General features: G+C 38.0%; 1 protein-coding gene and 1 pseudogene across 1 annotated transcript; one reads left to right on the top strand and one right to left on the bottom strand.

Moving 5' to 3' along the window:
* Window positions 1-24,292: 24,292 nt before the first annotated feature.
* LOC142172048 (uncharacterized) lies at window positions 24,293-24,637 on the top strand. Its single transcript, XM_075235805.1, has one exon. It carries the CDS (start codon window positions 24,293-24,295, stop codon window positions 24,635-24,637), a length of 345 nt encoding a protein of 114 aa, XP_075091906.1.
* A 14,562-nt stretch (window positions 24,638-39,199) lies between these two features.
* LOC107802629 (polyphenol oxidase, chloroplastic-like) lies at window positions 39,200-41,717 on the bottom strand (annotated as a pseudogene).
* Window positions 41,718-66,761: the final 25,044 nt, after the last annotated feature.

The raw sequence follows: 66,761 nt of genomic DNA, 5'->3' as shown, positions 1-66,761 counted from the left end.
ATTAGCAATGATAACAACAACTCAACTAGTAATATAACAACAAGGCAACAAGAACATCATAATTATTGCTCAGGCGAATAAGGAACACAAGTACAATCAATAAGTCAAGTCCTTCAAATATAAATCCTTCACATATTATTCTTTAAGATAAATATCTTTCGAATATACTTCTTTTGAATAATTAACTTTCGAACATACTTCTTTCAAATAAATATATTTTCAAGTAAAAGTCACCATGTGACATCTCATTTCAAATCATAAAAATTACGGGTCTCAACCCACTTTCATATTTTCCACGACACCTCGTGCCCATATTTTTATCACCATCACACGGACAACTCACGTGTCAATAATAAAATCATCATATTTTTCCCCGGCACCTCATGCCCATATTATTTTCATAACTGCACAGACAACTCACGCACCAAAATATCAATGTATATAAGATCCGCAAGATCAATTTATTTTCAATAAATAATGTTAAAATATTTAAATCAAGTAACAAATCAACAAAAAGATAAGTTTATTTTAGAAATCATTTGAGAGAGGAAAAATGACATTTCCTTTAAAATAAAGCATCAGATAGACTACTGATTTGGATATAAAATTTATTATATTAAACATACTGAAAATTTTGTTTTATTTAAAACAACTCAATCATCAAACACAAGTACAACCCAAAAATACAAATCCTCAAAGTCTCGTACGAAAAACTCAAGGTCAACACAATATATCAAGAAATACAAAACACTTAATATTAAGTCAAATAATACATTATGGAAAACACAAAAATTTATAAATTACGGAAAAACAAAATAACCAAGGGCAAGTGCAAACATAGTCCCGAAGTAAGTGCTCAACAGGGGATCTCCCAAGGTACCGCCTCGTAGTCCCAAAATAAATATGCAACAACAACAATGCCCCCAGGCCATCACAAATCAATCCCCGATAGAGCCCCCTTGTTCGCCACGTATGCAATAGTAAAGTAAATGCCTGCCTTGTTATGCCGCATGTGCATAAATCAATAGTAATAATAGCACGGCAGAAACCTCGTGCAAACACCCGAACATAACTCCCACAATATAATGTGCCAATATCACATCTCATAAACTCCACCTCAAGTGCTCAAATATTACAACCTATCCCAAATTGCACATCAAGTGCTCAAATATTACAAAATATCACATATTGCACATCAAGCGCTCAAATATTACAACTTATCACAGACTGCACATCAAGTGCTCAAATATCACAACTTGCCACAAAAATCAACAATACCTTATTTTACACCATAAGGAGCCCATGGCTCGACCATAATGTGCACAAAAATCTTAACAAAATATCCGGAAGTGAACAACTCTACAAAATAATATTTCACATAAAAATCAAGGTGGCAATCACACCAAATCATCATGTAAAAACAATTTCAAAAAACAAGAATATAGGCATGACAAATAGAGGATTTAATAAGTGCCAATAATTTCCAATTTAATACATAAGGGCGTCTAAGGATTTTTAATCAATGAAATTTGTACATATAAACCAAGTACGTACTCGTCACCTCGCGTACATCATTTTTAATTACACAAATTGCACATAAGACTCAATGCCTAAGGGGTAAATTCTCCCACTCGAGGTAAAGCAAGACACTTACCTTTTTAAAGTTAGGCCAATATTCTAAAATCGCCTTCTTGCTTGAATTGATCTCCGGACGGCTCCAATCTTTCTTGAACCTTCCTTACATTACTACGAGGTTTCGAAAATTCTAGAAACTTCAATCTATTTAGAAGCATAACAAAAGTGAACCATAATTAGGAAGATTTTCATGGTTTCAACTCATTTGAGTATTTTATCAAATACTAGGTGTGCAAATTTGGTTACAAGGTTCTTCTACAAGATTTCCTTCATTCCACAACCCAATCTTTACTTATTTGATCTCAACATCTTCCCACAAACCTTATTGGTACAAGCATATATACATAATACTCTTACACACAAGAATCATACTCCCAATCACCAATCTTTTACCCCAAACTCGAAATTGAGGACTAAGAGTTGAATCTTACCTCTTAGATGAAGATCTTGTGATTAACTTCCTTGATTCTTGAAGATTGTTATGATTAAAATGTTAGGCTCCCTCCTTCTCTCTCTAAAATGCTTTACCTCTCTCTAAAATCCTCAGAAAAATACCCCAAAATAATCCCCAAAGCCTATTTATCAAAATGGGGTCGGGTTATGAAAATAGACAAATTAACCCTCCGAAAGCAGGTCTGCGGTCGCATAATGGACCGCAAAATGGGTATGCGGGCTGCACAATTGATCGCAAAATCGGTGCCCACAACTGGGCTGTTCTGGTCCATTCTGCGACCAGTCTTGCGGTCGCAGAAGCAGTTTCGCGATCGCATAATGATTTTGCGATCGCAGAATTGGTCGCAGAATTGCATTTTTTCAGCCTTTGGTAATTTGGTCATAACCTCTTGTGGGAGTGTCCAAATGATGAACGGTTTGAAGCATTGGAAACTAGACACATAGACCTTTCTTTTTTATAGGTAACACACCATATATATCTTCATATCAAGAGAGGTATGCTCATTTGAAGTTAGGTCTTGTGCGAACTCACTTAAATCTTTAGTCTATTATGAAATTTTCAACTTCAACATTCGTTGCCGAAACCTATCGAATCAAGTCCGATTGATCTCAAATTTTGCACACAAGTTATAAGTGACATAACGGACCTATTCCAATTTCCAGAGTCGGATTCCGACCTCGTTATCAAAAATTCAACCTTCGACCGAACTTTCCGAAAATCGTCTATTTTCCAACTTTTGCCAAAATGCGTCGAATTGTCCTACGGACTTCCAAATCCAAATCCGAACACGCGCCTAAGTCCAAAATCACCATACGAAGCTATTGACATCATCAAAATTCTATTCCGGGGTTGTTTGCTCAAAAGTCAACTCTTTGGTCAACTTTTTCCATTTAAGCTTCAAAAAGAGAATTTCTCTTTCAATTAAATTCTAAATCTTCCAAAAATCAAACTCAACCACACCCGCGAGTCATAATACATATTATGAAGTTGCCCGGGACCTTAAGTCGTTGAACGGGGCATTAATTCTTAAAACGATAAGTTGGGTCGTTACATTCTCTACCAAGTAGTGACGAGACTAAGGCGGGTCACTTACATTACCTGTACTTAATATTAGTAACAACAACAATAATAGAAATAAATCAGGTAACTCATTTATAATAATTGAAGCCAACTCAACAGTCATAACCAATTATTATTTCCATCAATTCTGTTGCAGCGTGCAACCCGCTCTCACAATATATTCACATTCAATTATGTTGCAGCGTGCAACCCGCTCTAACAATATATTCACATTCGGTTCTGATGCGGCGTGGAACCCACTCCTCCAATATATTCATTTTAATCAAGTCTGTTGTGGCGTGCAACCCGATCCCTCAATATATCCCCCAATATATTTATATATATCGACTTTTAAATAAGTCTGTTGCGGCGTGCAACCCAATCCTCCAATATGGACTTTTAATAAGTCTGTTGTGGCGTGCAACCCGATCCTCCAATATGGGCTTTTTAATAAGTATGTTGCGACGTGCAACCCGATCCTCCAATATATACATTATAATTAATTCTTATATAAGAAATTTTCCCAATAAATACAACAATTAATATAAAATTAAAAGACAACAAGCATATAATAATTATGATTTAATTATGAAACAAATAAAGGCAAATAGCAAATTATTATGAAAATCTGAGAGAAAATAAGCAGTTTAATATTTAATAAGCTAAATGTCAAATAACAATTAAGGCACATAATTCAAATAGCATGTAACAATTAATGCAGAAATACAAGAATTAATATTTGACAAAAAATAGGAGAGAAACAATTATTATAATAATTAATTCATGATTTAAAATAATTTATAATTTTTCAAGTAAGCAGGCAAACAATTAATTTGACGACGTATAGACACTCGTCACCTCGCCTATACGTCGTTCACATGCAATACACATAACAATTAAATTAAGGGTTCTATTCCCTCAAGTCAAGGTTAACCACGACACTTACCTTGCTTTGCAAATTCCAACCAATTACTCAACCACAACTTTTCATTTTAAATTTGACTCCAAAAGCTTCAAATCTATTCACAAACAATTCGATATATTCGATACTAATCATAGGCATTAATTCCATATGAATTTAAAAAAATTTCGGATAAAAATCCGAAATTTATTTAAATATTCGACAGTGAGACCCACGTCTCAAATCCCGGAAAACTTACAAAATCCGAATACCCATTCCGAGATGAGTCCAATCATTAAAAATTATCCAATTCCGATGTCAAATGGACCTTCAAATCTTAAATTTTTATTTTTAGAAGATTTTATAAAAATCTGATTTTTCTTTCATAAATTCACGGATTCATGATATAAATGAGTATGAAATCATGAAATATAATCAATATAGGATAAGGAACACTTACCCCAATATTTTTCCGTAAAAATCGCCCAAAAATCACCTTACCCGAGCTCAAAAATGGAAAAGGATTGAAAATGGGACGAATCCCATTTTCCAGAACTTAAGTTCTGTTTCTGGGACTTTTACCCTTCGCGAACGCGATCAGTACCTCGCGTTCGCGAAGCACAAATTTGTGCTGTCCAATTTTTTACTCTTCGCGAATGCGAGGGCTGCCTCGCGAACGCGATGCTTGCCCGGCTTGGCCTACGCGAACTCGAGATGCCCTTCGCGAACGCGAAGGCTAATTTTCCTGGCCAGCCTCTTTCCCTTCGCGAACGCGAGGCTTCGTTCACGAACGCGAAGCTTTGCACCTCAATCCATCGCGAACGCGGCCCCCTCTTCGCGAACTCGAAGAGTAATTTTCCTCTGCCTCTAGTTTCTTCTTCGCGAACACGAGCCTCCTCTCGCGAACGCGAAGAAGGATACCAGAAGCAGATTTCTGCAGTTTTTTCCAAGTCCAAAACTGATCCGTTAACCACCGAAACCAACCCGAGCCCTCGAGGCTCCAAACCAAATATGCATCTAAGTCCTAAAATATCATTCGAACTTGCTCGCGTGATCAAATTGCCAAAATAACACCAAGAACTACGAATCGGACATCAAATCAAAGGAAACTTTCAAGAAAACTTTAAAACTTATATTTTTACAACTGGGCGTCCGAATCACGTCAAATCAAATTCGATTCTCACCAAATTCGGCAGACAAGTCATAAATATTATAGTGGACCTACATCCGGCTCCGAAACCAAAATACGGACCCGAGGTCAATAAATCCAACATCAGAAATTTCTTAAAAATTATTAAGATTTCAAGCTTTTAATTTTTCATCAAAATTCCATATCTCGAGCTAGGGACCTCGGAATTCGATTCCGGACATATGCCCAAGTCCCAAATCATGATACGGACCTACTGGAATTGTCAAAACACTGATCCGGGCCCGTTTGCTCAAAATGTTGGCTAAAGTCAACTCAGTTGAGTTTTTAAAGCTTTATTTCACATTTTAATCCATTTTTCACATAAAAACTTTTCGGAAAATTGTACGGACTGCGCACGCAAGTCGAGAAATACTAAATGGTGCTTTTCGAGGTCTTATAACACATAATTACTTATTAAATTTAAAGATTATATTTTGGGTCATCACATTCTTCACCTCTAAAACAAACGTTTGTCCTCGAACGGAGTTAGAAAAAGTACCTGAGCTGGTGAATAAGTGTGGATAATTACTTCGCATGTCCGACTCGGACTCCCAGGTAGATGCCTCTACCAGCTGACCTCTCCATTACACTCGAACTGAAGGATAACTCTTAGACCTCAACTGACGTACCTGCCGGGCTACAATAGCCACCGGCTCCTCCTCGTAAGTCAAATCTTTGTCCAATTGGACTGAGCTGAAATCTAACACATGGGACGGATCACCATGATATTTCCGGAGCATAGACACATGGAACACCGGATGAATCGCTGATAAACTAGGTGGTAATGCAAGTCTGTAGGCTACTTCACCCACCTTTTCAAGAATTTCAAAGGGTCCGATATACCTAGGGCTCAACTTGCCCTTCTTTCCGAACCTCATTGCACCTTTCATAGGTGAAACCCGGAGCAATATTCTTTCTCCAACCATGAATGCAATATCACAAACTTTACGATCGGCATAACTCTTTTGCCTAGACTGAGTCGTGCGAAGTCGATCCTGAATAATCTTGACCTTATCCAAGGCATCATGTACCAAATCGGTACCCAACAATCGAGCCTCTCCCGGTTCAAACCAACCAACTGGCGATCGGTATTGCCTTCCGTATAATGCCTCATATGGAGCCATCTGTATGCTAGACTGGTAACTATTATTATAAGCAAACTCCGCAAGTGGCAAGAAATAAACCCAAGAACCTCCAAAGTCTATAACACAAGCGCAGAGCATATCTTCCAATGTCTGAATAGTGCGCTCTGACTGTCCGTCTGTCTGTGGATGAAATATTGTACTCAACTCCACCCGCGTGCCTAACTCACGCTGTACAGCCCTCCAAAAATGTGAGGTAAATTGCGTACCTCGATCTGAAATAATAGATACGGGCACACCGTGAATGCGGATAATCTTACGAATGTAAATTTTAGCTAACCTCTCTGAAGAATAGGTAACTGCCATTGGAATGAAATGTGCTGACTTGGTCAACCTATCCACAATGACCCAAACTGCATCAAATTTTCTCTGAGTCCGTGGGAGCCCAACAACAAAATCCATGGTGATACGCTCCCAGTTCCACTCAAGAATTTCTAACTTCTAAAACAAACCACGAGGTCTCAATAATGTTGCCGCAAATCTTGATACATTTTGGCGGTACCTGGATGAATAGAATACCTGGAACTGTGTGTTTCTTCAAGAATTAATTCACGAAGCATATCCACATTAGGCACACAAATACGACCCTACATTCGCAGAACCCCATCTTCCCCCACAGCAACCTGTTTGGCATCACCGTGCCGCACCGTGTCCTTAAGGACAAGTAAATGAGGATCATCATACTGCCTCTCTCTGATGCGCTCATATAAAGAAGACCGAGCGACTGTGCAAGATAGAACCCGACTGGGTTCTGAAACATCTAACCTCACGAACTGATTAGCCAAAGTCTGAACATCTGCAGCTAATGGCCTCTCACCAACCGGAATATACACAAGACTGCCCATACTCACAACCTTTCTACTCAAAGCATCGACCACCACATTGGCCTTTCCGGGGTGATACAAAATGGGGATATCCTAGTCTTTCAACAACTCCAACCATCTTCTCTGCCTCAAATTAAGATCTTTTTGTTTGAACAGATACTGAAGGCTACGATGATCAGTAAATACCTCACATGAGACACCGTAGAGGTAATGCCTCCAAATCTTCAGTGCATGAACAATGGATGCCAATTCTAAGTCATGAACATGATAATTCTTCTCGTGAACTTTCAACTGCCGTGATGCATATGCAATTACCTTTCCATCTTACATTAATACTGCACCAAGCCCAATGTGAGATGTGTCGCAATATACTGTATACGATCCTGAACTTGTGGGTAATACCAACACTGGCGCCGTAGTCAAAGCAGTCTTGAGCTTCTGAAAGCTCAACTCACACTCGTCTGACCATCTGAATAGGACACCCTTTTGGGTTAGTCTGGTCAATGTACTCGATATAGATGAAAACCCTTCCACGAACCGATGATAATAACCTGCCAAACTCAGAAAACTCCGGATCTGTGTAACTGAAGTAGGTCTAGGCCAATTATGAACAACCTCTATCTTCTTAGGATCCACCTTTATGCTTTTTGCCGATACCACATGCCCCAAAAAGGCAACTGAGTCTAACCAAAACTCATATTTTGAAAACTTGGCATATAACTGATTATTCTTCAAAGTATGAAGCACACTTCAAAGATGCTGCTCATGCTCCTCTCGACTGCTGGAGTAAATTAAGATATCATCAATGAATACAATCACAAAAGAGTCCAAATAAGGCTTGAACACCCGATTCATCAAATCCATAAATGCTGCTGGGGCATTTGTCAACCTAAATGACATCACTAGGAATTCGTAATGCCCATACCGAATTCGAAAAGTTATTTTAGGGACATCAGAGGCCCTAATCTTCAACTGATGGTAACCAAAAAAATACCTTGACACCCTGAAGCTGATCAAATAAGTCATCAATTCTTGGCAGCGGATATTTATTTTTGATAGTGGCCTTGTTCAACTGCCGATAGTCTATACACATCCGCATAGAGCCATCTTTCTTATTTACAAATAATAATAGTGCACCCCAGGGCGAGACAACAGGTCTAATGAATCCCTGATCAAGTAAGTCTTGTAACTGCTCTTTCAATTCTTTCAACTCTGGCGGGGCCATACGGTATGGTGGAATAGAAATGGGCTGAGTGCTCGAAGCCAAATCAATACAGAAGTCAATATCTCTGTCGGGTGGCATTTCCGACAAATCTGCAGGAAATACTTCTGGAAATTCACGAACAACTGGTATTGAGTCCATAGAAGGGACATCCGCACTGGGATCGCGAATATAAGCCAAATAGGCTAGACACCCTTTCTCTACCATACGCCGAGCTTTCATATAAGAAATAGCCCTGCTGGCAGAATGGCCAGGAGTTCCTTTCCACTCTAACCGAGGTAACCCCGGCATAGGTAGGGTCACTGTCTTGGCATGACAATCCAATATAGCATGATAAGGGGACAACCAATTCATACCCAAGATGACATCAAAATCTACCATATCAAGAAGTAGAAGATTCACACTAGTCTCAAGATTACCAATAGTAACCACACACGAACGATAGATGATCTACTACAACAGAGTCTCCCGTCGGTGTAGATACACACACAGAAGCACTCAGAGAGTCACAAGGCACAACCAAATATGAAGCAAAATAGGAGGACACATAGGAATAAGTAGATCCTGGATCAAATAGAACTGAAGCATCTATATGGCAAACTGGAATAATACATATGATCACAGCATCAGATGACTCGGCCTCAGGCCTAGCTGGAAAAGCATAAAATCGGGGCTGGGTCCCACCACTCTGAACTGCATCTCTGAGACATCCTCTAACTGGCTGGCCTCTACCTCTAACGGTCTGACCTCCACCTCTAATGGCCTGACCTCTACCTCTAATAGCCTGACCTCTACCTCTAGTTGCCTGATCCCTACCTCTAGCTGGCTGAGCAGGCGGTGAAGCAACCGGTGCCGGTGTGATGGCACGAGAATATTGACGAAATCTGTTACTCGCCAATCTAGGGCAATACCTCGTGATGTGACCAATGTTCCCACACTCATAACACCCATCCTGATGTTGTGGCTGCTAAATCTGAAGTTGACCTAGATGGGCCGGATAACCACTGTAGTAACTTTAGAGTGGTGGTACACTGATAGGAGCTGAATGTGCACTTAATACTGGCTGCCCAGAGTAAGGCTTAATAGGACCGTGACTCCCTGAAGCACCGGGAGATGCATGAAGTGCTGAATGAAACGGTTTGGGAGGATGACCCCTACCAAAATTACCCCTGCCTCCAGACGAGGCACCACTGAAACTACTGAACTGACGAGGCCTCTTATCAGACCTCTGCTCTCTCTCATGTGCAAGAACCATCTTGATCCTCCTTGCGACATTAGCAGTCGCCTGAAAAGAAATCTCACTTCCGGTCTCCTTGGCCATCTGAAGTCTAATAGGGTGAGTGAGTCCCTCAATAAACCTCCTCACTTTCTCTCCCTCCGTAGGTAGTAAAAGGAGAGCATGACGGGCCAAATCCACAAAACGGGAGTCATACTGAGTAACAGCCATACTGCTCTGCTGTAGATGTTCAAATTGCTTGCGGAATTCCTCTCTCAATGTGATAGGGAGGAACTTTTCCAGAAATAGCTGCGAGAACTGCTCCCATGTAAGTGCATGCGATCCAACTGGTCTGGTCAATGTATAATCTCTCCACAATCTCTTGGCGGAACCCGCCATTTGAAATACAGCAAAATCAACCTTATTGGTCTCAACTATAACCACGTTCCGTAGCACCTCATGGCAGCGTTCAAGATAATCCTGTGGGTCCTCAAAAGGTGTACCACTGAAGTGAACTGGAAAGAGCTTGGTAAGGCCTCAAAATACATGGTGGGCCTATTACCGATCTGTGCCGCAACAACTGGCTGAACTACCCCAACTGGCGGGGCTGCTGAAGCCTGATTCTGGGGAGCCATCTGCTCCGGAGCGGGAGTAGTGGGAGTTTGTGCTCCTCCCCCAGCCTGGGAGACGGCTGGTGCCACTGAAAATGTACCATTCTGGGCTACGCCCTCCATAAGACTTACCAAACGGACTAGAGCATCCTCAAGTACTGGAGTGGCTATGAATCCTTCTGGGACCTGAACTGGTCCAACTGGTACATTCTGAACTGGAACCTCCTCCTGAAGGTCCACCTGAAGTTCTACAACAGGTGCAGTTGCTCGAGCTCTGGACTGAGCTCTACCTCGGCCTCTGCCTCAGCCTATAACACGACCTCGACCTCCACCCCTGGCCATAGTTGCCACGGGGGTTCTGGTCCCTGTCCATTGGTAGATGTATTACGTGTTCTCACCATCTGTGAGAGAATAAGAGTAGAATGGTTCAATCATCGATGATAGAATAAAATCGCATGACAGAATAAGAAAGAAATGATATTGTTCCTAAACTTCATAGCCTCTAAGAGATAAATACAGACGTCTCTGTACCGATCCTTCAGACTCTACTAAGCTTGCTCGTGACTCGTGAGACCTATGTAACCTAGTGCTCTGATACCAACTGTCAGTCTGTCATGACCCGAAATTCCCATCTTCGGACCGTTATGGCACCTAACATTTCACTTTCTAGGCAAGCCAATGTTAGAATAATATTAACCAATTTTTAATCAATCTTTACATTATTAATAATCAAGGAACGAAAAGCGAAAGCAAAGCTTAAAATATAGTGAAATAATCCATAAAAATAACGGTGTCTAAATACCATCCCAGAATTGGTGTCACAAATGCACGAGCTTCTAGAATAATACAAATAAAGGTCTAAATAAAATAAAATTGTCTGAAAATAAACACTCAGCTAAAGTAAAATAGACGGGGACTTCAGAACAACGGAGGCCATGCAGTTATACCTCAAGTCTCCTCTGAATAGCTGAAATCCGAGCAAGTCTATGGCACGCCGCTGGGACCAACTCCAAAATCTGCACAAGAAGTGCAAAGCGTAGTATTAGTACAACCGACCCCATGTACTGGTAAGTGCTGAGCCTAACCTCGACAAAGTAGTGACGAGGCTAAGGCGGGTCACTTACATTACCTGTACGCAATATTTGTAACAACAACAATAATAGAAATAAATCAGGTAACTCATTTATAATAATTGAAGCCAATTCAGCAATTATAACCAATTATCATTTCCATCAATTTTGTTGCAGCGTGCAACCCGCTCTCACAATATATTCACATTCGGTTCTGTTGCGGCGTGCAACCCGCTCCTCCAATATATTCATTTTAATCAAGTCTGTTGCGGCGTGCAACCCGATCCACCAATATATATATGTATGTCGACTTTTAAATAAGTATGTTGCGGCGTGCATATGTATGTCAACTTTTAAATAAGTCTGTTGCGGCGTGCAACCCGATCCTCCAATATGGACTTTTAATAAGTCTGTTGCGGCGTGCAACCCGATCCTCCAATATGGACTTTTAATAAGTCTGTTGCGGCGTGCAACCCGATCCTCCAATATGGACTTATTAATAAGTATGTTGCGGCGTGCAACCCGATCCTCCAATATGAACTTTTTAATAAGTCTGTTGCGGCGTGCAACTCGATCCTCCAATATATTTATTATAATTAATTCTTATAGAAGAAATTTTTCCAATAAATACAACAATTAATATAAAATTATAAGACAACAATCATACAATAATTATGATTTAATTATGAAACAAACAAAGGCAAATAGCAAATTATTATGGAAATCAGAGAGAAAATATAGAGTTTAATATTTAATATGTTAAATGTCAAATAACAATTAAGGCACATAATTCAAATAGCATGTAACAATTAATGCAGGAATTCAAAAATTAATATTTGACAAAGAATAGGAGAGAAATAATTATTATAATAATTAATTCATGATTTAAAATAATTTATAATTTTTCAAGTAAGCAGGCAAACAATTAATTTGACGATGTATAGACACTCGTCACCTCGCCTATACGTCGTTCACATGCAATTCACATAACAATTAAATTAAGGGTTCTATTCCCTCAAGTCAAGGTTAACCACGACACTTACCTCGCTTTGTAAATTCCAACCAATTACTCAACCACAACTTTTCCTTTTAAATTTGACTCCGAATTTTTCAAATGTATTCACAAACAATTCGATATATTCAATACTAATCATAGGAATTAATTCCATATGAATTTACAAATTTTTCGGATAAAAATCCAAAATTCATTTAAATATTGTCTCAAATCCCAGAAAAACTTACGAAATCCGAACACCCATTCCGAGACGAGTCAAACCATACAAAAATTATCCAATTCCGATGTCAAATGGACCTTCAAATCTTAAATTTTCGTTTTTGGAAGATTTTATAAAAGCCTGATTTTTCTTCCATAAATTCACGGATTCATGATATAAATGAGTATGAAATCATAAAATATAATCAATATATGATAAGAAACACTTGGAAAAGGGTTGAAAATGGGAAGAATCCCATTTTCGAGAACTTAAGTTATGTTTCTGGGACTTTTACCCTTCGCAAACGCGGTCAGTGCCTCGCGTTCGCGAAGCACAAATTTTCCGGCTTGGCCTACGCGAACGCGAGATGCCCTTCGCGAACGCGAAGGCTAAATTTCCTGGCCAGCCTCTTTCCTTTCGCGAACGCGAGGCTTTGATCGCGAACGCGAAGCTTCGTACCTCAAGCCGCCGCGAACGCGGGCCCCTCTTCGCGAACGCGAAGAGTAATTTTCATCTGCCTCCAGTTTCTTCTTCGCGAACGCGAGCCCCCTCTCGCGAACGCGAAGAAAGATACCAGAAGCATATTTCTGTAGTTTTTCCCAAGTCCTAAAATGATCCGTTAACCACCCGAAACCAACCCGAGCCCTCGGGGCTCCAAACCAAACATGCACCCAAGTCCTAAAACATCATACGAACTTGCTCGCACGATCAAATCGCCAAAATAACACCAAGAACTACGAATCGGATACCAAATCAAAGGAAATTTTTAAGAAAACTTTAAAACTTATATTATTACAACCGGAAGTCCGAATCACGTCAAATCAACTCCGATTCTCATCAAATTCGGCAGACAAGTCATAAATATTATAGTGGACCTACACCGGGCTCCAGAACTAAAATACGGACCCGAGGTCAATAAATCCAACACTAGTAATTTCTTAAAAATCATTAAGCTTTCAAGCTTTTAATTTTTCATCAAAATTCCATATCTCGAGCTAGGGACCTCGGTATATGATTCCGGGCATACGCCCAAGTCCCAAATTATGATACGGACCTATCGAAATTGTCAAAACACTGATTCGGGTCCGTTTGCTCAAAATATTGACTAAAGTCAACTCAGTTGAGTTTTTAATCTATTTTACATTTTAATCCATTTTTCACATAAAAATTTTTCGGAAAATTATACGGACTGTGCACGCAAGTCGAGGAATGCTAAATGGTACTTTTCGAGGTCTTATAACACAGAATTACCTATTAAATTTAAAGATGACATTTTGGGTCATCACAGCACTTGATGTGCAATTTGTGATAAGTTGTAATATTTGAGCACTTGATGTGCAATTTGTGATACGTTGTAATATTTGAGCACTTGATGTGCAATTTATGATACATTATAATATTTGAGCACTTGGTGTGCAATTTGTGATATGTTATAATATTTGAGCACTTGATGTGCAATTTGTGATATGTTATAATATTTAAGCACTTGATGTGCAATTTGTGATATGTTATAAAATTTGGACACTTGAGGTGCAAGTTGTATTATGCTGTGATATTTGGGCACTTAAGGTGCGATTTGTGAAATATTTTGTGATTTTGAAACGCATGCGGTGAGATAAGGGTGGCTTGAAATGCGTGGCTAGTAGGGAAACTACTAAAAGTCATGCGGTGATATAAGATCAGGGTGTTAAAACGCATGCGGTGAGATAAGGGTGGCTTGAAACGCGTGGCTAGTAGGGAAACTACTAGAAGTCATGTGGTGTGATAAGGATGGCTAAAACGCGGGATGTTATTTCGGGAAAAATAATTTCCTTAAAATTAAATGTGAAGGCTCCCGCGGTGATATAAAGAAATGAGATATTGTGAATTTATTTATGATTTGGGACTACGAGGCGGTACCTCGGGAGTGCCCTGTTGATATTTCTTTATTTATGTTCTTGCCTTGGGTGATTTTGTTTCATTTAATATGTAAATTCTTGTCTTCTTCCGTGATGTACTAGTTGACTTTATTATTATTATTATTATTATTATGTGTTTTGTGCTCCTAGTTGTATTGTGTTGATTTTGGCTTTTGGCACGAGACTCTGAAAAAGTATATTTCAGATTTTTCTTACTGATTTTCGATGATTGAGTTGATTTAAATAAAATAAATTATTATTATGTTTTAAATTAAATGGTTTTACAACCAAACCAGTAGTTTATCTGATGCTTTAATTTAAGTGCAATGTTATTTTCTTCACCCAAATAATTTCTAAAAATAAATTCAATTCTTTGTTGATTTCTTACTTGATTTAAAAATTCTAAACTCACTTTAGTGGAAATAAATTGATCATGTGGATCTTATATACATTGAGGATATTTGCGTGTGAATTGTCCGTGCAGTTGTGATATGAAATGAGGGCACGAGGTGCCGGAAAAATATGATGATTTAATTATGAGCACGAAGTGCCGTGGAGATATGAAAAATGGGCCGAGACCCGTGTTTATGAAAAATATGTAAATGGACTGAGACCCGTATTTTTATGATTATGAAATGAGGTGTCACGTGGTGACTTTTTAATTGAAGAATTATATTCAAAATATTTATTTGGAAGGATTTTTATTTAGAAGTATTACATGAGAGAATTATATTTGAAAGATATTTATTTGAGGAAAATTATATTTGAAAGAGAGTTATTTGGCAGAATTATATGTGAAGGACATTTAACTGAAGAATTTGATTTAATTGGGTGTACTTGTATTTATTATTTGCTGAGCGATATTAAATGGTATTTTGTTGTCTTCCTGTGCATATCAGTGGTTGTTTTATGATGTCCTTATTGTTATCTGTTTCCTACTATCTTGTATATTATATTGCACAGGCTATTAGACTAGTGAGTATCTTGATTGTACCTCGTCTCTACTCCACTGAGGTTAGTCATGATACTTACTGGGTATCGACCGTGATGTACTCATACTATACTTTTGTACATTTTTGTGCAGAGCCAGGTATTGGAGATATCGGACTTGAGCAGAGTTAAAGAGGGACCGTAAGGATTCAAGGTAAAGCTGTTTGGTCGTCGCAGTCCCTTGGAGTCTTTTCATTTCATTGTTCTGTTAATTTTTAATCAAACAGTATTGTATATTCGGTCCTCGTGATCATTCCATGTATTCAGTTAGAGTTCGTGACTCAGTACTACCAGTTTTGGGAGGTTGTATATTCATATTTATTCCGCTGTTAGTTTTGGTTACTTATTTAATTAAAAAAAAAAATAGCTTCAAAATATAATAAAAATCGGCTTACTTAGTCTTAGAGACTAGGTGTCATCACGACGTCGGTGGTAGAATTTTTGGTCGTGATACTTAGACCAAGAAGAAGCCACACACACAGAGTGGAAGCACTCACCGGACCTCCTAGTCTCCTTTCACTCATAGTAAGCTCCCACTCACTTAAAAACTCGCTTTGGATAGTACATACGTAGAAGGAAGAACTTTTCCATTTCAAATAAACTCGCTTTCTATGACCCTAAATTTTCAAAGGAGTGCACGAGTATGTCGAGCCTTCAAAGAATATGAGTCATTAATAATACGGCTAAGGAACTCAACCATACTAAGCATTCTACGTCCAGTTCATATTACCATGCCACCCACACCTTTCTCGCCTTCTTGCAATCAAGGAATACATTTTTATTATTTTACATCGAGCCACAAAAATGACATCAAAACTAGATAATCTAATGTATATTATCACATTATTGGAGGTACCAAAAAAGATATATGCCTGGACTAGCTATGTGGGAGTGGTACGACATCCTTCTTGGATCCTTGACTGTACACATTGGCCTAACTGTTCGAGGATGGTACGACAGTCTTCGTGGATGGAATCCCGATGTATTCCAGCACTATGTGTGCGATTGACATGGAGATACTAAATAATGAGGACGATACTAACGAGATATTGGACATATGAAAGAGGTCTAAATGAATAATACTTAAATTCTTTAGCAAATTTATCCTTTATTGTGATTATGTGTACCTTATCTTCCTTAATTTATTCGAGATTATTTATCTTTTGCCTTGTTATATAGATTATAATTTGTATAACTCTTATACCAACGTTAGTGGCAGCTATGACGCATATTTGAGTATTTCAATACTCAGGCATCGTTTGTTTAAATGGTGTTAGGTTTAGCAAACGGTCGAGTGCAAGGCGGTCAGCGCAAATGCTAGAGTTCCCGCAATTTCCTCTCTTTTGGTGAGTCTGCACCTTCATACTCGTGGGACCACAATATTTCAGTTGTATATTTTTGTATAGTGCGGACAAGCTCTGTAACTTTTCTTACTTTAATCGTAGTGTCATAGAGGGTTTATATTATTTTAGGGGAATGGGTACTCTTATGGCATTGCGGATGACATTTTTACTTATGTCTAGTTTATTTATTTTTTTTATGAACTTTTATTGTTAATGAAGTTTATCTTATTTCTCTCATATAATATTATAATTACTTAAATGGATTGATCTATACGATTACGAGTTGGGGTATGTATTATGCAATAATGGTTCGCTCGGTGCAAATTGGTAGGCACTGTGTGCAGGCCATGTCGCAATCTATTTTGGGGCGTGACAAACTTGGTATCAGAGCCCTAGGTTTAATATGTCCTAGGTAGTCTATGGAGCCGTGTCTTGTAGAGTCTAATTTATGTGTGTGTTGTCGACCACTCATATATCTTATAGTCTATAGACATTATAGAAAGTTTCACATTCCTTCTTCATTGTAGATCGTGCAACTAGAGCTTAACTTTAAGGTGTGTCCTAACACACGTATGTTATGACATGCATCCAATATGGTTTGAACTCGCGCGTCCGTGACTCAAAGTGCACCTGCTAATCATGATGGGGTTGTTCCCAATGAGGCTTCTAGTGGGGTACCGGTAGCTCCAATGGGGCGAGGTTGCCCCTAGAAACCCGAGAGCTGAGAGAGTAGGAGAGCATGCACCTCCACCTATGCTAGATGCACCTGCAGTTCCACCCCATATGGTTCATGACACTCCGTCCCTCCTTCAGGCAATCCAATTACTCACTACTTTGGTAGTGATACAGATACAGGGGGGTACTGAAGCTCCAGTACATACTTATGATCCGAGTTCACGAATCGACAAATACTTGAAGCTCTTCCCACCGATTTTCCATGGGACTAGACCCGAGGATGACCCTCTTGATTACTTGGATGGGACCGAAAAAGGCTTTGAGGGTAATGAATGCCACTAACGAGGAATCGGTTGAGTTTGCTTCTTATCAGCTGAAAGGTGTGGCCTACACCTGGTATGAGACATGGCCTAGAGAGCGGGGAGAGAATACTCCTCTTGCTACAAGGAAGGAGTTCTCCAAGGGATTCATGGAACAATTCTTTTCTGATGCAGATAAGTATGCCCTTGCCACTCAGTTTGAACAATTAAATCAAGGGTCTATGGCTGTCAGAGAGTACAGTCACGAGTTCACTCGCTTGTCAAAGTATTCTACCAGCATGATTCCAAATGAGGTTGCTCGAGTTCTGAGGTTTGTTGATGGGTTAGGACCTCATATCAAATCACATGCATCTGCTGCTACTATGAACCCATGCTCTTTCTCTTCCGTTGTTAGCCACACTGAGAGGTTGGAACTATGGAACAAGCAAAAGAAGGCAGATTGAAATCTGAACAAGAAGGCTCGTATGACGGGTAGTTATGGTGGTTCTTTTGGTGGGAACAATAGTATAAGGATATCAGGGCCAACTCGGTCTGTGGTAGCATCTGTTGGCAGCACTCCTTTTGGAAGGCAAGAACAAAGTCAGAGTCAGAGAGGCCATTCTATGCCAGCTTAGAGCACTACTCCCCAAGCACAATCTTCACAGAGGGCACCTACTTGTGGCAGTTGTGGAAAGGTTCATTGGAGGTAATGTCGTAGAGAGAATCACACTTGTCATTATTGTGGCATTATAGGTCATGTTCAGAGAGATTGTCGCAAGTTGTAGAAGGAGAGGGGTAGTCCTCCAATACAGCAGGGTAGATCTACAGCTACTACGGTTGCACATCCCCCAGTTCGGGGCGCAACTACCTAGACAGGACGAGTTGCAGGCGGTAGTGTTGCTTCTACTTCAGGGGGGCAACCCCGACTTTACGGACTAGTTCCTAGAGCTGATGCAGAGGCGAGCAATGCCGTCATGACATGTATACTTACTATTTGCGCACTTGATGCTTATGCTTTTATTGATCCCGGGTCCACATTTTCCTATGTCACTCCGGACTTTGCTTTGGATTTTGATATAGAACCAGAACAATTACTTGAGCACTTTTCTATTTCTACTCCTATTAGGGATTCTGTTATTGCTTCCCGTGTCTATAAGGGTTGTAGGATTGTAGTCCAAGATCGAAAAACTACGACAGATCTTATCAAGCTATAGATGATTGAGTTTGATGCTATCATGGGAATGTATTGGTTATCTAAGTGCTATGCCAGCCTTGATTGTCGTGCCAAGGTAGTCAAGTTTGAATTTCCAAATAAACCAACTCGTATATGGAAGGGCAATATTCTCGAGCGTCGAGGTAGGTTTATTTCCTACCTTAAGGCGAAGAAAATGATCACGAAGGGGTGCTTCTATCATTTGGCAACGGTTACAGACACAAAAGCCGAGGTACCCACTCTTGAATCAGTACCTATAGTTAATGAGTATATGGAGGTCTTCCTGGAAGAGCTTCCTGGCATACCACTAGATCGAGTTATTGATTTTGGAATAGATGTGTTGCCAAACGTTCAGCCTATATCTATTCCACCTTATCGTATGGCCCCAACGGAGTTGCAGGAGTTGAAAGAACAATTAAAGGATCTACTTGAAAAGGGTTTCGTCCAACCAAGTACGTCACCATGGGGTGCACCAGTACTTTTTGTAAGGAAGAAAGATGGTTCTCTCATAATGTGCATTGATTATCGTCAACAAAATAAAGTGACGATTAAGAACAAGTATCCATTGTCATAGATAGATAATTTATTTGACCAGTTACAAGGTGCTCAATACTTTTCGAAAATTGATTTTCGGTCGGGTTATCATCAGTTGAAGATTAAAGAGAAGGACATTCCTAAAACAACCTTTACGACTCGCTATGGACACTTTGAGTTATTAGTTATGTCCTTTGGGTTGACGAATGCTCCCGCACCCTTTATGGATTTGATGAATCGGATTTTCAAGGCTTTCCTTATCATATTCATGATCGTATTTATCGATGATATCTTGGTGTATTCACAAAGTCAGGAAGAGCATGCCGATCACTTGAGGGCAGCTTTGCAGACACTTAAGGACAATAAGTTATATGCCAAATTTTCTAAGTGTGAGTTTTAGTTACAGTCAGTTGCATTCTTAGGGAATGTGGTCTCAAGTAAGGGTATTAAAGTTGCCGCAAAGATTGAAGCTGTTAAGAGTTGGCCGAGGCCAGCGACACCGACTAAAATCCAAAGTTTTTTGATTTTGGCCGGTTACTATCGAAGATTCATTGAGGGATTCTCTACTCTTTCATCGCCGTTGACTAAGTTAACTCAGAAGATAGTCAAGTTTCAATAGTCTAATGTTTGTGTGAAAAGTTTCCAAGAGTTGAAGGCTAAATTGACCACGACACCAATATTGACCTTGCCAACGAGTTCAAGTGATTTTACAGTCTATTGTGATGCTTATAGAGTAGGTTTGGGTTGCGCCTTAATGCAGAATTGTGAAGTCATTGCCTATGCTTCTAGACAGTTGAAGATCCACGAAAGTAATTATCCGACCCATGACTTAGAGCTTGCAGCGGTCGTATTTGCATTGAAGATTTGGCGGCACTACTTATATGGTGAGCATTATGAAGTCTATACCGATCATAAAAGCTTGAAATATATTTTCAAGCTAAAAGAATTAAATTTGAGGCAAAGAATATGGTTGGAATTGTTGAAAGATTATGATTTGAGCATTCTTTACCACCCTAGGTAAGCAAACGCGGTGACTAACGCGCTAAGCCGGAAATCAGTAAGTACTTTGACTTATTTACCGATAGCTAAAGATATTCAAGAAGTGGCAAACCAAGTGTAACGACCCGACCGATCGTTTTGAGTATCACAGCCCTGTTTCCCCCTTTACTACTCAATTTGGGCTCTACAATTGTTGTGTGACTTGCCGGGGTAATTGGTTCGAGTTTAGTGAGGTTTTGGAATGAATTGGAACACTTAGTTTCAAGGTTTAAAACTTAAGTTGAAAAGGTTTACCAGATGTTGACGTATATGTAGTGACCCGGAGAATTTTTGCTAAGGAAATTACGGTTTTTGTGGTTTCGAGGTAGATCAATTAGTACAAAGGTCGCGACTCAGACTTTTTGGGTTGAACAATGCACCAGGAAGTAAAGGAAATTTTTGGCAGAAAAACACGTTTCTGCGGTCCATTATGCGACCGCATAATCACTCTGCGGGCCGCATAATGGCCGCAGAAGGGAGGCAGAAGAGGGCCAGTTTGGATGAAATCTGCGGTCGACTATGCGACCGTATAAATCTTCTGCGGTCACTATGCGACCGCAGAACAGGTATGCAGGCCGCATAGTGACCGCATACATAGACAGATGTTTGCCAGTATTGGACACAGATTATGCGACCGATATGCGGTCACATATGCGACCGCAGAACCTGTTCCGGAGCTTCATTTTTCTGGTTTTATAAACCCGACCCCATTCTTATAAAACACTATTGGGGGTCATTTTGAAGGGTTTCATCTGATATTTTAGAGAGAGGAGAGAGCATTTTAGAGAGAGAAAGTGAACACTTAGTCATTTATCCATCAATTCTTATTCAAGATTTGACGATTTCACAAGGATCTTGCTAGGGCTTCAAAGAGGTAAGAATTTCTTTCCTCAATTCTTCAATTTCGGGTTTGGATTAAAAATGAGTGATTAATAGTATGATTCTTGGATGTAAGAGTATTATGTATACATACCAATAAGGTTGTGGAAAAATTATTAAGTTCAAATGGGTAAGGATTGGGTTAAAAATGGTAGAAATCTTCATAGATTTTAATTGAAGATTTAAGGGTCGAGTTGATGTCGGAATTTGGTGAAATTTGTATGGTTGGGCTCGTGGTTGGATGGGCATTCATATTTTGTAACTTTTGTCGGGTTCCGAGACGTGGATCCCATGGACGATTTTTTAGTGTAATTTCGGATTTTGTGGAAAAATTAGTATTTTGATATGGAATAAATTCCTATAATTTGGGTTGACTCAATCAAATTAATTGTGACTAGATTCGAGCCATTCGAAAGTTGTTACGCGTAGAATGGAATTTATGGAAGCATTGTTTAGCTTGCTCGACATTGGATTCAGCTTGTTCGAGGTAAGTAACTTTTCTAATCTTGAAGCTGAGGGTATGAACCCTGAATGTACGTATTATGTGAATTGTTTGGAGGTGGCGCACATGCTAGGTGATGGGCGTGCACCGTAGGAATTGTGACTTGGTCAAATTCCATGGGACTGTATAGTTGAATAAACTGTTGATATCCGTTCATTCTCTATATGTTAGAGAAAATTGAGCTGAGACTCGTATTAAAAATCATGCTTAGGTATATGTTGTTATTATTGGTACCCATTGGGGTCATTTTTGTGGTTGAATAATATGTTCAAATTGTAATTGTTCACTCAGTCATGTTTATTCATTTCATATCATACCTCAGTCTCTCTTATTTATTGTTGATGCATCATATCATTGTTGTTGGGCTATTTTTCATGACATTGTGAGCCCGAGAGACTGGAGAGATTGATGACTGAGTGAGGTCGAGGGCCTGATTGTGAGGATGAGTGTGGATCGGGGCTGCCCGCCTGCAGCATACCTTATTATTATGGCACGTGAGCTGTTTGTGCGGATTATGATATGATATTATAGCACATGAGTTGTCCGTGCAACACGTGAGTTGTCCGTGCAGATTATAGTGCTTGGACTGAAGGAACCCTTCCGGAGTTTGTACACACCCCCTAGTGAGCGCATGTACCTATTGAGTGCGATTGTGAGGTATGCCCGAGTGGCAAGAGTGATTGTGAGGTATGCCCGAGTGGCACGAGTGACTGTGAGGTTTGCCCGAGGGGCTGTATATGAGTGATGTTCTGCCCGAGGGGCTATTTATGATTTTATCACTGAGTTGCATCGCATTGGCATGCACACATAACATACAGGCATAGAGATGTATTTTTCTCATGCTGTACAACATCACATCATTCATGATTTTTCACACATTTTTGATAGATTAGTGATGCATTTGTTTTATACGGGTTATTTGGAAAGAAAATGAAATATCCCATTTATTATTGAAAGGATTTTGGGAAAATTACAGTTTTCAGACTTACTCATATTTTGGTAATTTTTGTGAAAAGAATTGAGTTTTACTATTATATTTGAAAAGAAAAATGTTTATTTTTCTAGAACTGTGAATGAACTGAGCATTTTATTATTGAGTTATTCATTGTGCTGCCTCAATTTTGTTGTTATGAGATTTGTTTTCTGGATATTGTTGTGGACTATTGGTTTTGGACCCGACCTTGGTAAAAGCTCGTCACTGGTTTCAACCTAAGATTAGGTTTGTTACTTACTCAGTACATGGGGACGGTTGTACTGATACTACACTTCTACACCTTGCGTGCAGATATTGGCTGTTGATGTTGCTGTGTTCGTTGGGAGCTGAATTTTAAGTTGTATCTGCATTCCGGTTGTAGCTGCCTCTTGTTCATGATAGCCTTAGATTCATAAAACTCTGTTTATGTACTTTTCAAACAGATGATGTATTTATTTCATACCCGCTTTGTAAACTCTATTCTTAGAAGCTCATGATTTGTACTACTAGTTCCTTGGGAAAAGTATTGGTTTTAGTTATTTTCTTTTAATTAATTACCTCGTTAATTTCATTGGAACGAGATAGCTGGTAATTGGCTTACCTAACAGGTTGGGTTAGGTGCCATCACGACTAGTTGGATTTTGGGTCGTGACACCAAAGAATTAGACTTGATGAATCAGATGATAGCGACCTTGTCGCTTACGCTATAACACGTTCCTCTCTTATTGCCATCACGACTAGTTGAATTTTGGGTCGTGACACCAAAGTTTCATGCTCTAGTGGAATGGTGTGCAATCCAAGAATATTCTTGATTTTACTCTTGACGATGATGGAGTGTTGAAAATGAATGGTCGCCTATGTGTACCAAATGTTGATGGGCTTCGCGATGAGATTATGGCAGAGGCACATAATTCGAGGTATTTCGTGCATCCAGGTTCCACTAAAATGTACAAGGACCTACAGGATATTTATTGGCGGAACAAGATGAAGGAAAGTATTTCTAACTTTGTGTCTAGATGCTTAAATTGTCAACAAGTGAAAGCTGATGTAAGCTGAGCATCGGCGACCCGGTGGATTGGCTCAGAACATTGAGATTCCGCTTTAGAAGTGGGAGATGATAAATATGGACTTTGTAGTTGGTTTACCTCGCACCCGTCTGAAGCATGACTCTATTTGGGTAATTGTAGATTGACTTACAAAGTCGGCACATTTTTTACCTGTGAAGACGACTGATATAATGCCACAATATGCTAAGTTGTACTTGAAGGAAATTGTCAAACTTCATGGTATTCCAGTATTCATCATATCTGATAGAGGGGCACAGTTCACTACTCATTTTTGGAAATCTTTCAAGAAGGTTTGGGTACACGTGTCAACTTGAGTACTGCCTTCCATCAATAGATTGATGGACATGCCGATTCAGACACTCGAAGATATGTTGCGAGCATGTGTTGTTAACTTTGGTAGAAATTGGGATGAGCATTTGCCTCTTATTGAGTTCGCTTATAATAATAGCTATCAGATAAGTATCCAAATGTCCCCTTATGAAGCGTTGTATGAGCGACGTTGTAGATCACCCGTTGGTTGGTTCGAGCCGGCCGAGGTAGGACTACTTGGTCCTGATCTTGTATATGATGCATTGCAGAAGGTGACTTTGATACAAGGGCGGATTAGGACAACTCAAAGCCGACAAAAAGGTTACACCGATAAACGACGACGTGCGTTGGAGTTCAAAAGGGCGACCAAGTTTTCTTGAAGTGTCGGTAATGAAAGGTGTTATAAAATTTGGGAAGAAAGGTAAATTAAGTCCTAGATTCATTAGCCCGTATCAAGTCTTGAAAAAAGATAGGGGAAATAGCCTACAGGCTTGATCTACCTGTATCAATGAGTTCGGTTCATCCTGTTTTTCATGTATCGATGCTACGAGGATACAAGCCCGACCCTACTCACATCATCTCTCCAGAGGTAGTAGAAATCAATGAAGGTTTAACTTACGAAGAAGAACAAGTTGAGATACTTGATAGGCAAGTCTGTAGGTTGATGACTAAAGATATAGCTTCAGTTAAAGTGCTATGGCATAATCATGACATTGAGGAGGCCACTTGGGAGGTCGAGGAGGATATGAGAATTCGCTATCCACACTTGTTTGCATCTACAGGTATGGCTACTTCCTCAAATTTCAAGTTTAAGGGGTATCATGTATTATTCCATGGAGCGAGTATGTTGTTTTGATTATCTTGCTTATGAGTTTAATTTATTTTAATGATATAATTGATTTATCTAGTGTCACAGTAGCTAGATTTATCTAATTGTAATAGATTTTATCCTGTTGATGCTGGGAGTGGGTATTTAGTGGTATTTGAGGCATATGAGGCCCGTGGAGGCATATGTGATATAGTTTTGATATGTGGTGCCGTGTGGGGCATTAGTATTGTGATTCTGTGGCTCTCTGACAGGTTGAAATTCTCCTGGATAGGCCTAAAAAGAAAGGAAACTCTATCGATTCTTTTTAAAAATATTTGGAGACTTAGTCAAATTTTAAGGCCATAAAGTGTTTGATAAAACGAGGGAACTAGATAGGAATTCTGAAATCGAAGATGGCTAAAGTTTAACATTCACGGACTAATGTTCATGAGTGGGAGAGAATATAAAACCAATGAATCTTTGGCTTTAAATAGGCTAATTACTAGCTTAATAACGTGATTTTAGTGATAGCTATGGAAAAAAATGGTTAGAACATGGATACAATTATTTGGTGTATAACTCGGAAGAATAATAAAATAGCGAGATCGCAGTCATGTTCGAGGTTCTTAAATTAATTTGTAGCAGCAGTTTTTATGATTATAAATATTACATAAGTATTGATTAATGAAGCATATAACAAGGAATATGAGTATAAGTGGCAGTGGGCCCAATGGGGTCAATTATTCTTAGAGTGGGAACTTAGTCCCTCACGCGACCACTACTGAAAATTTTGGCAGCATACCACATGTCTTATGTAAAATTATATTTAGTTATTAAATTAATATTTTAATTCCTTGGAAACTCTAAAAATAAAGAGGGGTACAACTTACATAAATATAAAATAAGGGAGAGAAAACCAAGACCTTCTTTTGGCTTCTCCTTGATGCTTTCGAAGGAGGGTCTTGGGTAGAGTGGAAGTTTTACAATCGATCAAGTGGTAGCAACAGTAAGAGATCGAAAATCATCTCTAGTTTCTCTGTAAGGTATCCATGAGCTCCCTCTCTCTCTCTTTCTCTCGATCAAGTTTTTAAAGATCAAGTTGTAGCAACAGTAAGAGATAGAAAATCATCTCTAGTTTCTCTGTAAGATATCCATGAGCTCCCTCTAATATTTTGATCCCTTTTAAGAGAAAGTATTTAGTATATATAGGTTGTGATATAGACCACAGAAGAATTAATTTGAAGAATTTGAGGACCTAGGGATTCTTGTTTGGGGTGAATCTTGGAATGGGTCAATCTTGGGTTAAAATATTTGGGAATTTTAGGATGTTTTGAGTATTAACTCACTACCCATATATGATATATTATGTATATCGAACTCTGTCGAGACGAGCTTTAGCTAACTTAGAGCGACTTCAAGGTATGTCGAGCTCCTAATTTCTTGTGTATTATCAAATTTACTCTTGGCTTCGAATTATAGTGGGATGATATTCCGCGTACATTAGGGATAGGCTTTAATGGCCTACTCTTGGTTTGGACAAAGATGAATAAATAAAAAAATATGTCTTGTCTAGCTGTGCGGGAGCGGTACGACAATCGTTTTGGATCCTTGATGTATTACATAACAAAGTAATTTTCGGCTGATGGCCATTAAAAGAAAAAAAGATGAAATAAAAAAATATATGCCTTGTCTAGCTGTGCGGGAGTGGTACGACATCTTTCTTGGATACTTGACTGTATACATTGGCCTAACTGTTCGGGGATGGTACGGCAATCTTCATGGATGACATCCCGATGTATTCCAGCACTATGTGTGCTATTGACATTGAGATACTAGATAATGAGGAAGATACTAACGAGATATTGGACATATGAAAGAGGTCTAAATGAATAAAACTTAAATTCTTATTCTTGCAAATTTATACTTTATTATGATTCTGTGTATCTTATCTTCCTTAATTTATTCGAGATTATTTATCTTTTGCCTTGTTATATAGATTATAATTTGTATAACTCTTATACCAACGTTAGTGGTGGCTATGATGCATATTTGAGTATTTCAATACTCAGGCATCGTTTGTTTAAATGGTGTCAGGTTTAGCAGACGGTCGAGTGCAAGGCAGTCAACGCACGTGCTAGAGTTCCCGCAGTTTTCTCTCTTTTGGTGAGCCCACCTTCGTACTCGTGGGACCACAATATTTTAGTTGTATATTTTTGTATAGTGCGGACAAGCTCTGTAACATTATTACTTTATTCGTAGCGTCATAGAGGCTCCACAAAGGGTTTATATTATCTTAGGGGAATGGGTACTCATATGGCATTGCATATGACATTTTTACTTATGTCTAGTTTATGTTTTTTTTTTATGAACTTTTATTATTAATGTAGTTTATCTTATTTCTCTCGTATAATATTGTAATTACTTAAATGGATTGAGCTACAGGATTACGGGTTGGGATATGTATTATGCAATAATGGTTTGCTCGGTGCAAGTTGGTAGGCACTGATGCCGACCACATCACATTCTATTTTATGGCGTGAAAAAATACTGACACATAAATTGTACATGAAGAAGTAGCTATACACCCTACACGTGGGTAAATGTACGAATATTTTGTCACATTTAATGTGTTTAACGGACTAATCACACAACTCGCCAACCTCAGAGTGAAAATCGAGGAAGAAGATAAAGCCATCTTGCTATTGAACTCGTTGTCATCTTCGTACGATAATTTGGCAACAACCATCCTGCACGGTAAGACTACCATTGAGTTGAAAGATGTCAAATCAGCTCTTCTACTCAATGAAAAAATGAGAAAGAAGCCTGAAAATCAAGGACAAACTCTCATCACAGAAGGTAGAGGCAGGAGTTACTAAAGGAGTTCAAGTAACTATGGTAGATCCGGAGGTCGTGGGAATTCCAAGAATCGATCCAAATCAAAAGCTAAAAATTACTATAGTTGCGATCAACCGGGTCACTTCAAAAGAGATTTTCCAAATCTAAGAATGGGCATAGGTGAAAGCAGTGGCCAGAAGAATGACGACAACACAACCGTCATGGTTTAAAGAAATTATAATGTTGTCCTCTTTATAAATGAGGAAAAAGAATGCATGCACTTGGTAGGTCCAGAGTCGGAATGGGTGGTTGATACATCATCATCTTACCATGCCACACCGGTAAGAGAATTCTTTTGCAGATATGTAGCAGGTGATTTTGGAATTGTGAGAATGGGGAACAAGAGTTATTCAAATATTGAGGGGGTCAGTGATATTTGTATCAAGACAAATGTCGGATGTATATTGGTTCTAAAGGACGTGCGACATGTACCTGATTTGCGGATGAACTTGATCTCGGGAATAACTTTAGACCGAGATGGATACGAGAATTATTTTGCAAATCAAAAGTGGAGACTCACCAAGGGATCATTGATGATTGCAAAGGGAGTTTCTCGTGGCATGTTGTACAGGACAGATGTAAAAATATGCCAAGGTGAATTGAACGCGGCACAAGATGAGATTTCTGCAAATTTGTGGCACAAAAGAATGGGTCTTATGAGCGAGAAGGGATTGCAGATTCTTGCCAGGAAATCACTCACTTCTTATGCCAAAGGTACAACGGTAAAACCTTGTGACTACTATTTATTTGGTAAGAAGCATAAAGTATCATTTCATACATCGTCCGAAAAAAATTTAAATATACTTTATTTGGTATATTTTAATGTTTGTGGTCCAATGGAAATTGAATCGATGGACGATAACAAATATTTTGTTACTTATATTGATGATGCTTCACAAAAATTGTAGGTTTATATTTTGAAAACCAAAGATTAGGTGTTTCAAGTTTTTCAGAAGTTTCATGCTCTACTGGAAAGGGAGACAGGTCAAAAGCTAAAGCGTCTCCGAAGTGACAATAGAGGTGAGTACACTTCAAGGGAATTTGAAGAGTATTGTTCGAACCATGGGATCAGACATAAAAAGACAGTTCCTAGAACCCTACAACATAATAGTATAGCTGAGATAATGAACCGTACCATTGTTGAGAAGGTGAGAAGCATGCTCATAATGGCTAAGCTGCCTAAGTCATTATGGGGTAAAACAATTCATACAGCTTCTTACCTGATCAATAGGAGTCCATCAGTTCTATTGGAGTTTGACATCCCAGCGAGAGTTTGGACCAACAAGAAGGTGTCTTACTCACATCTAAAGGTGTTCGGTTGCAGAGATTTTGCACATGTACCAAAGGAGCAAAGAATAAAGCTGGATGATAAATCTGTTCCGTGCATATTTATCGGATATGGAGATGAAGAGTTTTGGTACAGATTGTGTGATCTTGTAAAGAAGAAGGTCATTAGAATCAGAGATGTAATCTTCCGAGAAAGTGAAGTTGGAGCTGTAGATGATCAGTCAGACAAGGACAAGAATGGTATAATCCCTAACCTTGTTACCATTCCTTCTATTTCTAACAATCCCACAAGTGCAGAAAGTAGGACCGACAAGGTTGCCGAGCAGGGGGAGCGACCTAGTAAGGTTATTGTGTAGGGGGAGCAACTTGATGATGATGTCGAGCAAGTGGAGTACCCCACTCAGGAAGAAGAACAACCTCAACCTCTGAGGAGATCAGATAGGCCAAGGGTAGAGTCATGCAGGTACCCATCCACAAAGTATGTCCTCATCGGCGATGAGGGGGAGTCAGAAAGTCTTTAGGAGGTGTTGTCCCTTCCGGAAAAGAACAAGTGGATAAAAGTCATGAAAGAAGAGATGGAATCTCTGCAGAAAAATAGCAAAATGGCACGTACAAGCTGGTTGGGATTCCAAAGGGTAAAAGACCACTCAAATGCAAATGGGCTTTAAACTCAAGAAATATGGAAATGGCAAGCCGGTCAGATTCAAAGCTCGATTAGTGCTAAAAGGCTTCGAATAAAAGAAAGGTACCGATTTTGACAAAATTTTCTCACTTGTTGTCAGAATGACTTCTATTCGAACAATCTTGAGCTTAGCAGCTAGACTAGATCTTGAAGTGGAGTAGTTGGACGTGAAAATTGTATTTCACGGAGATTTGGAAGAGGAGATCTATATGAAGCAACCAGAAAATTTGAAGTAGCTGAAAGGAAACACATGGTGTGCAAACTAAATAAGAGTCTTTATGGGTTGAAGCAAGCACCAAGATAGTGGTACAAGTTTGACTCATTCATAAAAAGTCAAACTTACATAAAGACATATTATGATCCATGTGTATACTTCAAAAGATTTTCTGATAACAATTTTATTATTTTGTTGTTGTATATGGATGACATATTAATTATCGAAAAAGACAAGGAGTTGATCGCAAAGTTGAAGGGAGATTTTTCCAAGTCATTTGGTATGAAAGACTTGGGCCCAACACAATAAATTCTGGGTATGAAGATAGTTCGAGAGCGAACAAGCAGAAAGTAGTGGTTGTCTCAGAAAAAGTACATTGAACGTGTACTCGAACGCTTCCACATGAAGAATTCTATGTCAGTCAGTACACCTCTTGATAGTCATCTGAAGTTAAGCAAGAAGATGTGTCCTACAACAATGGAGGAAAAGGAGAGCATGGCCAAAGTTCCTTATTCCTCTAACGTCAAAAATTTGATGTATTCAATGGTATGCACTAGACCTCATATTGCTCACGCAGTTGGTATTGTCAGCAGATTTCTTGAAAATCCTGGAAAAGAACACTGGGAAGTAGTCAAATGGATGCTCAGGTACCTGAGAGGTGCTGCGGGAGATTGTTTGTGTTTTGGAGGATCGAATTCAATCTTGAAGGGCTATACAGATGCTGATATGGCAGGTGATGTTTATAACAAAAACTCCACTACTAGAAATTTGTTTATATTTCAAGGGGAGCTATATCATGGCAGTCTAGATTGCAGAAGTGTGTCGCACTCTTTAGAATTGAAACGGAGTATATTGCCGCTACTGAAGCTGGCAAGGAGATGATATGGTTGAAACGGTTCCTTCAAGAGCTTGGATTGCATCAGAAGGAGTATGTCATATATTGTGATCGTCAAAGTGCAATAGACCTTAGCAAGAACTCCATATACCATGCAAGGACCAAACACATCGTCGTGAGATATCACTGGATTCGAGAAATGGTAAAGAATGAATCTCTAAAAGTCTTGAAGATTTCTAAAAGTGAGAATCCCGCAAATATGCTGACTAAGGTGGTAGCAAGAGACAAGTTTGAATTGTGCAAAGAACTTGTGGGCATGCACTCAAGCTAGAAGTCGTGTGTTACATCATTCAGGTGAATGGGTCTGGAGGGGAAGATTTATGGGCTCCATCCCCATTAATGAAAAAAGAAAAAAAAAAAGGAAGAAAAAATGTTAGATTCCATTATGACTTATTTTGGATTTGATTTGCAACTCTGCAAATTGTCAAAAATAGTAGGCGTCAGACAAAGCAATTTGCAATTACAAATGGCAATAAACAATCGTTTTGATAGGTGGAAGATTGGGTGCTCAACACTATAAAAGGAGAGCTTTGGCTCTCATTACTATACACCAATCTCAGAGAGAAATATATCTGAGAGCATAGAGAGCAGTGCAAGGTATTTACAAGCGGTGTTGTTTGTGAGGAAAAATAGAGAGCGTGAACGATATTATAGTGAGGTGAGAATCTCAAAAGAGGGTTATTACTTTTGAGTGTATAGTGATTCATGGAGTATTAATTCGGGACTACGGAGTATAAAATTCCTCATTATAGTGGATTACTTTGATCTTCTCGGGCCCGTGGTTTTTTCCTTATTCAGAAGGGTTTTTCACGTTAAAATCTTTGTGTCCTTGTTGTTCTTTTTATTCTTGTCGAATACTGTATCCCGACACTATATTATTATTCTGCTGTTATTATCGAGGATATTATTTCTGTTGGGGGTTTATTCCCAACGTCTTTATCGAAGAAACGTTCACAAAATAGATCCTCTGTACAATCTAAGTAAATCATCTGTGCACACAGAAAAGCGTTTATGACAAGTGGGATTCAACTTGACCTTGCAAACATTTTGGTAGTCTTCATCAGTGTTGCAAAAAATGAGACCACATTCATTGCTTCTATCTTAAACAGCATTGCCTGCGTTCAATTTAAACTAGAGGTGTTTAACGGGCGGGCTGGGACTGGATGTACACAAAAAAAATCAGCCCGTCCGTTTAACGTTTTGGGCTGTTAGCGGGTTGTACTTTTTCGAGTTTTTTTTAGTCCGTCCGGGTTCGGGCTTAGCGGGCTAGACCGTGCCGGGTTATTTTTTTTTAAAAGTAAATTTTATTTTTCTTATTCAATGTTATTGATACTTAAGTGTTTGCAAACTTTTTAAGGCTTAGAATTAAACTTTGAAGTTTAAAGTTTTAAATTTGAAATTTGAAATTTAAAATTTTAAAATTAAAATTTGAAAGTAAGTGGCTACAAAAAATTATTTAATAAGACCAATAGGCAATATGTAAGGATCAAGCTCCAAAGGCTTTCATTTGATATTTTTATTGAATAATATATAATACTTCAAATTAAGTTGCAAGTTCTTTTTTGATTTTGTTATTTTTGAACTTGCAAATTAAAAGTTTACAACAATTATAAAAAATAAGAAATAGTACATCACATGCTTTGCATCATTTTTGTAAGTTCATCCATGTCAACATGAGGTTCTTGGTTTCCGGCATTGGTTGAATCAGAACCATAAACCATTACATCTCCAATTTCTTGGTCCTCCGCTTCATCTACCTCGTCACGCCCTTGATTTCGTTGTTCTGATCTTATCCAATCTCTGAAGCACACTAGAATTTCCAAAGCGTTGCTGCCCAATGAATGACGGGTATCTTCTAGTTGTTGCCTTGCTTGGCTAAATGCGCTCTCTGATGCGACTTTTGAAATCAGCACATTTAGCACTTCTCGAGCCATGGCCGAAAGAACAGGAAATTGATTTGAGTTGCTCCTCCACCAACCCAGCAGTAGAAATTCCTTTGTGCGGGGCTCTGCTGACTTTTGCAAGTAGAATTGGAGTTTATCAATATTCCTTCTACTGGTTTGTTAATGCTCCCCTAGTGTAGACCAAATCAAATAATCTTCAACACCATCATTATCATCCAAAGCACCGGTCCCAAATGTTGAAACTGAACTTGAAGGAATATTTGCATCTACAGCAGAAGAAGCATCAACAATGTTAGCATAGCCCGTTAACAACTCGTTAATGGGTTAACGGGCTGAACCGGGTTGTAGCCCTTTAATAACCCGTTAACGGGCTTAGCGGGTTCCGGTGCACCGGTATCAAAAAACTGTTCGTTTGAAATCCGCTCCCCGCCCAACCCGTCCCAGCCCGCCTCCCCACGCTACAATACCGGGTTGAATCGGGTTGAACTGGGCTGTAAACGGGATTAACAGGTATAATTTAAATAAGGGAAAATGGTCAAATATACCCCTCTACTTTCGAATATTGTCTATATTTAACCTCCGTTATACTATCCGGCCAAATTTATCCCAACCATTATACTCTCCGGCCAAATTTACCCCTACCCTCACCAAACTTTTAAAAATTACCCCTTGATCTACTAAGTAATCCAAAATCTCCAATTTTCTTTTATTTGAATTCTCCATTATTTTCAGAAATTACTATTGATGTAAATGCTAAAGGTACTAAATTATACAAATTATTTATGGATATTTTTAATTATCAATGCCCCACTTCTTTTCTTGTGATAATGAGTTTGGAATTGGTTTAAAATTTTATTTATTTTTCAACCATTTACACTCCGTAGAATTCAGTGAGTCTATTTATTGTGTATTATATACAGTTGATCATCATGTATATACATGCATGTTTGAATATATTTTGTTATTATTAATTAGTATAGAGTTCGATCGATTAACTTATGAGTGCACAATGCGTAGCCATTTGATTAAAGCAAAGTTGAATTCGACAATGTAAAGTCTCCAAGGAACTTCAACTTCTATCACTAATACTTGCAAAGTCTCCATATCTTTGGTGCAATGAATTTATTAAAGATGGGGTGTTGTAAATACTTTTGAATTTTAGACAAGCTACCTAATTTAAATTCTTCAATTTACTATACTTTGTTTACTAATCGATGTATTATTTTAATATTTCTTTATCTTATATTTTTTTCCAAATAAAAAAGCAGGTAAATGCCAATTATTTCAAAAATAGTGGATCATGAAGAAGAATAAGTGACTTAATTAAAATAATTTGAGAGATTATGGGTCACATGACATACTGAAGGGTAATTTTTAAAAGTTTGCTGATGGTAGGGGTAAATTTGGCCGGATAGTATACTGGTAGGGGTAAATTTGACCGAATAATATAACGGAGGTTAAATACAGATAATATCCGAAAATAGAGAGGTATATTTGACCCTTTTCCCTTTAAACAATTATATATTAGTGCAGAAGATCATTCTCTCAAGTCTCAACATGAGAATTTACAAGCATGAACAAGTTATAGATGATATAATGTAGATTCAATTCTCAATATTTGTAGTTGTATAATGTAAAAGATACTATGTTTATTTTACTTTAATTTTTTTTATATCAATGTTGTCTCGGCCATCTTGCGTGTAACTCAATTAATTTCACGGGATATCTCTATATCCCACCTACAACAGTAATAAGTATCTTTATCCGTCAAAGCTTGAATAGATAAAAAGAAATGAAATAATATTTTTGTTACTACGTTTTACACATGCATAATTCATAAGAGTAGCGTGTCAATAGGCATTCTGTATCAAACTACCAATTGGATTGATCTTGTAGATTTTCTCTACATACAAGCAAGGAGACACATGCTTAAGTGAAAAAAAGAAAAAGGAAAAAGAAGATATTGGGAGGAAGAGATACTAACAGTGAGTCAGGCACAAAATGACAAGTAAAATCATATTCATTGAAGCCATTTTTGTGCACTTCCTTTTTTCTTTTCTACACTGCTGACTAAGTACGGTGGCACATGATTATCTTTCCTACAATTTATAGGGAACTAGATGAATAAAGCTGAAAATATTATATTTAGAAAAGAAGTCAAATTGGAAAATTTTAAAGAGTCTTAATTAAGGAATTAATGCTAGATGAAGGAAATTGATTTATTTAAACTGACGGGTCAAATTCGATAAATCATTGAGGTAATATATACTTATATCTTTTCATTTAAAATTAAAATATGATTCTTTTTTTTCTCTAAATAAGGGAATAAATAAACTACGTCCAATCTAGGATTCATCAATTGTAACCATCAATGAAAGTGCAATTCTCTGGATAGAATCAAAAATCATCATTTCACTTGAATATTTCCATGACAAGTTTTTCAATATTTCACTATCATTTTCAAATACTAAAGTTCAATATTTGCAATAATAATGGTCTAAGAAGTATATAAATACTAAACTTCAATATTTGCAAATACTGAAATACTATCTTATAGCCAACGGGGCCTAAAATAACATGTCTTAAATCCTTCAACCCTTATAGTGATCTGTTTGCTACATTAGTGACATCTTACATACTCCTTTTTTGTTTTCAACTGATAAGTCATCAATATAAATGCATTCTATAATCAAGTGGATCTGGAAAAAAAGATGGCATTCCAAAATTACGGCAATTTTTGTCGTACTGTGATTTGTTCCTTAAATTACCGATTCCATCAATTTAAATGCGGATTCGCTCCTTCGTATTGTTTGATCTTGACCATTCTTTAACTATAAAGAGAAATTAATTTACAATTACTTCTTATAGTAATTACACTCTTTTAAATGATTTCTGCTGTATCTATACATGATACTAGTTTAGTTTAAACATTCTGTTATTTATTCGCTTCAAGGATAATTTTTGTGATTTATACAGTTTTTCGGATACGTAAAATGAATGATGGAAATTTTACCTCTTATAGCAAAGTTTTATACCCTAGTTATTATAAATAAAAACCCTTTTAAAATATTATTTTCTATAGCTACCTTTTAGTTTTTATAGTAAAATATGTATTTATGGTCACTTCCTATTGTTAAGCCATTAAATACGCTGTCTAATATTTTTCTCCATCATTCTTTCAGTTTATTCTCTCCCAAAATTACGCATAGTATCTTATTTCTCTCTCCTCATTCTTTCTTATATGAACCAGAAAACTGGTTTCCTCCGACAGACGGCGAGCTTTTCCATGATTTCTATGGTTATCACTACTCTTCAGCCATGAAAACAATGAGATTTTCCATGATTTCCTGCAAGTTTTTTTAACATCCTTTTCAAAATTATTCTTTCCCAATTCCACAGGAGATGGAGGCGTGACACCAAATTTTTTCCGTTCTAATTCATAATTTCTTGCTTCTGTCAAGAACTATGAAATTGTGCAAGTCGTAAATCATCAACACAGATTTTCACCACTCACCACTAAAGTTTTTGAGTTTTTGGCCAGTTAAAGCTTCTTCTTTTTCTCTTCAACAATTTTTGTTTTAAATATTCACCATTGTTAGGTTTTCTGCAGAATACCTATCAAAGCACTCAATTTCGAAGGGCCATCTTTCGATTTATAAATCACTCAAGAGGAACCTGTATTTGCAGGTTCATCAGCAACCATTGAAGCCTAAAGGAGAACAAAAATACGCAATGACCCTAATTGTAGATGTATTTATATGTATTCGAGTCTGCATATATTAATTTTTAGTTTCTACAGTGGTTTTTTTTTCTTGTACTTAGATGTATTTATATGTATTCGATAAGGCATACACTGATTTTTATTTTGTACATTGATTTTTGACTGTTATATTTAGATGTATTTAGATGTATTTGAGTTCTTAAACATTTTTAAATATATTGTTAGTTCTATCATTTTGATGTTATTCATCAATTAGTTATGCATTCAATCTAACTATATTCATCTGTATTTTAAACCTAACTATATCCATCTGTATTTAAAATAACAATACAGTGAAATACATTAAAATACTCTCAATACAAATAGAAAATCATGAATACAACTAATGAAATATACTCAATAAAGCAGTAATACCATGTATTAGGAATAAATAAAATATTGTGAATACAAAAATAAACTTGAATACATTGAACACAACTGTTAGATAAAACAGAATACAAGCACTAGGTTTATTATGAAATATGCAGTGTATCCGGCATAAATACATGATGTATTCATATACAGAAAATAGAATTTCAAAATATTTCTGTAGTTACTTGTATCAATTCCGAGCAGAACCTCGAACAAAGTCAGAAAAAAAAACTCGAACTGTATCAGAAAAAAAAAGAGGGACTGAAACTCTGAAGAATGCTCTGTTTTTTGGTGTTTAGCGTCTGATAAATCTTCTCATTAATTGGATTGATAATGTTGTGTGTTATAATTAATTTAGGTGAGTTATATTAGGAGTGTATCCCGTTAAATTAGCAGCTTTTCATTATTAAACAACTTGAGAGACCTATTATTACGCTGTATTCATGAATACATGGTATGAATACATGTGAATACAACGGCTGACAGCAGGACTGCCCTATTTTTTAGCCGAGTTTTGCTACTGTATTCATGAATACAGTAGCTTGAATACATTATCATAACAATGGAAAGGTAGTTACGGAAAGTAATTATGTATATGGTAGTTATAGGAAGTTAATAGCCATTAAACAATAGTCATTTCTGAAAATTCGATGTGTATGAAACTTATTGTCTTATTGATTGTTCATCTCTTGATGTTAATAGTGGCCCAATTTCAGTTCAGCTGTCCAAATAAGAAGGCCTAATAGACTGTAGTAGTCTATATTATCATGGATAAATGATATAGTATACTCGCTATAAAAATAATAGCCGAAAAATATATAAAATTTATATATTTTATTTTGTATATATATACAGTTTATATATTATATACAAAATTTATACAGTTTTTTGGCTACCAAATGTAAATAGTTTCTGGCGTGGGCTAAAAGTGATAATACCCCTATTATCATTGTAATCAGTTTTTACATTATTAGCCAGTTTACTTGTATTTCTGTCCACATTTGTAATTTGCATTAGGCGTATATATAAGGATCGAAGGATCCACATAGACATGTAGATTCATTAGATATCACTCTGGGACCAGATGGAATAAAAATTTCTCTCTCTCTCGATTTTCCCTCTCTATTTTGCTTCTGCATTTCATTTTCATCAATCGGACTATGTCGTTTATATGGTTGAACACAATAACAAATTAGTCTAATATTCAATAATTTTTTCGTTTATGTTGATTATTGCTCCCATTTATAACTATGAGAAAATCAACTACATTCACACTAAACCAAACTTCCCAACCAGATCCCACCAGCTATAAGTAAAAATATAACAACTCCGATCCATATAATAATTAAAGAATAAATATCCAATTATTATCCACTAAAATAATTTCAAAAGATTCCACTAATTATAAAAAATGATAAATAAGTAAAAAATGTTACTTAAGTACTACTTGTATTATAATTTCTTCCTTTCCCCCTTTAGGATTAAATATCACATGTGGTGGATCCAGAATTTTGTGCAAGCGTGTTCAATCTTAAAAGTATATAACTTTAGTCGTAAAATAGTAGTTGTTAAGTGGGTTCAAATAAAATATTTATACAAAAATTTACGCAGTTTTAATCCTTATTTATACATATACACAGTATTATTTTTTGATGAAGTGAATTCAGCTAAACCCGCTTGATACCATGTGCCACCACTGAATTGTCACATAGATTTTATAAAAGGAATAAAATATACATGGACCATGAAAAAGCTAATGGGAAGTCAAAAAGTTAAGGTTAATAAAGAATATCCTAAATGATCTGGCTATTGCAAAAACCATTTATTATCACTTTTCGACAAAGATATTATATGTATATACAATTTTTAAGAGCTAGCCCTTAAAATAAATATACGATCTGACCTATTCTTAAGATTGCGTGATTTGTGTCTTCAAGAAAACATAATAAACATTAAATGAGTTTATTTCTTTCCTTTTTCCTGGAGGTGCGTGTTGGACTAACATGGCCACCAATCGACGACCTTACACTAGGAAATAACATAAAATTGGAAATTGCCCTACTTACTTTGAAAAACTACTAGTTGTAGTTATACTGTTATACACGTAGAAGAAAATGATAAAGTATCCATGTAAGTAGTTTTCTTCCTTTATTCCATTCAAACACACTTACAATATCAAGAAACATAAAATGCTTAATAAATTGAGGAAATTAATTAAAACCCTTTTATTTTTCTAGTCATAATCAATCCTCAACATAGAGGAAATGTAGAAATACATCAAGATCCTTCCCGATCACCATGCCAATCTATCAATCCTCAAGCACAATCTTGACTCCTCCAATTTTCACAGCACCAGAACCATTCTTGGGAACAAAAGTCACCAACACATGATCATCATCCTCAGCATCCAAATCCTCCAATAATTCAGTTATAGCCAATTTTAGCTTAGTCTTACGTTTCTTGCCACTCTTACCATGACTATGATGTGGCACGTTAACAAAACTACCTGCAAACTCAGCATTATTCGGCGAAATCACAGTCTCATCTTCATCATTAATCAATACATCAAACTTGACAAAAACATCAGTTTCCAGCTCTATCCCTTCAACCACTAAAATCTCCTCTTTTGCATCTTTCTCCTTCTTGTTTCTCTTCTTCTTATTTGGCCTTTTTACCATAACTCTTATCACATGGTCAAGTTTCGTTGGGAAAACATCTTTTGCACTAGGAAAATTATCAGCTGCTCTTGCTTCAACAAGCCTCCTTACACTACTCAAAGCACTTGAAACCCTAGCCCTTGGACGAGAATTTATCCACGGATTAGCTACATTTTGATAAGCATATCCAAGTCTCGTTGTATCCAAACAGTCACGTACCCTAATACGTACCATTTGAGCTTTCTCATCATAAAACAAAAATGAAGCATTTAAGAAATCAGGGTCAGTGAAATCTTGACGTCTACCTCCTAGGGTTTTCCAAACACTCCACAATCTATCAATATTAGAATGATGAGCATAGAAAATAGGGTCTCTAGCAGCTGAATAAAAATCTCCCATGTTTTCAAAATTAGGTTGGGTTCTATCACCGGTCCAAACATGGACCGGTCCGTGAGGAATGTTCTCGAGGGACCCAGCTCCACCGGGTTCACCACCGGCCCGGTAAGGGTCTCCGAGGAAAGTCGTCGGAGTACTTCCAAGAGAAACCATTTGCCTATACATGATAGTGAGATTTTGGGAAGTTTGTTGAGCGTTACTTATGTTAGGATCCGTTCCATTGAAGTCGAGATCAACCATGACCGGAGGCTGATGCCTCCGATCACGGAGAGGATCGAAGAGAGAAGAACTACGGTTCGTATACATGGCAGGAAGTCTCATGCCATCAGGATGATCCCAGTTCCAAAATGGGATAGCGAAAGTAGGGTCATTTATTAAACTTCCCAAGTTTTTTTCGAAAAAGTAGAGATAACAACGGTGGAAAGGAAGGAAAAGCCAAGAGAAATGAACTTGGAGCTCAGAGTTCGGAAAACCGAGTTGGTCATAAGCACCATCACAATAAGCACAATGAACATTTGCTTGTTGCTTGAAGCTACGTGGATCGTCATCTGGAAGTTGTTTCATGAGCTGAATAGCTCTGTTGAATTTCTCTATATAGGCACTATCGGCGGCATGAGCTGCTGGCCGAGTGCGGAGTGTGGTTGATGGTGGAGGAAGTTGGAAGTCGATGATGTTTGCCGTTGTCGGAGGACAACAGTTGACTGGTGCTGCACCTGTTACAGAAAAAAAGAAATTAGACAAATTTGAAAAAAAGGCTTTGAGGCGTGAAAGTAACTTTTTAATGTATATTGCCCGTATATTATTTGGAAAATATAGACAAGTTTTATCAGAATACTAAGTTACAAATTAACTTAACCACTTCTCATAAAAGGCCTGAATTCATAGATCAGTTTTGGACTATTCAAAATGATCGTTTATCTCTTATTTAATGAACATGCATATTCATTTAACTTCCTCTGTAGCTAGCACTGGCTATATATTCCAACATGTCATATTCATTTAACTTTAAAATTCAGATCTAAATTCAAATTTTAAATAAAAATCAAAATAGCAAGTATTTTACTAATATATGAAGAGCCTTCAAATTCATATTTGTGTTTCGACGTGAGATATTCTCACTTCATATATATTACAGACCACGTAACAGTACCTGGTGGTAGATCTGCAGGGCCACATTTGGAAACGTCAGGTCCGTTCACAGGAGCGGCGAAGGCAAAGGAATGACCACCAACAATAGTAGCAGCACCATAAAGACCTCCTAGTCCAAGTAGTATGTTTCTTCTATCAATGATCTTATTGTTTGAAGAATCAGAATTTTTGGAAGTGTTATAAATGGTTTGATCATCTTCTGAACCCTTGCATGAGACTTGGAAACTACGGTTACCGTACTTTCTTATAGTGGAAACTTTTGATGTCTTTGTAAAGAAAGAAGAAGAATGCAAATTGGGAAAAGTTGTGGTAGTTGAAGAGGCCGAAGACGAAGAAGAGATGGCATTGGTGGTGGGGAGTGGAAGAGAAGCCATTATAACTTTTAATTGGTTTAGGGTGTAGTTCATGAACATCTAGGGTTACCATTTATATAGAATATGGAGCAAAGACTTTTCTCTATAACCAAAAAGAAATACAGGTCAGAAAGATGCTTGCATATCTTAACTTCCAGCAGCCTGTGGTTTTCTTCGTATTTATTTGTTTATTTAATTCATAATTAGAAGGCATTAACAAAATCCACGTTCGCCTGAGGTGTTGTAAGACTTTTTTTCATTTATTTACAAGAATGGTAAGAACTTTTAATTATTGTATGAATAATCAAAATGGAATTGTCCTTCTAGATATAGCTGGTTGGTTTAGAAGAAATTACTGATTTTCCAAATATTGTGTCTGCCGTGTCAAAATTTAATTAGTTAAGACTTCTTTTTATTACAATATATAGCAGCAAGTTTCGATGCAATCTCAAACAGGAAGCAGCTTATGAAGCTTCAAAGCCTTCAATTATTCAATATTTCAACATGTAGATAGATAATGGTTAACAATATTTATTAATAAAGCTCTCCTTATCTTTCTCCAATGCCCAAAAGTAATAAATTAATAATCTTGCTAATTTTTTAAATGCAGGTAATTAAGAGGCTGCTAAAACCCTACAACGAGAGTGCTCACATAGCAAAAAGACCATTGAAGTAGTAAATACTGATTTACAAGAATGGTAAGAACTTCAATATTTAAAATGGTAGTGTACTCTTAAAAAACTTGTTTGAGGAGTATTTCAAACGACATTTAATGATTTTCTTCACAACCTTCAGTTTTTTTTTATAAGTAAAATCCAAACACAACTTTAACTTTCAAGCTAAGTATTTTTTTTCAACTTCAATTTCAAATATTTTTTTTTCCAACTTAACCAAATATTTTCCAAAAACCTATTAATGATGATTCCAAAAAAACCTTTAAATCAATATATATTGCTAAATTCACGAAATCTATAGTTTCGTACGTGGTCTTTGGTACTTTAATAAAGTCGCTTTGTTGGTGGGTGCTAAATTTCTTATATATGCAAAATGCACATTGACTGTATGATTCTTTATAAGGTGATTCACTATTTCTCTCTTCTTTTCCAACTTCAAGCCGTCATTACTATATCATTATCTTTACCCCTGCAAAGCGGTATTCTTTTGTACGTTAAACTGTTTTTGTTCCATTAGGGGAGAAATGAGTGAAAAAATTAGAGAGTAGCTCATTTATTTGAATCCCCTAAACAAAGTAAAGGTATTGAATGTACTTTGGTTGCTTAGTGTACAGCTGGAAAAAACAAATACTCTGAACGGGGTGTATTTTCTTCTTTCTCCCAAATTGTCAATTCTGAAAGTTGCGTACATCAATCTTTGCGAAGACTTGCGACCAGTTTTTATAATGAATTCTAGTCTATATTTATATAAAGTTGATGGAGAGACGAAATGCACGTTCTTTCATGTTTAGTCAACAACAAGGTGTCAAACTAGTTAATTATATTATTAATAATCATGTTCATCTTCTTCCCACTTTTATCTCTTTAAATATTAAGACGCTATTGTAAATGGATAAGTGACAGAAATCTAAGAGCAACGTTAGGTAAAGATTGACTAACAACAGGGTTATATCCTATGGATTTAATTTATATACTCTAACAAGTTCCTCTTATTATAATTTTTGTATTTTAAGTGAATTGATAATTTAAATTTACTATGCTATGTGATTTGGTTGAAGTTCACTCTATAGGGTATATATGATATGACACGTGACTGACTAAAAGGAGGACACATGGAATCCAAGATGGGATGGCTGATGACCGAACACAGCCATTCTGTTTGTCACCGAAAATAATAACGTTCATAAATGTGTATTAAATGCTTTGTGCCCGATAACATTTACTAAGGAATATTCTGCAGCATTAAGAGCGACGATCCGTTACAGAGAATTTGGCATTTATATTCGCCGTTACATCTTCATCACTGACCCTCATAATTGATATTAAAGGAGGGCACGATCCTAGGACCTTTTTTCCTTGACATAGCTTTAAATAGTGAGTTCAGTTACGATTGTAAAGGACACGAATTTTCTGGCAAAACTTATACTATATTCTATACAAAGCTTAATATAATCTTATTTACTTGCTTTTTGATCTCATCATTGCTGTGCCTAGAAGCTTTATTCCCGGAACTGTCATCTCCGTTGTTTCATCCATATTTCAAGGCTAAGTATTATACATTTCTTCAATTGTTATATTATTTCATGATCAAATTAATTCAGTTGTCTAGAAACCACGTATAAATTTAACTGTACCGTTTTACGGGTAAATAGTTTGGCGCCCACCGTGGGACCTAGACAGTCGTGCAATTAAATTGATCCTTGCCTTTTTTACTAAGGTGTTTTGATTATTTTGTCTGAGAAAAAAATCATAAAAAATGACAGATAATACTGTTAACAATGCACACAACCTTGAAATTCGAGGGGATCAACCTCATTTCGAGGACTCAATCAGTGACACCCGCAATGAGGGGAATGACGCAACGCCGGTGCATGACAGAAGGTATCCTCGACGGGTTAGGGAGGTTACTCCCGATGATGCTAATGAGAAGCAGGTAGCGGATGTTGTGAGGGTCTTGCAAGAGCAACATGCAATCATTTTGGGTCATCTCACGAGGCAAGATCAAGTTATGACAGAATTGAAGCAGACACTATCGGGGCCTCGAATAATGCAAACAGAAGAGATCCAATTCCTCCTGTTGTTCCCGCATACCAAACAACGCAGAGAGTGACAACAACACTCTCAGGGGTGAAGTTGGCTCCGACGGGGCTGGGGGGAGCAGATCATGTCTTAACAACGGGAACGATTCATCCAAAGATAAGCTTTTACGGTTCATGAGGGAAATAAACGCCCACATGGATCAAATCCCGGACGCACCACTAGTATTGAAAGGCCCGAACTCGAAGAAGTATGTTCAATTACCGTACAAGCCAAGTGCAGCACCGGAACTAATGAGGAGCATGTAGCGGATGTTGTGAGGGTCTTGCAAGAGCAACGTGCAATCATTTTGGGCCATATCACGCGGCAAGATCAAGTTATAACAGAATTGAAGCAGACACTATCGGGGGCCTCGAATAATGCAAACAGACGAGATCCAATTCCTCCTGTTGTTCCCGCATACTAAACAACGCAGAGAGTGACAACAACACTCCTAGGGGTGAAGTTGGCTCCGACGGGGCTGGGGGGAGCAGATCAGGTCTTAACAACGGGAACTATTCTGTCACGACCCAATTTTCCCTCCGTTGGGTATCGTGATGGCTCCTAGTCTTAGAGACTAGGTAAGCCTAATAATAATTAAAACAACAATATTATTTAAATAGAATCTCTTAAAATTCCCAAAACCGGTAGTACAAGTCATAAGCTCTACAGAGTGTTTTCTAGAAAACTTATAAATACAACTGTCCAGAAGTAAGAATAAACAGTGCAAAACGAAAATTGGAAGGTGACTTCGAAGCCTGCGAACGAAGCAGCAGGTTTACCTTAAGTCTCCACAGCAACAGTCCACACAGCTAGCTAACGAACAAGTACCTGGATCTGCACAAAAATGTGCAGAAGAGTAGCATGATCACACCACAGCGGTGCCCAGTAAGTATCAAGACTAACCTCGGCGGAGTAGTGGCGAGGAACAGTCAAGACACTCACTGGTCTAATAAACCGAATAGATATAAGTACATGAATAACAGGAGTATGCTGTCTACATAAAGACTATGCAATATGGCTCACAATACATTAATAGCATTAAAGCAAGAAACAACAAGTATCAACGGAATATCATGAAAATGACGCAGACAAAGTGAATGGAACACAACCTAAATCCGGAATCACGAATACAGCAAGGATAAGTAATAACTCAGCAATAACAACCGCTTTTACATCAGGTTTTAGTCAACAACTACACGAGGTACCGAATCTCGGACAATTCACAACTCACGGGTCTCAATACCCGAACCCTAACACTTGGCATCATGTGCCCTCGTAACACATCATAACCACACTGATGACTCACATGCCAATAGAGCCATTCTCACATAGAAGACAAGTAAACAAGGGTAAGCATCTATGCTCAACAATATCAAGAACACCTCTTATCCGATAAGAGTGCTTAACTACGTGTATGCTTGTGCAAGTGTCCTAACATAGTCCATACCAGCAAATAAGCATAAGGAAGAAGAAGAACAGACAACACGTAGAATATTTCCTCACAGCTTTCACAAGATAAAGCTCACACAGATACGTATACCACTACACAAATATCAACAACAATAATGCCCCCAGGCCATAAATCATCACAAATCAATCCCTGACACAGCCCACCTTGTCTCGCCACGTGTGCAATAGTAACATAATTGCCCGCCTTGTCTCGCCACACATGCATAATAATGTTCCCACCTTGTCACGTCACATGCGCAACCCACACACACATATATATATATATATCCCACCTTATCACGCCGCATGTGCAAAAATTAATAGTAACAATAGCACGACAGAAACCTCGTGCAACCCCATAACAACAACCGCACGACAGAAACCTTGTGCATCACAATAATAACAATCGCACAACAGAAACCTCGTACATCACCACAACAAATACAACAACAACAATGGCAATAATACAAAGTATGACAAGTAAATCAACTCAAGAACTTTTAAATCACAGGAAAGATATAGGACCAAATCACGAGGAACATCCACAGTAAAGAATGATAGGCGTAAAGAGAATAACTCAACAAAGGGGAAACTAATGTGTATCAACGATCCCACAATATACATTTCAACAACAGGAAAACTAATACGAGTCAAATAATTCCAAATAAAACAAGTCGACTAAGAAATATGATATCTAAAACTTCTTTTAAGGTTGAGAAATTACTAAGGATTTTCAACAATTAGATTAAGGATAAGCAACGAAAAGATAATCATAACCTCAATTAAGATTGAACAAATTTTAATATGATACAATAATAATTTCAAATAAAGATAAGCAGTTATGAAAAGATAGCATGACAATAGAGGAGGTAAAATCTTCAGTTAAGTCAAATAAGAGTCAAATAGGCAATAAGAGTAAATCCTGAAAGCAATTAATTTTAATTAAAGTATGTAGAGGCGGAACTAGTAAATAAGAACTTAATCATAACCAGAACAACTTCATACTTAGTGAATATAAGGACTTAAGAGTCCTAAAAGGCCAACTTTTCACAAATAAGTCCGAGCACGCTCTTGTCACCTCGCGTGCATGGACTACAATCAACATAGAAGACTCAAATCCTAAGGGGAAATTTTCCCACACAAGGTTATGCCAGATACTTACCTCGAACCAAGCTTAAACAGTCCGCAAGAATGCCCTTCCCTCAATTATCCGACTCCAAATGGTCCAAATCTAACCAAACACAATTGCATATCATAATTACAACAATAATAGACTCATCTAATTAACGAAATCAACATATTAATGAAAATTCTGAAATTAACTCAACATCGCCCGTGGGCCCCACTTCTTGAAATTGGGTAAAAATCATAAAATATGAACACCCATTCACTCACGAGTCCAACCATATAAGAATTACTCAAATCTGACCACAAATCCGCTTTTAAAACTCGAAATCTTCATAGAAGAAGTTCTTCCAATTTTTTCCCAATTTCAACCCCAAAAATCCAAAACTAAATGGAGAAAATAACTATAGATTAATGAAAAATAATCAAAAATGAGTTAGGAATCATTACCCCAAATTTCCCTCTAAAAAAACCTCGAAAAATTGCCAAATTCCGAGCTCTCAAGTCCAAAAACGAAGAATGAAACCAAACCCTCAGATTTCTCTTTTCTGCCCAGGCGTGACCGCACCTGCGCATAATTAGCTGCATATGCGCGACCGCAGGTGCGCATGTCCAACCGCACTTGTGCTTTCTTTTGCTTCTGGGCGCCAAAAATCCGCTTCTGCGGAGGCGCTGATGCGCACAATTTCTCCGCACCTGCGGAGACTGTCGAGTCCGGCATTTCTCGCACATGCGCCTCAATCTCCGCATCTGCGGGCATTGCAGATGCGGAATTTTTCCTCGCACCTGCGACCCCTGGCACTCCTCCATTTTCCCGCTTCTGTGTTTGTCTCTCCGCATGTGCGCTCTTGCACTTGCGGTCTCTTCTTCGCAGGTGCGAAAATACGAGAAGCCTGAAGACTTAGCAGTAGCACAAATCAAATTTTTAATCCGTTAAGCACCCGAAACTCACCCGAGGCCCCCGGGACCTCAACCAAACATACCAACCAATCCTAATACACCATACGAACTTAATCGAGCCTTAAAGTCACATCAAACAATGTCGAAATCACGAATCGCACCATGAATCAAACTTATAAATTTCAAATCTTTCAACTTCTAAAACTCATGCCGAAACCTATCAAATCAACCCAGAATGACGTCAAATTTTGCTGGCAAGTCCCAAATAACATAACGGAGCTGTTACAACTCTCGGAATCGCATTCCGACCCCGATATCAAAAAGTCCACTTCCGGTCCAAATCTCCAAAAAATTGATATTCGCCATTTTGAAGCCTAAATCAGCTACAGACCTCAGATTTACTGTCCGGACACGCTCCTAAGTCCAAAATCACCCAACGGAGCTAATGGAATTAACGGAACTCCATTCCGGAGTCATCTTCATATGGTTCCGACTACGGTCAAAATCCTAAGACTTAAGCTTCCGTTTTAGGGACTGTGCCCCAAATCACTCCGAATCACCTGGTAACTGAATTCAATCACGCACGCAAGTCAATACACATAATATGAAGTTGCTATGGGCCTTATGCCGCCAAACGAGACTTAAGTTCTCAAAACGACCGGTCGAGTCGTTACAGATTCATCCAAAGATAAGCTTTTACGATTCACGAGGGAAATAAACGGCCGCATGGATCAAATCCCGGGCGCACCACTAGTATTGAAAGGCCCGAACTCAAATAAGTATGTTCAATTACCGTACAAGCCAAGTGCAGCACCGGAACTAATCCCGAAGCGTTTCAAAATGCCTGAAGTTCCAAAGTATGATGGAACTTCAGACCCACATGAACATATTACCACCTACACGACAGCAGTGAAAGAAATTTGGTGAAACTCTCCCGAGTGGAGCCCTAATGTGGTATTCATTGCCGCACGAACATTCCATAGATTCCTTTGAGATGCTTGCGGATTCTTTCATTAAAGCTCATGCCGGGGCCAGAAAGGTGCAAGCCCGAAAGGCCGACATATTCAGAATCGCACAAGGAGAATATGAAATATTACGAGAGTTTGTTCCCCGAATCCGAAAAGAAATAATGTTGCTCCCGGCCGTCCTGGATGAATGGGCAGTTAGAGCATTCACCAAAGGATTGAATCCGAGAAGTTCAGACGCTTCCCGGAAGGTGAAAGAGAGCCTGCTTGAGCTCCAAGCAACAACCTGGGTAGATGTTCATAACCGGTACGAGTCAAAGATAAGGATCGAGGATGACCAATTCGGTTCTACATCGGCCAAAGGACGGGAGAAGAACAGAGAAAAATAAAAGGATGACTATGACGCGGATAGGCGGACTTCGAGGGGCCGGTTTTTGCCCTACGAGCGTACCGGAGGCCGTGGAAGAAATTTTCAAGTAGCAAACAAGTTCACCGTTGATAGAGGAACTGATCGTGGTCGAAATAATAGATCACTTCAAGATAAAGAAACGTCGGGATCTCGAGATCTTTCTTACCCCAGGTTATCAGAATATAACTTCAACGTCAGCGTAGTGGACTGGTGTCAGCCATGAGGAATATTAAATAAGCATGATTCCCAAGACCTATGAGGTCCTATTCCAGCCAGAGGGATCCCAATTTATGGTGCGAATACCACGGGACGAACGGTCACCGGACAAGGGACTGCCGACATCTTCGGGAGGAGGTGGCAACACCATTGAAGAATGGTCATCTCTGAGAGTTCTTGAGTAATAGAGCTAAGAACAATTATGGTCGCAACAGAGATAACACAGAATCTTCGAAAGCAGGAGAAGAAACCCCACGCTAGACGATTAACATGATCTTTAGGGGGAACGAGATTAACGGGGTCACCTTTTCAGTGGCAAAGAAGACTAATGTATCGATAACTCATAGCAAAAGACTCCGGGAGGACGATATCACTTTCATGGAGGAAGACACAAATAGATTGTTGTTACTACTCAACGACGCACTGGTAATATCTTTGAATATGTTAGATTTTAAGATTAAGCGTGTTCTAGAGGATCCAGGACGTTCGGCTAATATCATATAATGGAGAGTACTGGAATAAGCCAAACTTACCGAAAGTATTATTCCGGCAACAAAACTTCTCGCTGGATTTAACCTTGTGAGTGTGACGACCCGGGGAGAGATTTTGCTGCTCACGAATGCTAAATGAGTAATGAAAACGACTCTCTTCAAAGTAGTGGATGGTGATATGGGATACACCATCATCTTAGGAAGGCCATGATTACACAAGATGAAAGCTGTACCTTTGACGTACAGTCAAACCTCTCTATAACATCATCCCTATATAATAACACTTCACTATAAAAGCCAAGCTTTTGCGGAACCAATTTTCATGTTATGTTATAATATATGTTCTATATAACAACATTTCGCTATAACATCCAAAAATATTCAGAACAAAAGAGGCTGTTATAGAGAAATTTGACTGTATCGCCAATTGCTGAAGTTTCCAATGCCTGAAGGAATCAAGCAGATAAGAGGTGACCAACCGGCAGCGAGGGAGATGAATGCAATCTCAGTTTCCAGTAGCAAAGGGAAGGAGCGCACGGCATAGCAATTGCAGGAACCTATGCCTACTCCTGAGTTAGAAGAGGTTATTCCAGGGGGCAGAGTCGTCAGAACAATATCATGTGCCAAGATATTTCCAAGTTACGGAAGAGACGAATGCAACAAAGTCCACGACAGAGGAACTATAGCAAGTGGCATTGTTCGAAGAATTTTTGGAAAGAAAATTTCACTTGGGGACAGGACTGCGCCCCGAGCTCAGGTTTGGTTTTATTGAATTCCTTAAAATTAATGATGATTGTTTTGCATGGTCGCACGAGGATATGACAGGTATCCTGACGTAAATAGCCATACACAATCTGAGTTTGGATCCCAACGTACCACCGGTACGACAAAAGAAGCGCCCTATTGCCTAGGCCAGGAATTAATTCGTCAAAGAAGAGGCAACCCGCTTGCTTAAAATCGGTTCGGTTAGGGAGGTAAGATATCCAGACTGGCTAGCCAATATAGTATTAGTTCCTAAGAAGAATAATAAATTTTGAATGTATGTAGACTATAAAGATCTTAATAAGGCGTGCCTGAAAGATTCATTTCCACTGCCAAATATTGATCAAATGATTGTTGCCACGACCGGGCACGAGTTGATGAGTTTCCTTGATGCTTATTCCTGGTACAACAAAATTAATATGAACCCGGAAGATCAGGAAAAGACTTTGTTTATAACAAATTTTGGTACATATTGTTACAATGTAATGCCCTTCGGGTTGAAAAACGCCGGAGCCACTTATCAACAGCTCGTAAATAAGATGTGTGAAAAACAAATAGGAAGGACCATGGATGTTTATATAGATGATATGCTCGTTAAGTCTTTGAATGCAGGTGACCACCTTAAGCATTTGCAAGAAACATTCGATATCCTGAGGAAGCATAGCATGAAACTTAACCCCGAAAAGTGCACATTCGGGGTCAGCTCTGGTAAGTTCCTAGGGTTTCTGGTCTCACAAAGGGGAATTAAGGTAAACCCCGACAAAATCAAGGCTATAGATGATATCCCGGATCAATTGTCAAACATAAAGGAAGTCTAAAGACTCACAGAAAGGTTAGCAACTTTGAGCAGGTTCATTTCCCGGTCATTGGAAAAGTGTCATCACTTCTTTACATTGCTAAAAAAGAAGAACAATTTCGAATGGAAGCCGGAGTGCCAACAGGATTTGAGGGACCTGAAGAAGTACTTATCAAGCCCTTAATTGCTCTCGAAACCAAAAGAAGGCGAAACATTGCTAGTCTACCTCGCGGTTTCAGAAGTTGCGATAACTGTGATTTTAGTTCGGGAGGACGAAGGTACGCAGTTTCCTATTTATTACGTTAGCAAAATTTTAATCGGAGCGAAAACTCGCTTCCCATATTTGGAAAACCTATCCTTAGCTCTCGTAGTCGCTGCTTAGAAACTGAGGTCCTATTTTCAATGCCACCCAATAGTTGTGGTGACTACTTTCCCTTTGCGGAACATCCTTCACAAACCCGAGCTCTCGGGAAGATTGGGGCCGTCAAAATGAGTGAATTCGACATAGAATATAAACCGAGGACTGCAATTAAGTCACAAGTCTTGGCTGACTTCATAGCCGATTTTAGTCGAGGACTGTTACCTCTGGCAACCAAGGAGGCAGTAATAGTGTCTGAATCAACATCAGGGGTTTGGACCTTGTTTACAGATAGAGCCTCAAACGTAAAAGGGTCCGGGCTCGTGGTAGTTTTAATCACGCCTTCGGGGAAACCTTAAGGCAAGCCATCAGAACGATCCCTTTAACTAATAATGAAGAAGAATATGAAGCTTTGATTGCAGGACTCGAGTTGGCCCGGGGCTTGATTCCGAGGTTATCAAAATCAAATGTGACTCACAGCTGGTGGTAAATCAGGTCTACGAGATCTTTGATACCAAAGAAGAACGTATGCAACAATACATGGTAAATGTCCAGGCCCTTCTGGCATGATTCTGGGAGTGATCAATTGCTCATATCCCGAGAGAGGATAATGCAGAAGTGGATGCGTTAGCAAACTTAGGTTCGTCGACAGAAATAAAAGGATCAGAGTCCGGAATGGTGGTACAACTGATGAGCTCAGTCCTTGATACGGATGGTTATTACGAGGTAAATTCGGCTAATCTGGTCTGGGACTGGAGAAATGAAATAATCAACTACCTCGAGCATGGAAAGTTGCCCGACGATCCTAAAGTATCACATGCGTTACACACCAAAGCTGAACGTTATAGCTTCAGGTAAGGCCAATTGTATAGAAAGTCTTTCCAAGACTCGATGGCCTGGTGCTTAGGAGCATCAGAAGCCAATTATTTTATGAGAGAAATCCACGAAGGGATATGCGGCAATCACTCAGGCGCAGATTCTCTGGTCCTGAAGTTGGTACGGGCAGGATATTATGTACTCGCATGTGCAAGACGCCAAAGATTTCGTACAAAAATATGATAAGTGCCAACGCAACGCATCATTAGTACATCAACCAGCAGAACCCTTACATTTGGTTTTGTCTCCATGGCTGTTCATGAAATGAAGGATGGACATCATCGGACCACTGCCACCGGAACATGGAATGGTAAGTTTCTTTTAAATTTGACTGATTATTTTTCTAAATAGGTGGAAGTAGGTTCTTACCAAAAGATCGGAGAACGCGAAATGGTCGATTTCCTGTGGGAAAATATAATCTGCAGGTTTGGAATACCAAAAGAGATAGCATGCGACAATGGGCCACAGTTTATCGGTGCAGAAGTTACAAAGTTCCTCGAAGATTTAAAAATAAAGAGAATCACATCTTTGCCTTATCATCTAAGCGCAAATGGTCAAGCAGAGTCAACAAACAACGTGATCATTTAAAACCTCAAGAAAAGGTTGGAAGTGACAAAGGCAAATGACCCGAAGAGTTTCCCGGAGTTCTATGGGCCTACCGAACAATGACCAAATCAAGTACAAGAGAAACTCCTTTTTCTCTCGTGTACGGTGCTGAAGCCCTAATCCCAGTGGAAGTAGGTGAACCCACTTTGAGATATTCTCAGACAAATGAAGAATCAAATAACGAAGCAATGTTAATCATCCTGGAACTGCTCGAAGGACGAAGGGACTTGGCGCATGTAAGAATGGCAGCTCAAAAGTAGAGGATGGAGCGATATTACAATCAAAGAGCCAACTTTCGTTTTTTCAAAGCAGGTGACTTGGTTATAATAAAAGTAACCCAAAATACAAAAGAGCTCAACGCGAGAAAGCTAGGTCCAACATGGGAAGGTCTCTACCGAATTTCGACTGTCACCGGGAAAGGGTCATACGAGTTGGTGAATCAGAATGGAGATAAGTTGCCCAACAACTGGAATGTGGCACACCTCAAAAGATATTATTGCTGATGAACAACGCTCAAACGGAAAGTATGCGCTGCACTCTTTTTCCTTTCATTCAGTTTTTGTCCCAATTGGGTTTTTCTGGCAAGGTTTTTAACGAGGCGGCAATAGAAAGCATACTACGAAGACAACAGTAATAAGACATTTGATAGCAAGGCGAATGGACAAGATACCACCCGGGGACGATTAGATAATCTTTGGTTTGATAGTAAATTCCCATTGGGAAGTTAAGTTTGCTACCGAATAGAGGTAAACCCGACCGTTCATGATCACAAGCTATTAGTGGACTATTAGGTATTCTTTCGCTCGATAGCATGGATTCCTAAGGGGAATTAAGGTATGTTTCCGAGTGAAGGATTACCTAGCAATTCATTGGTGGAACCTTCGAAGATACAAGACTTACAGTGTTCCAATTCGCATTCTTCGCATTCGAACACTGGGGGGGATGATATGAGGGAGGGGGGAGAGATATGAGAATAAGGTAACAATGACTGCCACATCAATCGGGAAACAAAATACTTCATCGGGACCGGGGACTGCACAATCAGCCCCGCAGAAACAAGTTGTACAAGATAGCCACAAGTAATGGCAATTTCTTTTCTGCATAACAAGATGCAATGTATTTTTTGAAATAAAAGGAATAAAACGAAATCCTTTTACTTTTATCTTGTTTCTTGTCTGAACGATGAACTAACTTTGTCATTTGAAAGTCAAACAAGTACTTCAAATGTTAGTTCTGTAATGACCATGAGACGTTCTCTTCAAGAGCACCGTAAACATAAGAGGGCACTCTCTTATAACAATCCTCACGTTAAAGGGTTGATTACGGAAGAATTAATGCCCCGAATCTAAAACGCCATCGGGGAGAAATACACCTAAAGTCGCATATGAAAAGGACGCAAAAACAAACTTGCAAAACGAAACCCTCACGTAAAAGGGATTATACTTGGAACCAAAATGCTTCTAAGGAAAAACATCTGAGACCACATATAGTTACATGTCGAGCAGAACGACATGTGCAGAATGCTTGAGCAAATGCAAAAGTTAAAGATTTGCATGAATATTCAAATGAAAGTGAGACTCAAACGATACTTGAGCAAAAATTTTGTCTTTATTTACAAGGACATGCCAAAACGATGAAAAGAAAGGAAAAGCTAAACTACAGCACCTCCGGAACCAGGAGGAAGAGAAGTATCCATATCCCCGAGAAAGGTAGGTGGTTCCACCGATGGCTCAACGTTTTTCCTAGTTTGGTCTTCGGCCTCATCGGCTTCCGATCCTTCTTCAGTTTTCAAAAACTCGGAACCGGAATCAAAAGAACTTGGAGCGTCAGATTGTGCCGTGAGTCCATTTTTTGCAGCCAACTCAAGCTCTTGTGCCTTATCAATTTCGAGATCAGTGTCAATGATACCAGTTTTGGCTTCTTTCAAGGGTTTTCTCCTCATGCTACACATGGAATACATTTTTTTAACAATGAGGGAATCCTCTCAGTGCTTAAGTTCTTCTTTGAGTTGAGTAACCTTGGCGGAAAGGTTTTCCCTGGCAGATCTAGCAGATTTGAGGCTGACGTCGAGCTCGCGGACAGGTTGATATTAAGAGCCTATTATGCTTGATAGTTTTAATTTACTTCTCTTCTAGCTGGGCATGTTTTGCCTCCACAACAGCAAGATTTTCACTTTTGGAGTTCAAGGCTGCTTCCAAGTTAATCACTCTTTCAGCGGAGGCAGCCTCACCGTCGGTTGCAGCAAGAACGGGGTTCTGGACTTCTGCCTATTTGGCCTTGGCCTCATAAAATCTAACTCTCAGTGGCCTAATTTCTTAGCTAAGGGTTACCACTTCTTGCTTGCTTTGCTGCAAACGAGCCTCCAAAATAATGGCCTGAGCAGCTCTAGTTTCCAATTATGAGAAGCGAAGGACACTCTGATCCCGTTCTGCCAAAATCTAATCTCGTTCAGAAGTAAGTTCTTCCTTCTCATGAATTAACCTTTGAAGTCCCTCAGAAGCAAGAAAGTTGGACTATAAAATAAGAAGAGGTAAAACTTAGAATACATTCATTCAAAGGTAGAAAAAATAACATAGGAAGAAAGGAACGTACCGCCGCGATGTTATGCATAGCATTGTTCAACAGACATTCTCCCGAGAGTGCCTGAATCTTTTTCGAGTTTTTTTCTGAAGCCAAAGGCTTCAGGTAATTAGCAAGCTCCACCGGCCGTGATAGCAGGTTGCACCCGGTAGAGACCGAAAGAGTAATGTTCCTCCTTCTTTGTGGATCTTCAGAAGGAGCAACATAGTTTCCCCCCAAATTCCCATGAACTAGGGACTGTGGAAGATGAACACCTTCTTCATGGTCAGATGCGGTCGATGGGGGTGGTATAGCAACTGCTGATGGAAAAGTGGACGAAGATGAGAATGATGTAGTAGTTTCTGGTGTTGGTGAAGGTGGAGATGAAGCTGATGGAGTTGAAGAGTGAGAAGCAACTGCATCAAATGCAGTGTTGGTTGTTTGATGCTCACCAACCAAAGATGGCAAGGACCCGGTACTCAGCCTTGCATCACCGGTTACAACAATTGGGGCCTGAAAGCGGGAGTTGGCATATTCTACTAAATTAGATTCTCCCCAAAGTGCTGAGACATTGTCTTTAGTTTGTGCAACTATCTCAACAGGTTGAGCATCCTGTTGAGATGATGAGGATCGTCGTCTTCTATGTAAAGAAGCTCCCTCATCACTAGCTTCTTCATCATCATCGATCATCACAGTGTGTATGACTGTCCCGAAAGGAAGACCAGTCATCATCGCCACCGGAGATGACTCGGGGGCATCAATCTTTGACCTTTTATTCTTTTCCCCGGACGCGAAGAAACATCTTCTCTTTGTTTGTTTATCCTCCGGTCGGGGACTCCGTAAAGAAGTATATTCACTCGAAACAGGCCCAGATATACATGTTCGAGTAAGTGCTTTTTGAAGCAGCCTCGCTGCATCAGCAGGATCAACCAGAACGTCCTCCTCGGGGACAACAACAGAGCTCGCAGGTAGACCTAATTCCATGAACAAGTAAGAAGGGTTCAACCAAGTTCTTCATATACAAAAATAAAAGCAAGGTAAATTAAAGTTATCATGATTTTTGGCCTTCCACCCATATTTAAGGGCTAGTTCTTTCCACTAACGAGTTTCGGGCATTGTGACGTCCAAGATCTTCTGAACCCACTGGTTCAAACCTTTCACCACTGGTGGGATCCATCGAGTTGCTGAAACATGCGAAGGGTGAAGATACGGCCATAGAAGAATATCTAGTAAAAGGAATACTATACAAGGAACTTACGAGTGCGGTTCCAAGCAACCGGAAAGGATGAAGCCATTATCGGAATGATGTCATTGGTGGCAACTGCAACGAACCATCCCATCCACCAACGGTCATTGTCATCATCCATGCTAGAAAACAAAGCATGGTGGCCAAGCTTGCAAAGGTTTATCATTCCCCCGCGGAAGATTTTGGGGGAATAAAGATTCATCATATGAGCTAGGGTTAGCTCCTCTCTAGTTTCTTGGCACAAACGTCAAAGGCAGGCGATCGGAATCCACACTGAAGGGCTTACCTGTGCCAAACACACCTGGAAGCGAAGGCAAAATTCTGCAATCATGGAATTAAGCTCTCCGCTCAAAGAAAATGCATCCAAAGTAAAGGGATACGTGAAAAAGTATGTAACACCTTCCTTGGGAAGGGTCACTCGCTCCGATAGATCAGGAGCAATAATTTCCAATTCATTGCAGCGGCAGTCCTCCTTCAAAGCAGGAATATTGGAAGGACGAATGGAAGAAGGGTACCTGCTAACATCCTATGTACGAGTGGGGGGAGGGGGGGTTAGCAGTAGGAAATTTCTCTTCAAAATCCTTCGAAGTACTAAGCCTTTTTGGGATGATGAAAACCACTGTTGGAGGAATGGAATCCTCGATTTTGTTCTTGCTCTTCGTATAACAAACACACTTAGAGGAAGAGGCCATTGGAAAAGAAGGAAAAGATTTTATGTTTGAAGAAAATTAGAGAAAAGGTGAAAAAAAAGGATGCAAATTAGAAGATCAGGCAATTGTGAAACACAAAGAAAAAGAAAATCGCGTATAAGTAAAATTTTGGCGGCTAAATTCATGGCCATGATTACCTCGATAATCGGCAAAAGCTGTGCTGAATCATGGGATGACGCGTGTTCGGGCCATTAAAAGCGGTGAGACGTGCATCTAATCAACTATCAAAGACGTTCATAGGGAGTTATAGTAATTCCCACCAAAAAGGTATTTCTACCAACTTCCCGGTAACACAAGGTTATGTCACCGAAAAGCAAGGGGACTATCTGTATAGGGTAAAATATGATATGACACGTAGCTGACTAAAAGGAGGACACGTGAAATCCAAGATGGGATGGATGAGGACCGAACGCAACCACTTTGCTTGTCACGAGAAAGGATAATGTTCATAAAGGTGTATTAAATACTTTATGCCCGGTAGAATTTACTAAGGAATATTCTGAGCATTAAGAGCGACGGTCCGTTACAGAGAATTTGGCATTTATGTTCGATGTTACATCTTCATGAATGACTCTCATAATTGATATTAAAGGATGGTACAATCCTAGGACCTTTTTCCCTAGACATAACTATAAATAGTGAGCTCAGATACCATTGTAAAGGACACGAATTTTCCGGCAAGCACCTGCATAGCTGTATCCCCAGCTTTAGCCTCCTTAAGATTGTCTTGAAACCACTGCATAACGCACTCTCCCACTATGTCGGCAAGCGGATGCCGCCGCTGTTCAGCCAAAGACTTGGAATTAGAGTTTGGACTCTCTTCCTCTATCTTTGATTTTATCTTGAGCCGCTGCTCCGACGATTCTCCGGTAACTCCTTTTAACTTTGGTGTATCCGAGGATGAAATTGATTGACTAATCCTTGATATGGATTTGACTTGATGTGATGGTGTACGATGGAGTCTGTTAGAGCTGATGATTCTTGCAAATCCTTGAGGAAGGGATTCACCTGCTAAAGTAACGTTTATGATCTTGATGAGGGAGGTTTTGTTCTCCTTAGTTTCTGCCTCCAGAAAGGATCCTAGAAATCCTTTTCCTTGTAACCTCTTTCTTTTATGTGTATTATTAAGGAGCAATTGTAATTTGGTTTAGAATAAATATCTGGTATACAGTTTTAAGTAATTTAATTTCAGGCCATTAGTATATTTTTACATGGATATTTATGTATTTCTTTCGGTGAAAATAGATTTGAATGTTGGTATATTACAAAATATATAAAAAGTAGACTATCAATATACAAAAAATATACAAAATAGACCGTCACTATATAATTTATATACAATAGACTGACACTATATAAAATACATACAAAATAGACTGTCATTATACAAAAATATACAAAATAGACTGTCACTATTCAAAATATATACAAAATATACTATCACTATACAAAAATATAGTAAATAGACTGCCACTATACAATTTATATACAATAGACTGTCACTAGATAAAATATATACAAAATAGACTGTCACTATACAAAAAATATATAAAATAGATTGCCACTATACCAAAAATATATAAAATATACTGTCATTATACAAAATATATACAAAATAGATATTTCGGGCTATTAAATGTAATATGTTTGGGCTGGAGGGACATTTCGTGTCAATGGAGAAAAATATGGGCTATTAAAATTTTGAGGGGCTATAGAGGGTCATTTTCTCTAATAATTGGGTTATAGCCTAACCCGCCCAACTCTTACCAAGCTTTAATTAATGTATTGTTTTCTTATGAGTTCTATAATTACTCAACAAAGAATATTTTTTCTTTTCTATGGTCATATATAACATACCAAGCAAAAAACTAAATAAATTAAAATTAAGATATCTTATCAAAGTTACTCTTGGATCAATTTTGTCACTACCCAATTTCCTTATAGGTCGTGATGGCGCCCAACGTCGCCGCTAGGCAAGCCAACAGTGAACTAGCCACGGTTCTATTCTTTTAACATTTTAGAAATACTTGATTTTTAATTATTAAATAAGTAAGAGGTGAATTTGTTTTAATAAAATAAAGTTAACGATTTTACGAACCGGCAAAAAAAAAAAAAAAACTCAAAATCATCAAGTGTCTACTAGCAAAATTCCAAGATCTGGTGTAATAAGTCTATGAGCTACTAGTAGAATATACAAAACACTAAACTACTATCTGAGTGGAGTAGACAGAAAATAAAAGCAAAAGAAAGACTCGAGGTGCTGCATGATGGACTCAGAAAGTAGCTCACCGCTAAGTCTCGAAGTATCAGGGGTGTGCGTCGGGATAACTACCAGATGCACATGTCTCAGAACCTGCACGATTAGTGCAGCAGTGTAGCATGAGTACATAAACAATATGTACACAGTAAGTATCTAGTCTAACCTCGAAGAAGTAGTGACGAGGGGTCGACTTCGACACTTACTATGGGCCAACAATAGAATACAATAATTCTAAATAAGCATGGATTATGTAAATAATAGATACAATTCAGTAACAAGCAGTGGATAATTATTCTTTCACTAATAATAAATTTCAAGTCAAATTCTGTCATTAAATAACTTTAACCGCTCAAGCAATAGAATGATATCAAGTATAATTAGGCGCCGAGTATTATCACGCCTGATTTATGACGAGGACGTACTACCCGATCCAAAATATACTGTGTGCACTGTTGAGGGTCGAACGACACGAACCATAGATGCATCTATTAACCTGGCGAGGCGAACAACCCGCTCCCATGAGAGTAGAGAAATTTACCTCGTTCGCGGAAATACTTGCGACGCGAGTTAACATGGATTTATTAGAGTTATTATAAAATCCTTCAATTTTTCCAAACATAAAAAATCCAAACTGGAGACTTTAAATCTTAAAATCCTTAATCTCAGCTCTATTTAAGACAATTAATATGCATAATCAACATAACAATGCAAACAAAGCATGATGTAAATCTAAGACTACCCGGACATTACATGAAATTTAGCTATGCACGGACTCTCGTCATCAAGTGCGTACGTAGCTCCCCACACAAGTAATTCACAAAAAATACACCTAAAGGGATGAGTTCCCTCTTACAAGGTTAGACAAGAGACTTACCTTGTTCTCAAGCTCACTCACGATCCTTAAATATGCTTTAAATCTTCAACTCGGTGCCAAACAACACGAAACTAGTCAAATGTTGTATAAATTGATCAATATGTGTTCAAAAGTTCATAATTTAACTATTAGAGTAATTACCAATCCAAATTGTAAGCTTCCAAAAATTCACCTCCAGGCCCACGTACCTGGATTCCGAAATATTTTGAATATAAATGTTACCCATAACCTCACGAGCTCAAATATATAATTTTCATCCAATTCTATAATTATTTTCGTGGTTAAATCCCATTTATCAAAACCTAGGTTTTTCATCTAAACCCAAAATTTTCATAAATTTTCATGTCAAAATCTACCCATTATCTATGTATTTAACTTACATTAGATAGAAATTACTTACCTCCAATAGCTAGGTGAAAACCCTCTCTCTAAGAGCTCAAAAATCACCCGAGGATTGCAATAAATGAACCCCAAATGGCCTAAGCTCCGACCAAAATGAAGCTTCTGCCTCCAGGGATTTTCGCTTCTGCGGTCCTGGGGCCGCATTTGCGGCACCGTACCTACGGAAAAGCCATCACAGGTGCGGTTCTAGCCCAGGCTGGTAGACTCCGCATCTGCGGATGGACTCCCGCTTCTGCGGTCTCGCTTTTACGGAGGGTGGAGCACATTTGCGGCCTTCTCGCACCTGCGGACCTCTCATCGCAGAAGCGAGCCCGCTTCTGCTCATGCTCCTCCGCTTCTGCGGACCACTGGTCAAATTCCCGAAGTCGCTTCTGCGGCCAAGAGCTCACACCTATGGCCAAAAGCTCGTAGGTGCGGGCACACCAGAACTGCTGCACCGGCAACCCCTCTTTAAGCTCTAACTCGATCCGTACAACGTCCGAGTGGCACCCGAGGCCTCGTCCAAACACATCAACAATTTTGTAAACATGAGACGACTCGCTCAAACCCTCAGAACGCAGAAAACAACACCAAAACTAAGAATCGCTCCCCAAACCAAATCGAGTCAACTTATGAACTTCAAGTTCTTTCAACTTGCTCCGAGCGCGCCGAATCATACTTAAACTTCTCGGAATAATACCAAAATTTACGTGCAAGTCTTAAATCACCATACAGAACTATTTCCGGGCTCAAACCAAATTTAAAGAACTTTAAAACCTTCAATAAGCCAACTTTCAACTTTAGGCACCGAAATGCTCTCGGGTTACCCAAAATTCGCTCCGAACACACGCCCAAGTCCAAAATCATCATACGAACCTGTTGGGATCACCAAATCCCGGTTTCGAGGTCGTTTATTAGAAATGTTGACCCAAGTCAAATTTAGCCCTTTAAAGCCAATACTAAGGAACTAAGTATTCCGATTTCAACGTGAACCCTTCTAAATCCTGAACTAACCATTTTCGTAAGTCATAAAACAGTAAAAACACATACGGGGAGTCTTATTTAGGAGAACGAGGATCTAGAAAGCAAAACGACCGGTCAGATCGTTACAAATTTGGGCTAAAAATCAGTTCAACTTTAAATGTGTTGAGATTAGGTGGGTCAAAATGAGTTGAATTCAATAAATAGGCGGGTCAATAATCAACGGGTCATTAGGTCAAATTTGACGCCCTAGTTTTATAAAATCAAAATTCTAAAGTTGTTTATATATTTTTCATTTTTTGAGTTATGGTGATTTGGCATGACCCCAAGGAGGGATTCAAAGTAGTGGAAAATCAATTCAATTGATGGATGATGCTAGCTTTATCTATTCTAGTTCTTAAATACATTGTAGGTCAAAGCGTTCGAGTTTGCACGTGAATTGTGATGCTTGTATTTTTCGTCAAAAGTGGATATGCATTAATATTCTTCTTCTTCCTCTAAATTTTATTAATTAAGGAGATAATTTAATTTCTTACATATTTATTAATCTCCAATAGTAGCAACTTAATTAATTCTTTTTGAAAGATCGTAGTAGTCAAAAACGTAATCATTTTGAAGATGAAGATTCATCAATTAATGAGAAAAGGATTAAATTTGCCTATATATCTAATTCAAAATTGATTTGTTCATCCGCTAAACTTTTAATCAAATATTACCCCGTCGAAAAACCGTCTCCTTCTGCCTTTGACCCTAACATTGCTCCAACGACATAATGATAATTTTGAAATATAATTAAAAGTTGAAGGATATTTTGAAAAGAGAATTTGGACTTGTAAAATTTACTCATTTCATGTTAGAGGTGCCGCTAATGACATAGGGCAAATAAGATACTATATTTTTCTAACGACAATGTATGAGTAAACCAAAAATATGGAAGAAAACGATTTTGAATAGTACATAAACAAATTTTGAACCTTTTCCCTTTGCCTAATTATTCTAGTCAATGAAGCAGCTTCACGAGAACGGTCATCTTAATCCACCACAAATCATGAAAGTTTGGATCTATGAAACCTTAGCGTGCCGTTCTGTTTCTTGACTTTAGCAACAAATTGATTGAATTTTTACTTGATGACAAGACGTTTAGAAAAAAAATTGAATTATCGGAGAGAATAAATAATTAATTCTGAGTTGCGTTTATATTTTTGCATGGGTACCAATTCTATCAAAAACTACAACAACAACAATCCAGTAGAATTACACTATTGGGATCTGGGAATGGTAGAGTGTACGTAGACCTTACCCCCACCCCGAAGAGATAGAGGGGTTGTTTTCAGAAGACACTCGGCTCAGATACAATTCTATCAAAAACTAATTTTAGATATTGAACAAGTAATTAAAATGAGTAAGATCCAAAAATAATTTGGTGCTTCTTTTACTGTTACACCACGAGTTGCAACTGTGAAGCACTAGGTGTATGTTTTTATTGAACCTTGAAGATTAGACAAGACGGAGGGAAACCAAAACCTCCTCAAAAAATAAAAGCACTTACAATCTAAACCGAATCTTTAAACTTCTTAAAATTCTCAGAAAACACACACACACACACACTATTTATTTAAACTTGGTAATTTGCCTATTTAACTGAATCTTTATATTTTTTTTGCTGAAAGAAAAAATATTAAAAATATTAATCAAATATGTTTTTTTTGCTAATAATCAATCACGTGTTTAGGAACGAGTCCAGTGAGCTTCGTGTAATTAAAGTTTTTATTATTATTTAACCAAAATATACACGTATAATTAGAATATATATTAAATTTTTAATCAATATAAATATAGTAAAGTAAACAATGGTATTGGATATCTGGTACGCTTACTTTTCTTACATGACGATTTAAATATACCTAAAATACATAATCCATTAAATATCCTCTTAAGGAGAAGAAGAAGAAGATGGTAGAAACAAAAAAAAAAGAAAAGAGAAAAGGGTTGCTTTTCTATTGAAAGACATAAATTAAATTAATGAGAGATAGTTTGACAAAAATAATTTTTGATAGGGATAGTTTTATCTTAGAAAATTAACTTTTTGCTTTTGCTTCCGTAAATATACATAAATGTATAACTCCTTGACAACCAACAAACTGATTTTAATGCTCAAAGATATTTTTCGCTTTTGGCCAAATACCTTAAATCTTAAAATACAAAGCCATTTTTTATAAAGAAAAAACGTGCTTTTAGCTTCGAAAAATGTTTGGCCCAACAAGTTTAGCCTCCCTAATTAGTAATCAAAGCGCCTATGTAAAGCTCACCCATGCTACCAAGTAGGGGCCTGTATTTTGATATAATATGTGAGTACTATCATTTTCAGTAATAATGGGAAAGATTGCTGATGTGGCACTTTTCAAAAGCTAGGAATTCCATTTATCTTTTCCCACATTTTTTGGATTATTATTCCATTTATCTTTTCCCACATTTTTTGGATTATTCTCTTATTTTAGCCGTTTACCTCATTAGTTAACCAATTAGCCAAACATTTCATTGAAACGTCACTCACTTATTGAGTCACAATTAAAGCACCGTTTCAAATCTCCCCTCTACCTTTTCAATTATACGTTTGCTTTCCCTAAGAAAGCCAAAAAACCTTGATTTCCTTTTCTTCCCATTAATCTACTTAATTACGCTTCTTTTATTTTCTTCTTTCTCACACACAATTTCATATACATTTACAATTGTATATTAGAAAATACAGATGCATTACATAGCATCAGTGGAAGAAGGATCGAAGAAACAGAGCACAAGAAGAGTTAGTAAAGGTTGTTTGACGAATTAATTATAATGGAGTCCTTTTTTTAATGATACAATTCAGGAGAGGATTTGCAGGGAAAAAAAGAGAGAAATTGGAGCCCGGAGGCATGATTATGCACATGGGAAGACCGGCAAGTACAAGATTTTTGGTAAATAGTATTTGTAGACACCGAAGTTTTAGCATATCAAGATAAATCTGAAATTTAAGACGACTCTTGAAATATTAGGAGTCTATTAGGGTTACTTGGTGTCTACTCCACCCAAACCCTAATTCATGCCTATAAATAAGACTACATATGTCCTTCAAAAACGATCTCAGAAATTCCATAAACTCCCTGAATATGCACAAAGATCAAATATACGATCTCCGAAATTCCATTAAAATCTTGGAATATTCATTAAGAGATCAAATGCAAGTCAAATATGTTGCTTAAAGTTATAGCAACATTCAAAATCTCAATGCAGTGTTGCTACATGCTTCTTGATCATCAAATACATCAAGGAGATGCATATCATCCTACGTCTGAGAAATACGCCGCTAAGGCCCTCGAATTACGGATAACAAATGGGAGGGAAGAATCAAGGGATAAACAGAGTTGTAACCCGCAATGTTTATCAATAAAATTCTTTTTTCTTTATAGTTGTTTATGATTGCAATTATATTTTTCTGCACAAATTTATTGCAAACAGTATTACAAGTAGCCTTTTTTATTTTCTTCATGTTAAATATCAGATTTTATTGCGTATAGATAAATTTCGTGATACTATAATTAACGTAAAAGAATTAAAGTAAACTATTTTATAAGTATTCTCACATTTTCTAATTATTATATCATCTCTCAAATATTTTCTTTTATTCTATTTAGATTACTACAACTGAGCAATATTAATGTGATTATATGAAGTTGTCATGATTTACTATTTACATGGTAACATCATAAGTTTGAACTGTTTTGTTACATATTTTTTAAAGTCTGTATTAATTATGTGAAAGGATAAATAATTTATCTTGAAACAAAAGAAGCAATTTTGAATGTTTTCTCAGAGAAATAGGAGAAAATAACACTTTCGTAGGCATGAAGAGGGTGAAGGGATGGGCCAAAGCTTTTGTCTTTTTCAGTAACCGTAGAAAAGAGGAGAGAAAAAGGAAGTAGTTGTAGGAAAAGAAAGAAAAAGAATAAAAAATGATAGACGATACAAGGGATAGTATCATTTTTGCTCGGATGAGAACCTTATTAATTTAGGGGATGAATAATATCATTATTCAATTGATAATATCATTATTTCTTTGTACTTTTTTTTACTAATAATTCCTTTTTTATTATTTTCTTTGTAATATTTTCCTGTTTTATTCTTCGTATGCAATTTTTTCCTTGTACATTTTAATTTTTCTACATATACTTTTGCATATTGTATTTTGTGTATTTCGAAAAAGTTTTAGATCAATAAGCAATTTCATAAAAGAAATACTTGAAGTAATCCTACATTTATTTTGGTACGAGAACACATATTATCTTACAATAGATTGACTTTATACATTTTCTTTGTCCCTTCATATTTTTCCCATCACTTTATCATATATAATTATTATTATTTTGGATTATTTTAGA

Source organism: Nicotiana tabacum, chromosome 17, assembly GCF_000715075.1.
Source record: "Nicotiana tabacum cultivar K326 chromosome 17, ASM71507v2, whole genome shotgun sequence".
NCBI lineage: Eukaryota > Viridiplantae > Streptophyta > Magnoliopsida > Solanales > Solanaceae > Nicotiana > Nicotiana tabacum.
This window is presented reverse-complemented; position numbering and strand designations above follow the sequence as displayed.

Bases quoted from the DNA above. Each gene is read 5' to 3' on its own strand.
- LOC142172048 (XM_075235805.1), top strand. From the start codon at position 24,293: ATGCCGATTCAGACACTCGAAGATATGTTGCGAGCATGTGTTGTTAAC.